The sequence below is a fragment of the Pleurodeles waltl genome, chromosome 9, assembly GCF_031143425.1.
Source record: "Pleurodeles waltl isolate 20211129_DDA chromosome 9, aPleWal1.hap1.20221129, whole genome shotgun sequence".
NCBI classification, from domain to species: Eukaryota; Metazoa; Chordata; class Amphibia; order Caudata; family Salamandridae; genus Pleurodeles; species Pleurodeles waltl.
In genome coordinates this window covers 175674072-175744867 of record NC_090448.1, presented here as the reverse complement: position 1 = coordinate 175744867, position 70796 = coordinate 175674072, and positions in this window count along the sequence as shown.

Below are 70796 nucleotides of genomic sequence, written 5' to 3'. Positions count from 1 at the left end.
CAAAGGATTCAGGGTAACAGAACCTGGTCCGAGCCACACAAGTCACCCCATCTTGGATTCCCCTAGGTCTCTAGTTTTCAGAAATGCACAGGTTTGGTAGGTTTCCCTAGGTGCCGGCTGAGCTAGAGGCCAAAATCTACAGGTAGGCACTTTGCAAAAAATACCTCTGTTTTCTTTCAAAAATTTGGATGTGTCCACGTTGCGCTTTGGGGCGTTTCCTGTCGCGGGCGCTAGGCCTACCCACACAAGTGAGGTATCATTTTTATCGGGAGACTTGGGGGAACGCTGGGTGGAAGGAAATTTGTGGCTCCTCTCAGATTCCAGAACTTTCTGCCACAGAAATGTGAGGAACATGTGTTTTTTTAGCCAAATTTTGAGGTTTGCAAAGGAGTCAGAGTAACAGAACTTGGTCCGAGCCACACAAGTCACCTCATCTTGGATTCCCCTAGGTCTCTAGTTTTCAGAAATGCACAGGTTTGGTAGGTTCCCTAGGTGCCGGCTGAGCTAGAGGCCAAAATCTACAGGTAAGCACTTTGCAAAAAACACCTCTGTTTTCTTAAAAAAAATTGGATGTGTCCACGTTGCGCTTTGGGGACATTTCCTGTCGCGGGCGCTAGGCCTACCCACACAAGTGAGTAATCATTTTTATCGGGAGACTTGGGGGAACGCTGGGTGGAAGGAAATTTGTGGCTCCTCTCAGATTCCAGAACTTTCTGCCAGAGAAATGTGAGGAACATGTGTTTTTTTAGCAAAATTTTGAGGTTTGCAAAGGAGTCAGGGTAACAGAACTTGGTCCGAGCCACACAAGTCACCTCATCTTGGATTCCCCTAGGACTCTAGTTTTCAGAAATGCACAGGTTTGGTAGGTTTCCCTAGGTGCCGGCTGAGCTAGAGGCCAAAATCTACAGGTAGGCACTTTGCAAAAAACACCTCTGTTTTCTTTCAAAAATTTGTATGTGTCCACGTTGCGCTTTGGGGCGTTTCCTGTTGCGGGCGCTAGGCCTACCAACACAAGTGAGGTATGATTTTTATCGGGAGACTTGGGGGAACGCTGGGTGGAAGGAAATTTGTGGCTCCTCTCAGATTCCAGAACTTTCTGCAACAGAAATGTGAGGAACATGTGTTTTTTTGCCAAATTTTGAGGTTTGCAAAGGAGTCAGAGTAACAGAACTTGGTCCGAGACACACAAGTCACCTCATCTTGGATTCCCCTAGGTCTCTAGTTTTCAGAAATGCACAGGTTTGGTAGGTTTCCCTAGGTGCCGGCTGAGCTAGAGGTCAAAATATACAGGTAGGCACTTTGCAAAAAACACCTGTTTTCTTTCAAAAATTTGGATGTGTCCACGTTGCGCTTTGGGGCGTTTCCTGTTGCGGGCGCTAGGCCTACCCACACAAGTGAGGTATCATTTTTATCGGGAGACTTGGGGGAACGCTGGGTGGAAGGAAATTTGTGGCTCCTCTTAGATTCCAGAACTTTCTGCCACAGAAATTTGATGAACATGTGTTTTTTTAGCCAAATTTTGAGGTTTGTAAAGGATTCAGGGTAACAGAACCTGGTCCGAGCCACACAAGTCACCTCATCTTGGATTCCCCTAGGTCTCTAGTTTTCAGAAATGCACAGGTTTGGTAGGTTTCCCTAGGTGCTGGCTGAGCTAGAGGCCAAAATCTACAGGTAGGCACTTTGCAAAAAACACCTCTGTTTTCTTTCAAAAATTTGGATGAGTACACGATGCTCTTTGGGGCGTTTCCTGTCGCGGGTGCTAGGCCTACCCACACAAGTGAGGTATCATTTTTATCGGGAGACTTGGGGGAACGCTGGGTGGAAGGAAATTCGTGGCTCCTCTCAGATTCCAGAACTTTCTGCCACAGAAATGTGAGGAACATGTGTTTTTTTAGCCAAATTTTGAGGTTTGCAAAGGATTCAGGGTAACAGAACCTGGTCCGAGCCACACAAGTCACCCCATCTTGGATTCCCCTAGGTCTCTAGTTTTCAGAAATGCACAGGTTTGGCAGGTTTCCCTAGGTGCCGGCTGAGCTAGAGGCCAAAATCTACAGGTAGGCACTTTGCAAAAAACACCTCTGTTTTCTTTCAAAAATTTGGATGTGTCCACGTTGCGCTTTGGGGTGTTTCCTGTCGCGGGCGCTAGGCCTACCCACACAAGTGAAGGATCATTTTTATCGGGAGACTTGGGGGAACGCTGGGTGGAAGGAAATTTGTGGCTCCTCTCAGATTCCAGAACTTTCTGCCACAGAAATGTGAGGAACATGTGTTTTTTTAGCCAAATTTTGAGGTTTGCAAAGGAGTCAGAGTAACAGAACTTGGTCCGAGCCACACAAGTCACCTCATCTTGGATTCCCCTGGGTCTCTAGTTTTCAGAAATGCACAGGTTTGGTAGGTTTCCCTAGGTGCCGGCTGAGCTAGAGGCCAAAATCTACAGGTAGGCACTTTGCAAAAAACACCTCTGTTTTCTTTCAAAAATTTGGATGTGTCCACGTTGCGCTTTGGGGCGTTTCCTGTTGCGGGCTCTAGGCCTACCCACACAAGTGAGGTATCATTTTTATCGGGAGACTTGGGGGAACGCTGGGTGGAAGGAAATTTGTGGCTCCTCTCAGATTCCAGAACTTTCTGCCACAGAAATGTGAGGAACATGTGTTTTTTTAGCCAAATTTTGAGGTTTGCAAAGGATTCAGGGTAACAGAACCTGGTCCGAGCCACACAAGTCACCTCATCTTCGATTTCCCTAGGTCTCTAGTTTTCAGAAATGCACAGGTTTGGTAGGTTTCCCTAGGTGCCGGCTGAGCTAGAGGCCAAAATCTACAGGTAGGCACTTTGCAAAAAACACCTCTTTTTTCTTTCAAAAATTTGGATGTGTCCACGATGCGCTTTGGGGCGTTTCCTGTCGCGGGCGCTAGGCCTACCCACACAAGTGAGGTATCATTTTTATCGGGAGACTTGGGGGAACGCTGGGTGGAAGGAAATTTGTGGCTCCTCTCAGATTCCAGAACTTTCTGCCACAGAAATGTGAGGAACATGTGTTTTTTTAGCCAAATTTTGAGGTTTGCAAAGGAGTCAGGGTAACAGAACTTGGTGCGAGCCACACAAGTCACCTCATCTTGGATTCCCCTAGGTCTCTAGTTTTCAGAAATGCACAGGTTTGGTAGGTTTCCCTAGGTGCCGGCTGAGCTAGAGGCCAAAATCTACAGGTAGGCACTTTGCAAAAAACACCTCTGTTTTCTTTCAAAAATTTGGATGTGTCCACGTTGCGCTTTGGGGCGTTTCCTGTCGCGGGCGCTAGGCCTACCCACACAAGTGAGGTATCATTTTTATCGGGAGACTTGGGGGAAAGCTGGGTGGAAGGAAATTTGTGGCTCCTCTCAGATTCCAGAACTTTCTGCCACAGAAATGTGAGGAACATGTGTTTTTTTAGCCAAATTTTGAGGTTTGCAAAGGATTCAGGGTAACAGAACCTGGTCCGAGCCACAGAAGTCACCTCATCTTGGATTCCCCTAGGTCTCTAGTTTTCAGAAATGCACAGATTTGGTAGGTTTCCCTAGGTGCCGGCTGAGCTAGAGGCCAAAATCTACAGGTAGGCACTTTGCAAAAAACACCTCTGTTTTCTTTCAAAAATTTGGATGTTTCCACGTTGCGCTTTGGGGCGTTTCCTGTCGCGGGCGCTAGGCCTACCCACACAAGTGAGGTATCATTTTTATCGGGAGACTTGGGGGAACGCTGGGTGGAAGGAAATTTGTGGCTCCTCTCAGATTCCAGAACTTTCTGCCACAGAAATGTGAGGAACATGTGTTTTTTTAGCCAAATATTGAGGTTTGCAAAGGAGTCAGAGTAACAGAACTTGGTCCGAGCCACACAAGTCACCTCATCTTGGATTCCCCTAGGTCTCTAGTTTTCAGAAATGCACAGGTTTGGTAGGTTTCCCTAGGTGCCGGCTGAGCTAGAGGTCAAAATCTACAGGTAGGCACTTTGCAAAAAACACCTCTGTTTTCTTTCAAAAATTTGGATGTGTCCACGTTGCGCTTTGGGGCGTTTCCTGCTGCGGGCGCTAGGCCTACCCACACAAGTGAGGTATCATTTTTATCGGGAGACTTGGGGGAACGCTGGGTGGAAGGAAATTTGTGGCTCCTCTCAGATTCCAGAACTTTCTGCCACAGAAATGTGAGGAACATGTGTTTTTTTAGCCAAATTTTGAGGTTTGCAAAGGATTCAGGGTTACAGAACCTGGTCCGAGCCACACAAGTCACCTCATCTTGGATTCCCCTAGGTCTCTAGTTTTCAGAAATGCACAGGTTTGGTAGGTTTCCCTAGGTGCCGGCTGAGCTAGAGGCCAAAATCTACAGGTAGGCACTTTGCAAAAAACACCTCTGTTTTCTTTCAAAAATTTGGATGTTTCCACGTTGCGCTTTGGGGCGTTTCCTGTCGCGGGCGCTAGGCCTACCCACACAAGTGAGGTATCATTTTTATCGGGAGACTTGGGGGAACGCTGGGTGGAAGGAAATTTGTGGCTCCTCTCAGATTCCAGAACTTTCTGCCACAGAAATGTGAGGAACATGTGTTTTTTTAGCCAAATATTGAGGTTTGCAAAGGAGTCAGAGTAACAGAACTTGGTCCGAGCCACACAAGTCACCTCATCTTGGATTCCCCTAGGTCTCTAGTTTTCAGAAATGCACAGGTTTGGTAGGTTTCCCTAGGTGCCGGCTGAGCTAGAGGTCAAAATCTACAGGTAGGCACTTTGCAAAAAACACCTCTGTTTTCTTTCAAAAATTTGGATGTGTCCACGTTGCGCTTTGGGGCGTTTCCTGTTGCGGGCGCTAGGCCTACCCACACAAGTGAGGTATCATTTTTATCGGGAGACTTGGGGGAACGCTGGGTGGAAGGAAATTTGTGGCTCCTCTCAGATTCCAGAACTTTCTGCCACAGAAATGTGAGGAACATGTGTTTTTTTAGCCAAATTTTGAGGTTTGCAAAGGATTCAGGGTTACAGAACCTGGTCCGAGCCACACAAGTCACCTCATCTTGGATTCCCCTAGGTCTCTAGTTTTCAGAAATGCACAGGTTTGGTAGGTTTCCCTAGGTGCCGGCTGAGCTAGAGGCCAAAATCTACAAGTAGGCACTTTTCCAAAAATACGTCTGTTTTCTTTAAAAAATTTGGATGTGTCCACGTTGCGCTTTGAGGCATTTCCTGTCGCGGGCGCTAGGCCTACCCACACAAGTGAGGTATCATTTTTATCGGCAGACTTGGGGGAACGCTGGGTGGAAGGAAATTTGTGACTCCTCTCAGATTCCAGAACTTTCTGCCACAGAAATGTGAGGAACATGTGTTTTTTTAGCCAAATTTTGAGGTTTGCAAAGGATTCTGGGTTACAGAACCTGGTCCGAGCCACAAAAGTCACCCCATCTTGGATTCCCCTAGGTCTCTAGTTTTCAGAAATGCACAGGTTTGGTAGGTTTCCCTAGGTCCCGGCTGAGCTAGAGGCCAAAATTTACAGGTAGGCACTTTGCAAAAAACACCTCTGTTTTCTTTCAAAAATTTGGATGTGTCCACGTTGCGCATTGGGGCGTTTCCTGTCGTGGGCGCTAGGCCTAACCACACAAGTGAGGTATCATTTTTATCGGGAGACTTGGGGGAACGCTGGGTGAAAGGAAATTTGTGTCTCCTCTCAGATTCCAGACCTTTCTGCCACAGAAATGTGAGGAACATGTTTTTTTTTATCCAAATTTTGAGGTTTGCAAAGGATTCTGGGTAACAGAACCTGGTCCGAGCCTCACAAGTCACCCCATCTTGGATTCCCCTAGGTCTCTAGTTTTCAGAAATGCACAGGTTTGGTAGGTTTCCCTAGGTGCCGGCTGAGCTAGAGGCCAAAATCTACAGGTAGGCACTTTGCAAAAAACACCTCTGTTTTCTTTCAAAAATTTGGATGTGTCCACGTTGCGCTTTGGGGCGTTTCCTGTCTTGGGCGCTAGGCCTACCCACACAAGTGAGGTATCATTTTTATCGGGAGACTTGGGGGAAAGCTGGGTGGAAGGAAATTTGTGGCTCCTCTCAGATTCCAGAACTTTCTGCCACAGAAATGTGAGGAACATGTGTTTTTTTAGCCAAATTTTGAGGTTTGCAAAGGATTCAGGGTAACAGAACCTGGTCCGAGCCACACAAGTCACCCCATCTTGGATTCCCCTAGGTCTCTAGTTTTCAGAAATGCACAGGTTTGGTAGGTTTCCCTAGGTGCCGGCTGAGCTAGAGGCCAAAATCTACAGGTAGGCACTTTGCAAAAAACACCTCTGTTTTCTTTCAAAAATTAGGATGTGTCCACGTTGCGCTTTGGGGCGTTTCCTGTCGCGGGCGCTACGCCTACCCACACAAGTGAGGTATCATTTTTATCGGGAGACTTGGGGGAACGCTGGGTGGAAGGAAATTTGTGGCTCCTCTCAGATTCCAGAACTTTCTGCCACAGAAATGTGAGGAACATGTGTTTTTTTAGCCAAATTTTGAGGTTTGCAAAGGAGTCAGAGTAACAGAACTTGGTCCGAGCCACACAAGTCACCTCATCTTGGATTCCCCTAGGTCTCTAGTTTTCAGAAATGCACAGGTTTGGTAGGTTTCCCTAGGTGCCGGCTGAGCTAGAGGTCAAAATATACAGGTAGGCACTTTGCAAAAAACACCTCTGTTTTCTTTCAAAAATTTGGATGTGTCCACGTTGCACTTTGGGGCGTTTCCTGTTGCGGGCGCTAGGCCTACCCACACAAGTGAGGTATCATTTTTATCGGGAGACTTGGGGGAACGCTGGGTGGAAGGAAATTTGTGGCTCCTCTCAGATTCCAGAACTTTCTGCCACAGAAATGTGATGAACATGTGTTTTTTTAGCCAAATTTTGAGGTTTGCAAAGGATTCAGGGTAACAGAACCTGGTCCGAGCCACACAAGTCACCTCATCTTGGATTCCCCTAGGTCTCTAGTTTTCAGAAATGCACAGGTTTGGTAGGTTTCCCTAGGTGCCGGCTGAGCTAGAGGCCAAAATCTACAGGTAGGCACTTTGCAAAAAACACCTCTGTTTTCTTTCAAAAATTTGGATGAGTCCACGATGCTCTTTGGGGCGTTTCCTGTCGCGGGCGCTAGGCCTACCCACACAAGTGAGGTATCATTTTTATCGGGAGACTTGGGGGAACGCTGGGTGGAAGGAAATTTGTGGCTCCTCTCAGATTCCAGAACTTTCTGCCACAGAAATGTGAGGAACATGTGTTTTTTTAGCCAAATTTTGAGGTTTGCAAAGGATTCAGGGTAACAGAACCTGGTCCGAGTCACACAAGTCACCCCATCTTGGATTCCCCTAGGTCTCTAGTTTTCAGAAATGCACAGGTTTGGTAGGTTTCCCTAGGTGCCGGCTGAGCTAGAGGCCAAAATCTACAGGTAGGCACTTTGCAAAAAATACCTCTGTTTTCTTTCAAAAATTTGGATGTGTCCACGTTGCGCTTTGGGGCGTTTCCTGTCGCGGGCGCTAGGCCTACCCACACAAGTGAGGTATCATTTTTATCGGGAGACTTGGGGGAACGCTGGGTGGAAGGAAATTTGTGGCTCCTCTCAGATTCCAGAACTTTCTGCCACAGAAATGTGAGGAACATGTATTTTTTTAGCAAAATGTTGAGGTTTGCAAAGGAGTCAGGGTAACAGAACTTGGTCCGAGCCACACAAGTCACCTCATCTTGGATTCCCCTAGGTCTCTAGTTTTCAGAAATGCACAGGTTTGGTAGGTTTCCCTAGGTGCCGGCTGAGCTAGAGGCCAAAATCTACAGGTAGGCACTTTGCAAAAAACACCTCTGTTTTCTTTCAAAAATTTGTATGTGTCCACGTTGCGCTTTGGGGCGTTTCCTGTTGCGGGCGCTAGGCCTACCAACACAAGTGAGGTATCATTTTTATCGGGAGACTTGGGGGAACGCTGGGTGGAAGGAAATTTGTGGCTCCTCTCAGATTCCAGAACTTTCTGCCACAGAAATGTGAGGAACATGTGTTTTTTTGCCAAATTTTGAGGTTTGCAAAGGAGTCAGAGTAACAGAACTTGGTCCGAGACACACAAGTCACCTCATCTTGGATTCCCCTGGGTCTCTAGTTTTCAGAAATGCACAGGTTTGGTAGGTTTCCCTAGCTGCCGGCTGAGCTAGAGGTCAAAATATACAGGTAGGCACTTTGCAAAAAACAACTGTTTTCTTTCAAAAATTTGGATGTGTCCACGTTGCGCTTTGGGGCGTTTCCTGTTGCGGGCGCTAGGCCTACCCACACAAGTGAGGTATCATTTTTATCGGGAGACTTGGGGGAACGCTGGGTGGAAGGAAATTTGTGGCTCCTCTTAGATTCCAGAACTTTCTGCCACAGAAATTTGATGAACATGTGTTTTTTTAGCCAAATTTTGAGGTTTGCAAAGGATTCAGGGTAACAGAACCTGGTCCGAGCCACACAAGTCACCTCATCTTGGATTCCCCTAGGTCTCTAGTTTTCAGAAATGCACAGGTTTGGTAGGTTTCCCTAGGTGCCGGCTGAGCTAGAGGCCAAAATCTACAGGTAGGCACTTTGCAAAAAACACCTCTGTTTTCTTTCAAAAATTTGGATGAGTACACGATGCTCTTTGGGGCGTTTCCTGTCGCGGGCGCTAGGCCTACCCACACAAGTGAGGTATCATTTTTATCGGGAGACTTGGGGGAACGCTGGGTGGAAGGAAATTCGTGGCTCCTCTCAGATTCCAGAACTTTCTGCCACAGAAATGTGAGGAACATGTGTTTTTTTAGCCAAATTTTGAGGTTTGCAAAGGATTCAGGGTAACAGAACCTGGTCCGAGCCACACAAGTCACCTCATCTTGGATTCCCCTAGGTCTCTAGTTTTCAGAAATGCACAGGTTTGGTAGGTTTCCCTAGGTGCCGGCTGAGCTAGAGGTCAAAATCTACAGGTAGGCACTTTGCAAAAAACACCTCTGTTTTCTTTCAAAAATTTGGATGTGTCCACGTTGCGCTTTGGGGCGTTTCCTGTTGCGGGCGCTAGGCCTACCCACACAAGTGAGGTATCATTTTTATCGGGAGACTTGGGGGAACGCTGGGTGGAAGGAAATTTGTGGCTCCTCTCAGATTCCAGAACTTTCTGCCACAGAAATGTGAGGAACATGTGTTTTTTTAGCCAAATTTTGAGGTTTGCAAAGGATTCAGGGTTACAGAACCTGGTCCGAGCCACACAAGTCACCTCATCTTGGATTCCCCTAGGTCTCTAGTTTTCAGAAATGCACAGGTTTGGTAGGTTTCCCTAGGTGCCGGCTGAGCTAGAGGCCAAAATCTACAAGTAGGCACTTTTCAAAAAATACGTCTGTTTTCTTTAAAAAATTTGGATGTGTCCACGTTGCGCTTTGAGGCATTTCCTGTCGCGGGCGCTAGGCCTACCCACACAAGTGAGGTATCATTTTTATCGGCAGACTTGGGGGAACGCTGGGTGGAAGGAAATTTGTGACTCCTCTCAGATTCCAGAACTTTCTGCCACAGAAATGTGAGGAACATGTGTTTTTTTAGCCAAATTTTGAGGTTTGCAAAGGATTCTGGGTTACAGAACCTGGTCCGAGCCACAAAAGTCACCCCATCTTGGATTCCCCTAGGTCTCTAGTTTTCAGAAATGCACAGGTTTGGTAGGTTTCCCTAGGTCCCGGCTGAGCTAGAGGCCAAAATTTACAGGTAGGCACTTTGCAAAAAACACCTCTGTTTTCTTTCAAAAATTTGGATGTGTCCACGTTGCGCATTGGGGCGTTTCCTGTCGTGGGCGCTAGGCCTAACCACACAAGTGAGGTATCATTTTTATCGGGAGACTTGGGGGAACGCTGGGTGAAAGGAAATTTGTGTCTCCTCTCAGATTCCAGACCTTTCTGCCACAGAAATGTGAGGAACATGTGTTTTTTTAGCCAAATTTTGAGGTTTGCAAAGGAGTCAGGGTAACAGAACTTGGTGCGAGCCACACAAGTCACCTCATCTTGGATTCCCCTAGGTCTCTAGTTTTCAGAAATGCACAGGTTTGGTAGGTTTCCCTAGGTGCCGGCTGAGCTAGAGGCCAAAATCTACAGGTAGGCACTTTGCAAAAAACACCTCTGTTTTCTTTCAAAAGTTTGGATGTGTCCAAGTTGCGCTTTGGGGCGTTTCCTGTCTTGGGCGCTAGGCCTACCCACACAAGTGAGGTATCATTTTTATCGGGAGACTTGGGGGAAAGCTGGGTGGAAGGAAATTTGTGGCTCCTCTCAGATTCCAGAACTTTCTGCCACAGAAATGTGAGGAACATGTGTTTTTTTAGCCAAATTTTGAGGTTTGCAAAGGATTCAGGGTAACAGAACCTGGTCCGAGCCACACAAGTCACCCCATCTTGGATTCCCCTAGGTCTCTAGTTTTCAGAAACGCACAGGTTTGGTAGGTTTCCCTAGGTGCCGGCTGAGCTAGAGGCCAAAATCTACAGGTAGGCACTTTGCAAAAAACACCTCTGTTTTCTTTCAAAAATTAGGATGTGTCCACGTTGCGCTTTGGGGCGTTTCCTGTCGCGGGCGCTACGCCTACCCACACAAGTGAGGTATCATTTTTATCGGGAGACTTGGGGGAAAGCTGGGTGGAAGGAAATTTGTGGCTCCTCTCAGATTCCAGAACTTTCTGCCACAGAAATGTGAGGAACATGTGTTTTTTTAGCCAAATTTTGAGGTTTGCAAAGGATTCAGGGTAACAGAACTTGGTCCGAGCCACACAAGTCACCTCATCTTGGATTCCCCTAGGTCTCTAGTTTTCAGAAATGCACAGGTTTGGTAGGTTTCCCTAGGTGCCGGCTGAGCTAGAGGTCAAAATCTACAGGTAGGCACTTTGCAAAAAACACCTCTGTTTTCTTTCAAAAATTTGGATGTGTCCACGTTGCGCTTTGGGGCGTTTCCTGTTGCGGGCGCTAGGCCTACCCACACAAGTGAGGTTTCATTTTTATCGGGAGACTTGGGGGAACGCTGGGTGGAAGGAAATTTGTGGCTCCTCTCAGATTCCAGAACTTTCTGCCACAGAAATGTGAGGAACATGTGTTTTTTTAGCCAAATTTTGAGGTTTGCAAAGGATTCAGGGTTACAGAACCTGGTCCGAGCCACACAAGTCACCTCATCTTGGATTCCCCTAGGTCTCTAGTTTTCAGAAATGCACAGGTTTGGTAGGTTTCCCTAGGTGCCGGCTGAGCTAGAGGCCAAAATCTACAGGTAGGCACTTTGCAAAAAACACCTCTGTTTTCTTTCAAAAATTTGGATGTTTCCACGTTGCGCTTTGGGGCGTTTCCTGTCGCGGGCGCTAGGCCTACCCACACAAGTGAGGTATCATTTTTATCGGGAGACTTGGGGGAACGCTGGGTGGAAGGAAATTTGTGGCTCCTCTCAGATTCCAGAACTTTCTGCCACAGAAATGTGAGGAACATGTGTTTTTTTAGCCAAATATTGAGGTTTGCAAAGGAGTCAGAGTAACAGAACTTGGTCCGAGCCACACAAGTCACCTCATCTTGGATTCCCCTAGGTCTCTAGTTTTCAGAAATGCACAGGTTTGGTAGGTTTCCCTAGGTGCCGGCTGAGCTAGAGGTCAAAATCTACAGGTAGGCACTTTGCAAAAAACACCTCTGTTTTCTTTCAAAAATTTGGATGTGTCCACGTTGCGCTTTGGGGCGTTTCCTGTTGCGGGCGCTAGGCCTACCCACACAAGTGAGGTATCATTTTTATCGGGAGACTTGGGGGAACGCTGGGTGGAAGGAAATTTGTGGCTCCTCTCAGATTCCAGAACTTTCTGCCACAGAAATGTGAGGAACATGTGTTTTTTTAGCCAAATTTTGAGGTTTGCAAAGGATTCAGGGTTACAGAACCTGGTCCGAGCCACACAAGTCACCTCATCTTGGATTCCCCTAGGTCTCTAGTTTTCAGAAATGCACAGGTTTGGTAGGTTTCCCTAGGTGCCGGCTGAGCTAGAGGCCAAAATCTACAAGTAGGCACTTTTCAAAAAATACGTCTGTTTTCTTTAAAAAATTTGGATGTGTCCACGTTGCGCTTTGAGGCATTTCCTGTCGCGGGCGCTAGGCCTACCCACACAAGTGAGGTATCATTTTTATCGGGAGACTTGGGGGAACGCTGGGTGGAAGGAAATTTGTGACTCCTCTCAGATTCCAGAACTTTCTGCCACAGAAATGTGAGGAACATGTGTTTTTTTAGCCAAATTTTGAGGTTTGCAAAGGATTCTGGGTTACAGAACCTGGTCCGAGCCACAAAAGTCACCCCATCTTGGATTCCCCTAGGTCTCTAGTTTTCAGAAATGCACAGGTTTGGTAGGTTTCCCTAGGTCCCGGCTGAGCTAGAGGCCAAAATTTACAGGTAGGCACTTTGCAAAAAACACCTCTGTTTTCTTTCAAAAATTTGGATGTGTCCACGTTGCGCATTGGGGCGTTTCCTGTCGTGGGCGCTAGGCCTAACCACACAAGTGAGGTATCATTTTTATCGGGAGACTTGGGGGAACGCTGGGTGAAAGGAAATTTGTGTCTCCTCTCAGATTCCAGACCTTTCTGCCACAGAAATGTGAGGAACATGTTTTTTTTTATCCAAATTTTGAGGTTTGCAAAGGATTCTGGGAAACAGAACCTGGTCCGAGCCTCACAAGTCACCCCATCTTGGATTCCCCTAGGTCTCTAGTTTTCAGAAATGCACAGGTTTGGTAGGTTTCCCTAGGTGCCGGCTGAGCTAGAGGCCAAAATCTACAGGTAGGCACTTTGCAAAAAACACCTCTGTTTTCTTTCAAAAATTTGGATGTGTCCACGTTGCGCTTTGGGGCGTTTCCTGTCTTGGGCGCTAGGCCTACCCACACAAGTGAGGTATCATTTTTATCGGGAGACTTGGGGGAAAGCTGGGTGGAAGGAAATTTGTGGCTCCTCTCAGATTCCAGAACTTTCTGCCACAGAAATGTGAGGAACATGTGTTTTTTTAGCCAAATTTTGAGGTTTGCAAAGGATTCAGGGTAACAGAACCTGGTCCGAGCCACACAAGTCACCCCATCTTGGATTCCCCTAGGTCTCTAGTTTTCAGAAATGCACAGGTTTGGTAGGTTTCCCTAGGTGCCGGCTGAGCTAGAGGCCAAAATCTACAGGTAGGCACTTTGCAAAAAACACCTCTGTTTTCTTTCAAAAATTAGGATGTGTCCACGTTGCGCTTTGGGGCGTTTCCTGTCGCGGGCGCTAGGCCTACCCACACAAGTGAGGTATCATTTTTATCGGGAGACTTGGGGGAACGCTGGGTGGAAGGAAATTTGTGGCTCCTCTCAGATTCCAGAACTTTCTGCCACAGAAATGTGAGGAACATGTGTTTTTTTAGCCAAATTTTGAGGTTTGCAAAGGAGTCAGAGTAACAGAACTTGGTCCGAGCCACACAAGTCACCTCATCTTGGATTCCCCTAGGTCTCTAGTTTTCAGAAATGCACAGGTTTGGTAGGTTTCCCTAGGTGCCGGCTGAGCTAGAGGTCAAAATATACAGGTAGGCACTTTGCAAAAAACACCTCTGTTTTCTTTCAAAAATTTGGATGTGTCCACGTTGCACTTTGGGGCGTTTCCTGTTGCGGGCGCTAGGCCTACCCACACAAGTGAGGTATCATTTTTATCGGGAGACTTGGGGGAACGCTGGGTGGAAGGAAATTTGTGGCTCCTCTCAGATTCCAGAACTTTCTGCCACAGAAATGTGATGAACATGTGTTTTTTTAGCCAAATTTTGAGGTTTGCAAAGGATTCAGGGTAACAGAACCTGGTCCGAGCCACACAAGTCACCTCATCTTGGATTCCCCTAGGTCTCTAGTTTTCAGAAATGCACAGGTTTGGTAGGTTTCCCTAGGTGCCGGCTGAGCTAGAGGCCAAAATCTACAGGTAGGCACTTTGCAAAAAACACCTCCGTTTTCTTTCAAAAATTTGGATGAGTCCACGATGCTCTTTGGGGCGTTTCCTGTCGCGGGCGCTAGGCCTACCCACACAAGTGAGGTATCATTTTTATCGGGAGACTTGGGGGAACGCTGGGTGGAAGGAAATTTGTGGCTCCTCTCAGATTCCAGAACTTTCTGCCACAGAAATGTGAGGAACATGTGTTTTTTTAGCCAAATTTTGAGGTTTGCAAAGGATTCAGGGTAACAGAACCTGGTCCGAGCCACACAAGTCACCCCATCTTGGATTCCCCTAGGTCTCTAGTTTTCAGAAATGCACAGGTTTGGTAGGTTTCCCTAGGTGCCGGCTGAGCTAGAGGCCAAAATCTACAGGTAGGCACTTTGCAAAAAATACCTCTGTTTTCTTTCAAAAATTTGGATGTGTCCACGTTGCGCTTTGGGGCGTTTCCTGTCGCGGGCGCTAGGCCTACCCACACAAGTGAGGTATCATTTTTATCGGGAGACTTGGGGGAACGCTGGGTGGAAGGAAATTTGTGGCTCCTCTCAGATTCCAGAACTTTCTGCCACAGAAATGTGAGGAACATGTGTTTTTTTAGCCAAATTTTGAGGTTTGCAAAGGAGTCAGAGTAACAGAACTTGATCCGAGCCACACAAGTCACCTCATCTTGGATTCCCCTAGGTCTCTAGTTTTCAGAAATGCACAGGTTTGGTAGGTTTCCCTAGGTGCCGGCTGAGCTAGAGGCCAAAATCTACAGGTAAGCACTTTGCAAAAAACACCTCTGTTTTCTTAAAAAAATTTGGATGTGTCCACGTTGCGCTTTGAGGACGTTTCCTGTCGCGGGCGCTAGGCCTACCCACACAAGTGAGTAATCATTTTTATCGGGATACTTGGGGGAACGCTGGGTGGAAGGAAATTTGTGGCTCCTCTCAGATTCCAGAACTTTCTGCCAGAGAAATGTGAGGAACATGTGTTTTTTTAGCAAAATGTTGAGGTTTGCAAAGGAGTCAGGGTAACAGAACTTGGTCCGAGCCACACAAGTCACCTCATCTTGGATTCCCCTAGGTCTCTAGTTTTCAGAAATGCACAGGTTTGGTAGGTTTCCCTAGGTGCCGGCTGAGCTAGAGGCCAAAATCTACAGGTAGGCACTTTGCAAAAAACACCTCTGTTTTCTTTCAAAAATTTGTATGTGTCCACGTTGCGCTTTGGGGCGTTTCCTGTTGCGGGCGCTAGGCCTACCAACACAAGTGAGGTATCATTTTTATCGGGAGACTTGGGGGAACGCTGGGTGGAAGGAAATTTGTGGCTCCTCTCAGATTCCAGAACTTTCTGCCACAGAAATGTGAGGAACATGTGTTTTTTTGCCAAATTTTGAGGTTTGCAAAGGAGTCAGAGTAACAGAACTTGGTCCGAGACACACAAGTCACCTCATCTTGGATTCCCCTAGGTCTCTAGTTTTCAGAAATGCACAGGTTTGGTAGGTTTCCCTAGCTGCCGGCTGAGCTAGAGGTCAAAATATACAGGTAGGCACTTTGCAAAAAACAACTGTTTTCTTTCAAAAATTTGGATGTGTCCACGTTGCGCTTTGGGGCGTTTCCTGTTGCGGGCGCTAGGCCTACCCACACAAGTGAGGTATCATTTTTATCGGGAGACTTGGGGGAACGCTGGGTGGAAGGAAATTTGTGGCTCCTCTTAGATTCCAGAACTTTCTGCCACAGAAGTTTGATGAACATGTGTTTTTTTAGCCAAATTTTGAGGTTTGCAAAGGATTCAGGGTAACAGAACCTGGTCCGAGCCACACAAGTCACCTCATCTTGGATTCCCCTAGGTCTCTAGTTTTCAGAAATGCACAGGTTTGGTAGGTTTCCCTAGGTGCCGGCTGAGCTAGAGGCCAAAATCTACAGGTAGGCACTTTGCAAAAAACACCTCTGTTTTCTTTCAAAAATTTGGATGAGTACACGATGCTCTTTGGGGCGTTTCCTGTCGCGGGCGCTAGGCCTACCCACACAAGTGAGGTATCATTTTTATCGGGAGACTTGGGGGAACGCTGGGTGGAAGGAAATTCGTGGCTCCTCTCAGATTCCAGAACTTTCTGCCACAGAAATGTGAGGAACATGTGTTTTTTTAGCCAAATTTTGAGGTTTGCAAAGGATTCAGGGTAACAGAACCTGGTCCGAGCCACACAAGTCACCCCATCTTGGATTCCCCTAGGTCTCTAGTTTTCAGAAATGAACAGGTTTGGCAGGTTTCCCTAGGTGCCGGCTGAGCTAGAGGCCAAAATCTACAGGTAGGCACTTTGCAAAAAACACCTCTGTTTTCTTTCAAAAATTTGGATGTGTCCACGTTGCGCTTTGGGGTGTTTCCTGTCGCGGGCGCTAGGCCTACCCACACAAGTGAAGGATCATTTTTATCGGGAGACTTGGGGGAACGCTGGGTGGAAGGAAATTTGTGGCTCCTCTCAGATTCCAGAACTTTCTGCCACAGAAATGTGAGGAACATGTGTTTTTTTAGCCAAATTTTGAGGTTTGCAAAGGATTCAGGGTAACAGAACCTGGTCCGAGCCACACAAGTCACCTCATCTTCGATTTCCCTAGGTCTCTAGTTTTCAGAAATGCACAGGTTTGGTAGGTTTCCCTAGGTGCCGGCTGAGCTAGAGGCCAAAATCTACAGGTAGGCACTTTGCAAAAAACACCTCTTTTTTCTTTCAAAAATTTGGATGTGTCCACGATGCGCTTTGGGGCGTTTCCTGTCGCGGGCGCTAGGCCTACCCACACAAGTGAGGTATCATTTTTATCGGGAGACTTGGGGGAACGCTGGGTGGAAGGAAATTTGTGGCTCCTCTCAGATTCCAGAACTTTCTGCCACAGAAATGTGAGGAACATGTGTTTTTTTAGCCAAATTTTGAGGTTTGCAAAGGAGTCAGGGTAACAGAACTTGGTGCGAGCCACACAAGTCACCTCATCTTGGATTCCCCTAGGTCTCTAGTTTTCAGAAATGCACAGGTTTGGTAGGTTTCCCTAGGTGCTGGCTGAGCTAGAGGCCAAAATCTACAGGTAGGCACTTTGCAAAAAACACCTCTGTTTTCTTTCAAAAGTTTGGATGTGTCCAAGTTGCGCTTTGGGCGTTTCCTGTCGCCGGCGCTAGGCCTACCCACACAAGTGAGGTATCATTTTTATCGGTAGACTTGGGGGAACGCTGGGTGGAAGGAAATTTGTGGCTCCTCTCAGATTCCAGAACTTTCTGCCACAGAAATGTGAGGAACATGTGTTTTTTTAGCCAAATTTTGAGGTTTGCAAAGGATTCTGGGTAACAGAAATTGGTCCGAGCCACACAAGTCACCCCATCTTGGATTCCCCTAGGTCTCTAGTTTTCAGAAACGCACAGGTTTGGTAGGTTTCCCTAGGTGCCGGCTGAGCTAGATGCCAAAATCTACAGGTAGGCACTTTGCAAAAAACACCTCTGTTTTCTTTAAAAAATGTGGATGTGTCCACGTTGCACTTTGGGGCGTTTCCTGTCGCGGGCGCTAGGCCTACCCACACAAGTGAGGTATCATTTTTATCGGGAGACTTGGGGGAAAGCTGGGTGGAAGGAAATTTGTGGCTCCTCTCAGATTCCAGAACTTTCTGCCACAGAAATGTGAGGAACATGTGTTTTTTTTAGCAAAATTTTGAGGTTTGCAAAGGATTCAGGGTAACAGAACCTGGTCCGAGCCACACAAGTCACCCCATCTTGGATTCCCATAGGTCTCTAGTTTTCAGAAATGCACAGGTTTGGTAGGTTTCCCTAGGTGCCGGCTGAGCTAGAGGCCAAAATCTACAGGTAGGCACTTTGCAAAAAACACCTCTGTTTTCTTTAAAAAATTAGGATGTGTCCACGTTGCGCTTTGGGGCGTTTCCTGTCGCGGGCGCTAGGCCTACCCACACAAGTGAGGTATCATTTTTATCGGGAGACTTGGGGGAACGCTGGGTGGAAGGAAATTTGTGGCTCCTCTCAGATTCCAGAACTTTCTGCCACAGAAATGTGAGGAACATGTGTTTTTTTAGTCAAATTTTGAGGTTTGCAAAGGAGTCAGGGTAACAGAACTTGGTCCGAGCCACACAAGTCACCTCATCTTGGATTCCCCTAGGTCTCTAATTTTCAGAAATGCACAGGTTTGGTAGGTTTCCCTAGGTGCCGGCTGAGCTAGAGGCCAAAATCTTCAGGTAGGCACTTTGCAAAAAACACCTCTGTTTTCTTTCAAAAATTTGGATGTGTCCACGTTGCGCTTTGGGGCGTTTCCTGTTGCGGGCGCTAGGCCTACCCACACAAGTGAGGTATCATTTTTATCGGGAGACTTGGGGGAACGCTGGGTGGAAGGAAATTTGTGGCTCCTCTCAGATTCCAGAACTTTCTGCCACAGAAATGTGAGGAACATGTGTTTTTTTATCCAAATTTTGAGGTTTGCAAAGGATTCAGGGTAACAGAACCTGGTCCGAGCCACACAAGTCACCTCATCTTGGATTCCCCTAGGTCTCTAGTTTTCAGAAATGCACAGGTTTGGTAGGTTTCCCTAGGTGCCGGCTGAGCTAGAGGCCAAAATCTACAGGTAGGCACTTTGCAAAAAACACCTCTGTTTTCTTTCAAAAATTTGGATGTGTCCACGATGCGCTTTGGGGCGTTTCCTGTTGCGGGCGCTAGGCCTACCCACACAAGTGAGGTATCATTTTTATCGGGAGACTTGGGGGAACGCTGAGTGGAAGGAAATTTGTGGCTCCTCTCAGATTCCAGAACTTTCTGCCACAGAAATGTGTGGAACATGTGTTTTTTTAGCCAAATTTTGAGGTTTGCAAAGGATTCAGGGTAACAGAACCTGGTCCGAGCCACACAAGTCACCTCATCTTGGATTCCCCTAGGTGTCTAGTTTTCAGAAATGCACAGGTTTGGTAGGTTTCCCTAGGTGCCGGCTGAGCTAGAGGCCAAAATCTACAGGTAGGCACTTTGCAAAAAACACCTCTGTTTTCTTTCAAAAATTTGGATGTGTCCACGTTGCGCTTTGGGGCGTTTCCTGTCGTGGGCGCTAGGCCTAACCACACAAGTGAGGTATCATTTTTATCGGGAGACTTGGGGGAACGCTGGGTGAAAGGAAATGTGTGGCTCCTCTCAGATTCCAGACCTTTCTGCCACAGAAATGTGAGGAACATGTGTTTTTTTAGCCAAATTTTGAGGTTTGCAAAGGATTCTGGGTAACAGAACCTGGTCCGAGCCACACAAGTCACCCCATCTTGGATTCCCCTAGGTCTCTAGTTTTCAGAAATGCACAGGTTTGGTAGGTTTCCCTAGGTGCCGGCTGAGCTAGAGGCCAAAATCTACAGGTAGGCACTTTGCAAAAAACACCTCTGTTTTCTTTCAAAAATTTGGATGTGTCCACGTTGCGCTTTGGGGCGTTTCCTGTCGCGGGCGCTAGGCCTACCCACACAAGTGTGTTATCATTTTTATCGGGAGACTTGGGGGAAAGCTGGGTGGAAGGAAATTTGTGGCTCCTCTCAGATTCCAGAACTTTCTGCCACAGAAATGTGAGGAACATGTGTTTTTTTAGCCAAATTTTGAGGTTTGCAAAGGATTCAGGGTAACAGAACCTGGTCCGAGCCACACAAGTCACCCCATCTTGGATTCCCCTAGGTCTCTAGTTTTCAGAAATGCACAGGTTTGGTAGGTTTCCCTAGGTGCCGGCTGAGCTAGAGGCCAAAATCTACAGGTAGGCACTTTGCAAAAAACACCTCTGTTTTCTTTAAAAAATTTGGATGTGTCCACGTTGCGCTTTGGGGCGTTTCCTGTCGCGGGCGCTAGGCCTACCCACACAAGTGAGGTATCATTTTTATCGGGAGACTTGGGGGAAAGCTGGGTGGAAGGAAATTTGTGGCTCATCTCAGATTCCAGAACTTTCTGCCACAGAAATGTGAGGAACATGTGTTTTTTTAGCCAAATTTTGAGGTTTGCAAAGGATTCAGGGTAACAGAACCTGGTCCGAGCCACACAAGTCACCTCATCTTGGATTCCCCTAGGTCTCTAGTTTTCAGAAATGCACAGATTTGGTAGGTTTCCCTAGGTGCCGGCTGAGCTAGAGGCCAAAATCTACAGGTAGGCACTTTGCAAAAAACACCTCTGTTTTCTTTCAAAAATTTGGATGTGTCCACGTTGCGCTTTGGGGCGTTTCCTGTCGCGGGCGCTAGGCTTACCCACACAAGTGAGGTATCATTTTTATCGGGAGACTTGGGGGAACGCTGGGTGGAAGGAAATTTGTGGCTCCTCTCAGATTCCAGAACTTTCTGCCACAGAAATGTGAGGAACATGTGTTTTTTTAGCCAAATATTGAGGTTTGCAAAGGAGTCAGAGTAACAGAACTTGGTCCGAGCCACACAAGTCACCCCATCTTGGATTCCCCTAGGTCTCTAGTTTTCAGAAATGCACAGGTTTGGTAGGTTTCCCTAGGTGCCGGCTGAGCTAGAGGTCAAAATCTACAGGTAGGCACTTTGCAAAAAACACCTCTGTTTTCTTTCAAAAATTTGGATGTGTCCACGTTGCGCTTTGGGGCGTTTCCTGTTGCGGGCGCTAGGCCTACCCACACAAGTGAGGTATCATTTTTATCGGGAGACTTGGGGGAACGCTGGGTGGAAGGAAATTTGTGACTCCTCTCAGATTCCAGAACTTTCTGCCACAGAAATGTGAGGAACATGTGTTTTTTTAGCCAAATTTTGAGGTTTGCAAAGGATTCTGGGTTACAGAACCTAGTCCGAGCCACAAAAGTCACCCCATCTTGGATTCCCCTAGGTCTCTAGTTTTCAGAAATGCACAGGTTTGGTAGGTTTCCCTAGGTCCCGGCTGAGCTAGAGGCCAAAATTTACAGGTAGGCACTTTGCAAAAAACACCTCTGTTTTCTTTCAAAAATTTGGATGTGTCCACGTTGCGCTTTGGGGCGTTTCCTGTCGTGGGCGCTAGGCCTAACCACACAAGTGAGGTATCATTTTTATCGGGAGACTTGGGGGAACGCTGGGTGAAAGGAAATTTGTGGCTCCTCTCAGATTCCAGACCTTTCTGCCACAGAAATGTGAGGAACATGTGTTTTTTTAGCCAAATTTTGAGGTTTGCAAAGGATTCTGGGTAACAGAACCTGGTCCGAGCCACACAAGTCACCCCATCATGGATTCCCCTAGGTCTCTAGTTTTCAGAAATGCACAGGTTTGGTAGGTTTCCCTAGGTGCCGGCTGAGCTAGAGGCCAAAATCTACAGGTAGGCACTTTGCAAAAAACACCTCTGTTTTCTTTCAAAAATTTGGATGTGTCCACGTTGCGCTTTGGGGCGTTTCCTGTCGCGGGCGCTAGGCCTACCCACACAAGTGAGGTATCATTTTTATCGGGAGACTTGGGGGAAAGCTGGGTGGAAGGAAATTTGTGGCTCCTCTCAGATTCCAGAACTTTCTGCCACAGAAATGTGAGGAACATGTGTTTTTTTAGCCAAATTTTGAGGTTTGCAAAGGATTCAGGGTAACAGAACCTGGTCCGAGCCACACAAGTCACCCCATCTTGGATTCCCCTAGGTCTCTAGTTTTCAGAAATGCACAGGTTTGGTAGGTTTCCCTAGGTGCCGGCTGAGCTAGAGGCCAAAATCTACAGGTAGGCACTTTGCAAAAAACACCTCTGTTTTCTTTCAAAAATTATGATGTGTCCACTTTGCGCTTTGGGGCGTTTCCTGTCACGGGCGCTAGGCCTACCCACACAAGTGAGGTATCATTTTTATCGGGAGACTTGGGGGAACGCTGGGTGGAAGGAAATTTGTGGCTCCTCTCAGATTCCAGAACTTTCTGCCACAGAAATGTGAGGAACATGTGTTTTTTTAGCCAAATTTTGAGGTTTGCAAAGGAGTCAGAGTAACAGAACTTGGTCCGAGCCACACAAGTCACCTCATCTTGGATTCCCCTAGGTCTCTAGTTTTCAGAAATGCACAGGTTTGGTAGGTTTCCCTAGGTGCCGGCTGAGCTAGAGGTCAAAATATACAGGTAGGCACTTTGCAAAAAACACCTCTGTTTTCTTTCAAAAATTTGGATGTGTCCACGTTGCACTTTGGGGCGTTTCCTGTTGCGGGCGCTAGGCCTACCCACACAAGTGAGGTATCATTTTTATCGGGAGACTTGGGGGAACGCTGGGTGGAAGGAAATTTGTGGCTCCTCTCAGATTCCAGAACTTTCTGCCACAGAAATGTGATGAACATGTGTTTTTTTAGCCAAATTTTGAGGTTTGCAAAGGATTCAGGGTAACAGAACCTGGTCCGAGCCACACAAGTCACCTCATCTTGGATTCCCCTAGGTCTCTAGTTTTCAGAAATGCACAGTTTTGGTAGGTTTCCCTAGGTGCCGGCTGAGCTAGAGGCCAAAATCTACAGGTAGGCACTTTGCAAAAAACACCTCTGTTTTCTTTCAAAAATTTGGATGAGTCCACGATGCTCTTTGGGGCGTTTCCTGTCGCGGGCGCTAGGCCTACCCACACAAGTGAGGTATCATTTTTATCGGGAGACTTGGGGGAACGCTGGGTGGAAGGAAATTTGTGGCTCCTCTCAGATTCCAGAACTTTCTGCCACAGAAATGTGAGGAACATGTGTTTTTTTAGCCAAATTTTGAGGTTTGCAAAGGAGTCAGAGTAACAGAACTTGGTCCGAGCCACACAAGTCACCTCATCTTGGATTCCCCTAGGTCTCTAGTTTTCAGAAATGCACAGGTTTGGTAGGTTTCCCTAGGTGCCGGCTGAGCTAGAGGCCAAAATCTACAGGTAAGCACTTTGCAAAAAACACCTCTGTTTTCTTTAAAAAATTTGGATGTGTCCACGTTGCGCTTTGGGGCGTTTCCTGTCGCGGGCGCTAGGCCTACCCACACAAGTGAGTTATCATTTTTATCGGGAGACTTGGGGGAACGCTGGGTGGAAGGAAATTGGTGGCTCCTCTCAGATTCCAGAACTTTCTGCCAGAGAAATGTGAGGAACATGTGTTTTTTTAGCAAAATTTTGAGGTTTGCAAAGGAGTCAGGGTAACAGAACTTGGTCCGAGCCACACAAGTCACCTCATCTTGGATTCCCCTAGGTCTCTAGTTTTCAGAAATGCACAGGTTTGGTAGGTTTCCCTAGGTGCCGGCTGAGCTAGAGGCCAAAATCTACAGGTAGGCACTTTGCAAAAAACACCTCTGTTTTCTTTCAAAAATTTGTATGTGTCCACGTTGCGCTTTGGGGCGTTTCCTGTTGCGGGCGCTAGGCCTACCAACACAAGTGAGGTATCATTATTATCGGGAGACTTGGGGGAACGCTGGGTGGAAGGAAATTTGTGGCTCCTCTCAGATTCCAGAACTTTCTGCCACAGAAATGTGAGGAACATGTGTTTTTTTGCCACATTTTGAGGTTTGCAAAGGAGTCAGAGTAACAGAACTTGGTCCGAGACACACAAGTCACCTCATCTTGGATTCCCCTAGGTCTCTAGTTTTCAGAAATGCACAGGTTTGGTAGGTTTCCCTAGGTGCCGGCTGAGCTAGAGGTCAAAATATACAGGTAGGCACTTTGCAAAAAACACCTGTTTTCTTTCAAAAATTTGGATGTGTCCACGTTGCGCTTTGGGGCGTTTCCTGTTGCGGGCGCTAGGCCTACCCACACAAGTGAGGTATCATTTTTATCGGGAGACTTGGGGGAACGCTGGGTGGAAGGAAATTGGTGGCTCCTCTCAGATTCCAGAACTTTCTGCCAGAGAAATGTGAGGAACATGTGTTTTTTTAGCAAAATTTTGAGGTTTGCAAAGGAGTCAGGGTAACAGAACCTGGTCCGAGCCACACAAGTCACCCCATCTTGGATTCCCCTAGGTCTCTAGTTTTCAGAAATGCACAGGTTTGGTAGGTTTCCCTAGGTGCCGGCTGAGCTAGAGGCCAAAATCTACAGGTAGGCACTTTGCAAAAAACACCTCTGTTTTCTTTCAAAAATTATGATGTGTCCACTTTGCGCTTTGGGGCGTTTCCTGTCGCGGGCGCTAGGCCTACCCACACAAGTGAGGTATCATTTTTATCGGGAGACTTGGGGGAACGCTGGGTGGAAGGAAATTTGTGGCTCCTCTCAGATTCCAGAACTTTCTGCCACAGAAATGTGAGGAACATGTGTTTTTTTAGCCAAATTTTGAGGTTTGCAAAGGAGTCAGAGTAACAGAACTTGGTCCGAGCCACACAAGTCACCTCATCTTGGATTCCCCTAGGTCTCTAGTTTTCAGAAATGCACAGGTTTGGTAGGTTTCCCTAGGTGCCGGCTGAGCTAGAGGTCAAAATATACAGGTAGGCACTTTGCAAAAAACACCTCTGTTTTCTTTCAAAAATTTGGATGTGTCCACGTTGCACTTTGGGGCGTTTCCTGTTGCGGGCGCTAGGCCTACCCACACAAGTGAGGTATCATTTTTATCGGGAGACTTGGGGGAACGCTGGGTGGAAGGAAATTTGTGGCTCCTCTCAGATTCCAGAACTTTCTGCCACAGAAATGTGATGAACATGTGTTTTTTTAGCCAAATTTTGAGGTTTGCAAAGGATTCAGGGTAACAGAACCTGGTCCGAGCCACACAAGTCACCCCATCTTGGATTCCCCTAGGTCTCTAGTTTTCAGAAATGAACAGGTTTGGCAGGTTTCCCTAGGTGCCGGCTGAGCTAGAGGCCAAAATCTACAGGTAGGCACTTTGCAAAAAACACCTCTGTTTTCTTTCAAAAATTTGGATGTGTCCACGTTGCGCTTTGGGGTGTTTCCTGTCGCGGGCGCTAGGCCTACCCACACAAGTGAAGGATCATTTTTATCGGGAGACTTGGGGGAACGCTGGGTGGAAGGAAATTTGTGGCTCCTCTCAGATTCCAGAACTTTCTGCCACAGAAATGTGAGGAACATGTGTTTTTTTAGCCAAATTTTGAGGTTTGCAAAGGATTCAGGGTAACAGAACCTGGTCCGAGCCACACAAGTCACCTCATCTTCGATTTCCCTAGGTCTCTAGTTTTCAGAAATGCACAGGTTTGGTAGGTTTCCCTAGGTGCCGGCTGAGCTAGAGGCCAAAATCTACAGGTAGGCACTTTGCAAAAAACACCTCTTTTTTCTTTCAAAAATTTGGATGTGTCCACGATGCGCTTTGGGGCGTTTCCTGTCGCGGGCGCTAGGCCTACCCACACAAGTGAGGTATCATTTTTATCGGGAGACTTGGGGGAACGCTGGGTGGAAGGAAATTTGTGGCTCCTCTCAGATTCCAGAACTTTCTGCCACAGAAATGTGAGGAACATGTGTTTTTTTAGCCAAATTTTGAGGTTTGCAAAGGAGTCAGGGTAACAGAACTTGGTGCGAGCCACACAAGTCACCTCATCTTGGATTCCCCTAGGTCTCTAGTTTTCAGAAATGCACAGGTTTGGTAGGTTTCCCTAGGTGCTGGCTGAGCTAGAGGCCAAAATCTACAGGTAGGCACTTTGCAAAAAACACCTCTGTTTTCTTTCAAAAGTTTGGATGTGTCCAAGTTGCGCTTTGGGCGTTTCCTGTCGCCGGCGCTAGGCCTACCCACACAAGTGAGGTATCATTTTTATCGGTAGACTTGGGGGAACGCTGGGTGGAAGGAAATTTGTGGCTCCTCTCAGATTCCAGAACTTTCTGCCACAGAAATGTGAGGAACATGTGTTTTTTTAGCCAAATTTTGAGGTTTGCAAAGGATTCTGGGTAACAGAAATTGGTCCGAGCCACACAAGTCACCCCATCTTGGATTCCCCTAGGTCTCTAGTTTTCAGAAACGCACAGGTTTGGTAGGTTTCCCTAGGTGCCGGCTGAGCTAGATGCCAAAATCTACAGGTAGGCACTTTGCAAAAAACACCTCTGTTTTCTTTAAAAAATGTGGATGTGTCCACGTTGCACTTTGGGGCGTTTCCTGTCGCGGGCGCTAGGCCTACCCACACAAGTGAGGTATCATTTTTATCGGGAGACTTGGGGGAAAGCTGGGTGGAAGGAAATTTGTGGCTCCTCTCAGATTCCAGAACTTTCTGCCACAGAAATGTGAGGAACATGTGTTTTTTTTAGCAAAATTTTGAGGTTTGCAAAGGATTCAGGGTAACAGAACCTGGTCCGAGCCACACAAGTCACCCCATCTTGGATTCCCATAGGTCTCTAGTTTTCAGAAATGCACAGGTTTGGTAGGTTTCCCTAGGTGCCGGCTGAGCTAGAGGCCAAAATCTACAGGTAGGCACTTTGCAAAAAACACCTCTGTTTTCTTTAAAAAATTAGGATGTGTCCACGTTGCGCTTTGGGGCGTTTCCTGTCGCGGGCGCTAGGCCTACCCACACAAGTGAGGTATCATTTTTATCGGGAGACTTGGGGGAACGCTGGGTGGAAGGAAATTTGTGGCTCCTCTCAGATTCCAGAACTTTCTGCCACAGAAATGTGAGGAACATGTGTTTTTTTAGTCAAATTTTGAGGTTTGCAAAGGAGTCAGGGTAACAGAACTTGGTCCGAGCCACACAAGTCACCTCATCTTGGATTCCCCTAGGTCTCTAATTTTCAGAAATGCACAGGTTTGGTAGGTTTCCCTAGGTGCCGGCTGAGCTAGAGGCCAAAATCTTCAGGTAGGCACTTTGCAAAAAACACCTCTGTTTTCTTTCAAAAATTTGGATGTGTCCACGTTGCGCTTTGGGGCGTTTCCTGTTGCGGGCGCTAGGCCTACCCACACAAGTGAGGTATCATTTTTATCGGGAGACTTGGGGGAACGCTGGGTGGAAGGAAATTTGTGGCTCCTCTCAGATTCCAGAACTTTCTGCCACAGAAATGTGAGGAACATGTGTTTTTTTATCCAAATTTTGAGGTTTGCAAAGGATTCAGGGTAACAGAACCTGGTCCGAGCCACACAAGTCACCTCATCTTGGATTCCCCTAGGTCTCTAGTTTTCAGAAATGCACAGGTTTGGTAGGTTTCCCTAGGTGCCGGCTGAGCTAGAGGCCAAAATCTACAGGTAGGCACTTTGCAAAAAACACCTCTGTTTTCTTTCAAAAATTTGGATGTGTCCACGATGCGCTTTGGGGCGTTTCCTGTTGCGGGCGCTAGGCCTACCCACACAAGTGAGGTATCATTTTTATCGGGAGACTTGGGGGAACGCTGAGTGGAAGGAAATTTGTGGCTCCTCTCAGATTCCAGAACTTTCTGCCACAGAAATGTGAGGAACATGTGTTTTTTTAGCCAAATTTTGAGGTTTGCAAAGGATTCAGGGTAACAGAACCTGGTCCGAGCCACACAAGTCACCTCATCTTGGATTCCCCTAGGTGTCTAGTTTTCAGAAATGCACAGGTTTGGTAGGTTTCCCTAGGTGCCGGCTGAGCTAGAGGCCAAAATCTACAGGTAGGCACTTTGCAAAAAACACCTCTGTTTTCTTTCAAAAATTTGGATGTGTCCACGTTGCGCTTTGGGGCGTTTCCTGTCGTGGGCGCTAGGCCTAACCACACAAGTGAGGTATCATTTTTATCGGGAGACTTGGGGGAACGCTGGGTGAAAGGAAATGTGTGGCTCCTCTCAGATTCCAGACCTTTCTGCCACAGAAATGTGAGGAACATGTGTTTTTTTAGCCAAATTTTGAGGTTTGCAAAGGATTCTGGGTAACAGAACCTGGTCCGAGCCACACAAGTCACCCCATCTTGGATTCCCCTAGGTCTCTAGTTTTCAGAAATGCACAGGTTTGGTAGGTTTCCCTAGGTGCCGGCTGAGCTAGAGGCCAAAATCTACAGGTAGGCACTTTGCAAAAAACACCTCTGTTTTCTTTCAAAAATTTGGATGTGTCCACGTTGCGCTTTGGGGCGTTTCCTGTCGCGGGCGCTAGGCCTACCCACACAAGTGTGTTATCATTTTTATCGGGAGACTTGGGGGAAAGCTGGGTGGAAGGAAATTTGTGGCTCCTCTCAGATTCCAGAACTTTCTGCCACAGAAATGTGAGGAACATGTGTTTTTTTAGCCAAATTTTGAGGTTTGCAAAGGATTCAGGGTAACAGAACCTGGTCCGAGCCACACAAGTCACCCCATCTTGGATTCCCCTAGGTCTCTAGTTTTCAGAAATGCACAGGTTTGGTAGGTTTCCCTAGGTGCCGGCTGAGCTAGAGGCCAAAATCTACAGGTAGGCACTTTGCAAAAAACACCTCTGTTTTCTTTAAAAAATTTGGATGTGTCCACGTTGCGCTTTGGGGCGTTTCCTGTCGCGGGCGCTAGGCCTACCCACACAAGTGAGGTATCATTTTTATCGGGAGACTTGGGGGAAAGCTGGGTGGAAGGAAATTTGTGGCTCATCTCAGATTCCAGAACTTTCTGCCACAGAAATGTGAGGAACATGTGTTTTTTTAGCCAAATTTTGAGGTTTGCAAAGGATTCAGGGTAACAGAACCTGGTCCGAGCCACACAAGTCACCTCATCTTGGATTCCCCTAGGTCTCTAGTTTTCAGAAATGCACAGATTTGGTAGGTTTCCCTAGGTGCCGGCTGAGCTAGAGGCCAAAATCTACAGGTAGGCACTTTGCAAAAAACACCTCTGTTTTCTTTCAAAAATTTGGATGTGTCCACGTTGCGCTTTGGGGCGTTTCCTGTCGCGGGCGCTAGGCTTACCCACACAAGTGAGGTATCATTTTTATCGGGAGACTTGGGGGAACGCTGGGTGGAAGGAAATTTGTGGCTCCTCTCAGATTCCAGAACTTTCTGCCACAGAAATGTGAGGAACATGTGTTTTTTTAGCCAAATATTGAGGTTTGCAAAGGAGTCAGAGTAACAGAACTTGGTCCGAGCCACACAAGTCACCCCATCTTGGATTCCCCTAGGTCTCTAGTTTTCAGAAATGCACAGGTTTGGTAGGTTTCCCTAGGTGCCGGCTGAGCTAGAGGTCAAAATCTACAGGTAGGCACTTTGCAAAAAACACCTCTGTTTTCTTTCAAAAATTTGGATGTGTCCACGTTGCGCTTTGGGGCGTTTCCTGTTGCGGGCGCTAGGCCTACCCACACAAGTGAGGTATCATTTTTATCGGGAGACTTGGGGGAACGCTGGGTGGAAGGAAATTTGTGACTCCTCTCAGATTCCAGAACTTTCTGCCACAGAAATGTGAGGAACATGTGTTTTTTTAGCCAAATTTTGAGGTTTGCAAAGGATTCTGGGTTACAGAACCTAGTCCGAGCCACAAAAGTCACCCCATCTTGGATTCCCCTAGGTCTCTAGTTTTCAGAAATGCACAGGTTTGGTAGGTTTCCCTAGGTCCCGGCTGAGCTAGAGGCCAAAATTTACAGGTAGGCACTTTGCAAAAAACACCTCTGTTTTCTTTCAAAAATTTGGATGTGTCCACGTTGCGCTTTGGGGCGTTTCCTGTCGTGGGCGCTAGGCCTAACCACACAAGTGAGGTATCATTTTTATCGGGAGACTTGGGGGAACGCTGGGTGAAAGGAAATTTGTGGCTCCTCTCAGATTCCAGACCTTTCTGCCACAGAAATGTGAGGAACATGTGTTTTTTTAGCCAAATTTTGAGGTTTGCAAAGGATTCTGGGTAACAGAACCTGGTCCGAGCCACACAAGTCACCCCATCATGGATTCCCCTAGGTCTCTAGTTTTCAGAAATGCACAGGTTTGGTAGGTTTCCCTAGGTGCCGGCTGAGCTAGAGGCCAAAATCTACAGGTAGGCACTTTGCAAAAAACACCTCTGTTTTCTTTCAAAAATTTGGATGTGTCCACGTTGCGCTTTGGGGCGTTTCCTGTCGCGGGCGCTAGGCCTACCCACACAAGTGAGGTATCATTTTTATCGGGAGACTTGGGGGAAAGCTGGGTGGAAGGAAATTTGTGGCTCCTCTCAGATTCCAGAACTTTCTGCCACAGAAATGTGAGGAACATGTGTTTTTTTAGCCAAATTTTGAGGTTTGCAAAGGATTCAGGGTAACAGAACCTGGTCCGAGCCACACAAGTCACCCCATCTTGGATTCCCCTAGGTCTCTAGTTTTCAGAAATGCACAGGTTTGGTAGGTTTCCCTAGGTGCCGGCTGAGCTAGAGGCCAAAATCTACAGGTAGGCACTTTGCAAAAAACACCTCTGTTTTCTTTCAAAAATTATGATGTGTCCACTTTGCGCTTTGGGGCGTTTCCTGTCGCGGGCGCTAGGCCTACCCACACAAGTGAGGTATCATTTTTATCGGGAGACTTGGGGGAACGCTGGGTGGAAGGAAATTTGTGGCTCCTCTCAGATTCCAGAACTTTCTGCCACAGAAATGTGAGGAACATGTGTTTTTTTAGCCAAATTTTGAGGTTTGCAAAGGAGTCAGAGTAACAGAACTTGGTCCGAGCCACACAAGTCACCTCATCTTGGATTCCCCTAGGTCTCTAGTTTTCAGAAATGCACAGGTTTGGTAGGTTTCCCTAGGTGCCGGCTGAGCTAGAGGTCAAAATATACAGGTAGGCACTTTGCAAAAAACACCTCTGTTTTCTTTCAAAAATTTGGATGTGTCCACGTTGCACTTTGGGGCGTTTCCTGTTGCGGGCGCTAGGCCTACCCACACAAGTGAGGTATCATTTTTATCGGGAGACTTGGGGGAACGCTGGGTGGAAGGAAATTTGTGGCTCCTCTCAGATTCCAGAACTTTCTGCCACAGAAATGTGATGAACATGTGTTTTTTTAGCCAAATTTTGAGGTTTGCAAAGGATTCAGGGTAACAGAACCTGGTCCGAGCCACACAAGTCACCTCATCTTGGATTCCCCTAGGTCTCTAGTTTTCAGAAATGCACAGTTTTGGTAGGTTTCCCTAGGTGCCGGCTGAGCTAGAGGCCAAAATCTACAGGTAGGCACTTTGCAAAAAACACCTCTGTTTTCTTTCAAAAATTTGGATGAGTCCACGATGCTCTTTGGGGCGTTTCCTGTCGCGGGCGCTAGGCCTACCCACACAAGTGAGGTATCATTTTTATCGGGAGACTTGGGGGAACGCTGGGTGGAAGGAAATTTGTGGCTCCTCTCAGATTCCAGAACTTTCTGCCACAGAAATGTGAGGAACATGTGTTTTTTTAGCCAAATTTTGAGGTTTGCAAAGGAGTCAGAGTAACAGAACTTGGTCCGAGCCACACAAGTCACCTCATCTTGGATTCCCCTAGGTCTCTAGTTTTCAGAAATGCACAGGTTTGGTAGGTTTCCCTAGGTGCCGGCTGAGCTAGAGGCCAAAATCTACAGGTAAGCACTTTGCAAAAAACACCTCTGTTTTCTTTAAAAAATTTGGATGTGTCCACGTTGCGCTTTGGGGCGTTTCCTGTCGCGGGCGCTAGGCCTACCCACACAAGTGAGTTATCATTTTTATCGGGAGACTTGGGGGAACGCTGGGTGGAAGGAAATTGGTGGCTCCTCTCAGATTCCAGAACTTTCTGCCAGAGAAATGTGAGGAACATGTGTTTTTTTAGCAAAATTTTGAGGTTTGCAAAGGAGTCAGGGTAACAGAACTTGGTCCGAGCCACACAAGTCACCTCATCTTGGATTCCCCTAGGTCTCTAGTTTTCAGAAATGCACAGGTTTGGTAGGTTTCCCTAGGTGCCGGCTGAGCTAGAGGCCAAAATCTACAGGTAGGCACTTTGCAAAAAACACCTCTGTTTTCTTTCAAAAATTTGTATGTGTCCACGTTGCGCTTTGGGGCGTTTCCTGTTGCGGGCGCTAGGCCTACCAACACAAGTGAGGTATCATTATTATCGGGAGACTTGGGGGAACGCTGGGTGGAAGGAAATTTGTGGCTCCTCTCAGATTCCAGAACTTTCTGCCACAGAAATGTGAGGAACATGTGTTTTTTTGCCACATTTTGAGGTTTGCAAAGGAGTCAGAGTAACAGAACTTGGTCCGAGACACACAAGTCACCTCATCTTGGATTCCCCTAGGTCTCTAGTTTTCAGAAATGCACAGGTTTGGTAGGTTTCCCTAGGTGCCGGCTGAGCTAGAGGTCAAAATATACAGGTAGGCACTTTGCAAAAAACACCTGTTTTCTTTCAAAAATTTGGATGTGTCCACGTTGCGCTTTGGGGCGTTTCCTGTTGCGGGCGCTAGGCCTACCCACACAAGTGAGGTATCATTTTTATCGGGAGACTTGGGGGAACGCTGGGTGGAAGGAAATTGGTGGCTCCTCTCAGATTCCAGAACTTTCTGCCAGAGAAATGTGAGGAACATGTGTTTTTTTAGCAAAATTTTGAGGTTTGCAAAGGAGTCAGGGTAACAGAACCTGGTCCGAGCCACACAAGTCACCCCATCTTGGATTCCCCTAGGTCTCTAGTTTTCAGAAATGCACAGGTTTGGTAGGTTTCCCTAGGTGCCGGCTGAGCTAGAGGCCAAAATCTACAGGTAGGCACTTTGCAAAAAACACCTCTGTTTTCTTTCAAAAATTATGATGTGTCCACTTTGCGCTTTGGGGCGTTTCCTGTCGCGGGCGCTAGGCCTACCCACACAAGTGAGGTATCATTTTTATCGGGAGACTTGGGGGAACGCTGGGTGGAAGGAAATTTGTGGCTCCTCTCAGATTCCAGAACTTTCTGCCACAGAAATGTGAGGAACATGTGTTTTTTTAGCCAAATTTTGAGGTTTGCAAAGGAGTCAGAGTAACAGAACTTGGTCCGAGCCACACAAGTCACCTCATCTTGGATTCCCCTAGGTCTCTAGTTTTCAGAAATGCACAGGTTTGGTAGGTTTCCCTAGGTGCCGGCTGAGCTAGAGGTCAAAATATACAGGTAGGCACTTTGCAAAAAACACCTCTGTTTTCTTTCAAAAATTTGGATGTGTCCACGTTGCACTTTGGGGCGTTTCCTGTTGCGGGCGCTAGGCCTACCCACACAAGTGAGGTATCATTTTTATCGGGAGACTTGGGGGAACGCTGGGTGGAAGGAAATTTGTGGCTCCTCTCAGATTCCAGAACTTTCTGCCACAGAAATGTGATGAACATGTGTTTTTTTAGCCAAATTTTGAGGTTTGCAAAGGATTCAGGGTAACAGAACCTGGTCCGAGCCACACAAGTCACCTCATCTTGGATTCCCCTAGGTCTCTAGTTTTCAGAAATGCACAGGTTTGGTAGGTTTCCCTAGGTGCCGGCTGAGCTAGAGGCCAAAATCTACAGGTAGGCACTTTGCAAAAAACACCTCTGTTTTCTTTCAAAAATTTGGATGAGTCCACGATGCTCTTTGGGGCGTTTCCTGTCGCGGGCGCTAGGCCTACCCACACAAGTGAGGTATCATTTTTATCGGGAGACTTGGGGGAACGCTGGGTGGAAGGAAATTTGTGGCTCCTCTCAGATTCCAGAACTTTCTGCCACAGAAATGTGAGGAACATGTGTTTTTTTAGCCAAATTTTGAGGTTTGCAAAGGATTCAGGGTAACAGAACCTGGTCCGAGCCACACAAGTCACCCCATCTTGGATTCCCCTAGGTCTCTAGTTTTCAGAAATGCACAGGTTTGGTAGGTTTCCCTAGGTGCCGGCTGAGCTAGAGGCCAAAATCTACAGGTAGGCACTTTGCAAAAAACACCTCTGTTTTCTTTCAAAAATTTGGATGTGTCCACGTTGCGCTTTGGGGCGTTTCCTGTCGCGGGCGCTAGGCCTACCCACACAAGTGAGGTATCATTTTTATCGGGAGACTTGGGGGAACGCTGGGTGGAAGGAAATTTGTGGCTCCTCTCAGATTCCAGAACTTTCTGCCACAGAAATGTGAGGAACATGTGTTTTTTTAGCCAAATTTTGAGGTTTGCAAAGGAGTCAGAGTAACAGAACTTGGTCCGAGCCACACAAGTCACATCATCTTGGATTCCCCTAGGTCTCTAGTTTTCAGAAATGCACAGGTTTGGTAGGTTTCCCTAGGTGCCGGCTGAGCTAGAGGCCAAAATCTACAGGTAAGCACTTTGCAAAAAACACCTCTGTTTTCTTTAAAAAATTTGGATGTGTCCACGTTGCGCTTTGGGGCGTTTCCTGTCGCGGGCGCTAGGCCTACCCACACAAGTGAGTTATCATTTTTATCGGGAGACTTGGGGGAACGCTGGGTGGAAGGAAATTGGTGGCTCCTCTCAGATTCCAGAACTTTCTGCCAGAGAAATGTGAGGAACATGTGTTTTTTTAGCAAAATTTTGAGGTTTGCAAAGGAGTCAGGGTAACAGAACTTGGTCCGAGCCACACAAGTCACCTCATCTTGGATTCCCCTAGGTCTCTAGTTTTCAGAAATGCACAGGTTTGGTAGGTTTCCCTAGGTGCCGGCTGAGCTAGAGGCCAAAATCTACAGGTAGGCACTTTGCAAAAAACACCTCTGTTTTCTTTCAAAAATTTGTATGTGTCCACGTTGCGCTTTGGGGCGTTTCCTGTTGCGGGCGCTAGGCCTACCAACACAAGTGAGGTATCATTATTATCGGGAGACTTGGGGGAACGCTGGGTGGAAGGAAATTTGTGGCTCCTCTCAGATTCCAGAACTTTCTGCCACAGAAATGTGAGGAACATGTGTTTTTTTGCCAAATTTTGAGGTTTGCAAAGGAGTCAGAGTAACAGAACTTGGTCCGAGACACACAAGTCACCTCATCTTGGATTCCCCTAGGTCTCTAGTTTTCAGAAATGCACAGGTTTGGTAGGTTTCCCTAGGTGCCGGCTGAGCTAGAGGTCAAAATATACAGGTAGGCACTTTGCAAAAAACACCTGTTTTCTTTCAAAAATTTGGATGTGTCCACGTTGCGCTTTGGGGCATTTCCTGTTGCGGGCGCTAGGCCTACCCACACAAGTGAGGTATCATTTTTATCGGGAGACTTGGGGGAACGCTGGGTGGAAGGAAATTTGTGGCTCCTCTTAGATTCCAGAACTTTCTGCCACAGAAATGTGATGAACATGTGTTTTTTTAGCCAAATTTTGAGGTTTGCAAAGGATTCAGGGTAACAGAACCTGGTCCGAGCCACACAAGTCACCTCATCTTCGATTCCCCTAGGTCTCTAGTTTTCAGAAATGCACAGGTTTGGTAGGTTTCCCTAGGTGCCGGCTGAGCTAGAGGCCAAAATCTACAGGTAGGCACTTTGCAAAAAACACCTCTGTTTTCTTTCAAAAATTTGGATGAGTACACGATGCACTTTGGGGCGTTTCCTGTCGCGGGCGCTAGGCCTACCCACACAAGTGAGGTATCATTTTTATCGGGAGACTTGGGGGAACGCTGGGTGGAAGGAAATTCGTGGCTCCTCTCAGATTCCAGAACTTTCTGCCACAGAAATGTGAGGAACATGTGTTTTTTTAGCCAAATTTTGAGGTTTGCAAAGGATTCAGGGTAACAGAACCTGGTCCGAGCCACACAAGTCACCCCATCTTGGATTCCCCTAGGTCTCTAGTTTTCAGAAATGCACAGGTTTGGCAGGTTTCCCTAGGTGCCGGCTGAGCTAGAGGCCAAAATCTACAGGTAGGCACTTTGCAAAAAACACCTCTGTTTTCTTTCAAAAATTTGGATGTGTCCACGTTGCGCTTTGGGGTGTTTCCTGTCGCGGGCGCTAGGCCTACCCACACAAGTGAAGGATCATTTTTATCGGGAGACTTGGGGGAACGCTGGGTGGAAGGAAATTTGTGGCTCCTCTCAGATTCCAGAACTTTCTGCCACAGAAATGTGAGGAACATGTGTTTTTTTAGCCAAATTTTGAGGTTTGCAAAGGAGTCAGAGTAACAGAACTTGGTCCGAGCCACACAAGTCACCTCATCTTGGATTCCCCTAGGTCTCTAGTTTTCAGAAATGCACAGGTTTGGTAGGTTTCCCTAGGTGCCGGCTGAGCTAGAGGCCAAAATCTACAGGTAGGCACTTTGCAAAAAACACCTCTGTTTTCTTTCAAAAATTTGTATGTGTCCACGTTGCGCTTTGGGGCGTTTCCTGTTGCGGGCGCTAGGCCTACCCACACAAGTGAGGTATCATTTTTATCGGGAGACTTGGGGGAACGCTGGGTGGAAGGAAATTTGTGGCTCCTCTCAGATTCCAGAACTTTCTGCCACAGAAATGTGAGGAACATGTGTTTTTTTAGCCAAATTTTGAGGTTTGCAAAGGATTCAGGGTAACAGAACCTGGTCCGAGCCACACAAGTCACCTCATCTTCGATATCCCTAGGTCTCTAGTTTTCAGAAATGCACAGGTTTGGTAGGTTTCCCTAGGTGCCGGCTGAGCTAGAGGCCAAAATCTACAGGTAGGCACTTTGCAAAAAACACCTCTTTTTTCTTTCAAAAATTTGGATGTGTCCACGATGCGCTTTGGGGCGTTTCCTGTCGCGGGCGCTAGGCCTACCCACACAAGTGAGGTATCATTTTTATCGGGAGACTTGGGGGAACGCTGGGTGGAAGGAAATTTGTGGCTCCTCTCAGATTCCAGAACTTTCTGCCACAGAAATGTGAGGAACATGTGTTTTTTTAGCCAAATTTTGAGGTTTGCAAAGGAGTCAGGGTAACAGAACTTGGTGCGAGCCACACAAGTCACCTCATCTTGGATTCCCCTAGGTCTCTAGTTTTCAGAAATGCACAGGTTTGGTAGGTTTCCCTAGGTGCCGGCTGAGCTAGAGGCCAAAATCTACAGGTAGGCACTTTGCAAAAAACACCTCTGTTTTCTTTCAAAAGTTTGGATGTGTCCAAGTTGCGCTTTGGGCGTTTCCTGTCGCCGGCGCTAGGCCTACCCACACAAGTGAGGTATCATTTTTATCGGTAGACTTGGGGGAACGCTGGGTGGAAGGAAATTTGTGGCTCCTCTCAGATTCCAGAGCTTTCTGCCACAGAAATGTGAGGAACATGTGTTTTTTTAGCCAAATTTTGAGGTTTGCAAAGGATTCTGGGTAACAGAAATTGGTCCGAGCCACACAAGTCACCCCATCTTGGATTCCCCTAGGTCTCTAGTTTTCAGAAACGCACAGGTTTGGTAGGTTTCCCTAGGTGCCGGCTGAGCTAGATGCCAAAATCTACAGGTAGGCACTTTGCAAAAAACACCTCTGTTTTCTTTAAAAAATTTGGATTTGTCCACGTTGCACTTTGGGGCGTTTCCTGTCGCGGGCGCTAGGCCTACCCACACAAGTGAGGTATCATTTTTATCGGGAGACTTGGGGGAAAGCTGGGTGGAAGGAAATTTGTGGCTCCTCTCAGATTCCAGAACTTTCTGCCACAGAAATGTGAGGAACATGTGTTTTTTTAGCAAAATGTTGAGGTTTGCAAAGGATTCAGGGTAACAGAACCTGGTCCGAGCCACACAAGTCACCCCATCTTGGATTCCCCTAGGTCTCTAGTTTTCAGAAATGCACAGGTTTGGTAGGTTTCCCTAGGTGCCGGCTGAGCTAGAGGCCAAAATCTACAGGTAGGCACTTTGCAAAAAACACCTCTGTTTTCTTTCAAAAATTTGGATGTGTCCATGTTGCGCTTTGGGGCGTTTCCTGTCGCGGGCGCTAGGCCTACCCACACAAGTGAGGTATAATTTTTACCGGGAGACTTGGGGGAACGCTGGGTGGAAGGAAATTTGTGGCTCCTCTCAGATTCCAGAACTTTCTGCCACAGAAATGTGAGGAACATGTGTTTTTTTAGCCAAATTTTGAGGTTTGCAAAGGAGTCAGAGTAACAGAACTTGGTCCGATCCACACAAGTCACCTCATCTTGGAATCCCCTAGGTCTCTAGTTTTCAGAAATGCACAGGTTTGGTAGGTTTCCCTAGGTGCCGGCTGAGCTAGAGGTCAAAATCTACAGGTAGGCACTTTGCAAAACACACCTCTGTTTTCTTTCAAAAATGTGGATGTGTCCACGTTGCGCTTTGGGGCGTTTCCTGTTGCGGGCGCTAGGCCTACCCACACAAGTGAGGTATCATTTTTATCGGGAGACTTGGGGGAACGCTGGGTGGAAGGAAATTTGTGGCTCCTCTCAGATTCCAGAACTTTCTGCCACAGAAATGTGAGGAACATGTGTTTTTTTAGCCAAATTTTGAGGTTTGCAAAGGATTCAGGGTAACAGAACCTGGTCCGAGCCACACAAGTCACCCCATCTTGGATTCCCCTAGGTCTTTAGTTTTCAGAAATGCACATGTTTGGTAGGTTTCCCTAGGTGCCGGCTGAGCTAGAGGCCAAAATTTACAGGTAGGCACTTTGCAAAAAACACCTCTGTTTTCTTTCAAAAATTTGGATGTGTCCACGTTGCGCTTTGGGGCGTTTCCTGTCGTGGGCGCTAGGCCTAACCACACAAGTGAGGTATCATTTTTATCGGGAGACTTGGGGGAACGCTGGGTGAAAGGAAATGTGTGGCTCCTCTCAGATTCCAGACCTTTCTGCCACAGAAATGTGAGGAACATGTGTTTTTTTAGCCAAATTTTGAGGTTTGCAAAGGATTCTGGGTAACAGAACCTGGTCCGAGCCACACAAGTCACCCCATCTTGGATTCCCCTAGGTCTCTAGTTTTCAGAAATGCACAGGTTTGGTAGGTTTCCCTAGGTGCCGGCTGAGCTAGAGGCCAAAATCTACAGGTAGGCACTTTGCAAAAAACACCTCTGTTTTCTTTCAAAAATTTGGATGTGTCCACGTTGCGCTTTGGGGCGTTTCCTGTCGCGGGCGCTAGGCCTACCCACACAAGTGAGGTATCATTTTTATCGGGAGACTTGGGGGAAAGCTGGGTGGAAGGAAATTTGTGGCTCCTCTCAGATTCCAGAACTTTCTGCCACAGAAATGTGAGGAACATGTGTTTTTTTAGCCAAATTTTGAGGTTTGCAAAGGATTCAGGGTAACAGAACCTGGTCCGAGCCACACAAGTCACCCCATCTTGGATTCCCCTAGGTCTCTAGTTTTCAGAAATGCACAGGTTTGGTAGGTTTCCCTAGGTGCCGGCTGAGCTAGAGGCCAAAATCTACAGGTAGGCACTTTGCAAAAAACACCTCTGTTTTCTTTCAAAAATTATGATGTGTCCACGTTGCGCTTTGGGGCGTTTCCTGTCGCGGGCACTAGGCCTACCCACACAAGTGAGGTATCATTTTTATCGGGAGACTTGGGGGAACGCTGGGTGGAAGGAAATTTGTGGCTCCTCTCAGATTCCAGAACTTTCTGCCACAGAAATGTGAGGAACATGTGTTTTTTTAGCCAAATTTTGAGGTTTGCAAAGGAGTCAGAGTAACAGAACTTGGTCCGAGCCACACAAGTCACCTCATCTTGGATTCCCCTAGGTCTCTAGTTTTCAGAAATGCACAGGTTTGGTAGGTTTCCCTAGGTGCCGGCTGAGCTAGAGGTCAAAATATACAGGTAGGCACTTTGCAAAAAACACCTCTGTTTTCTTTCAAAAATTTGGATGTGTCCACGTTGCACTTTGGGGCGTTTCCTGTTGCGGGCGCTAGGCCTACCCACACAAGTGAGGTATCATTTTTATCGGGAGACTTGGGGGAACGCTGGGTGGAAGGAAATTTGTGGCTCCTCTCAGATTCCAGAACTTTCTGCCACAGAAATGTGATGAACATGTGTTTTTTTAGCCAAATTTTGAGGTTTACAAAGGATTCAGGGTAACAGAACCTGGTCCGAGCCACACAAGTCACCTCATCTTGGATTCCCCTAGGTCTCTAGTTTTCAGAAATGCACAGGTTTGGTAGGTTTCCCTAGGTGCCGGCTGAGCTAGAGGCCAAAATCTACAGGTAGGCACTTTGCAAAAAACACCTCTGTTTTCTTTCAAAAATTTGGATGAGTCCACGATGCTCTTTGGGGCGTTTCCTGTCGCGGGCGCTAGGCCTACCCACACAAGTGAGGTATCATTTTTATCGGGAGACTTGGGGGAACGCTGGGTGGAAGGAAATTTGTGGCTCCTCTCAGATTCCAGAACTTTCTGCCACAGAAATGTGAGGAACATGTGTTTTTTTAGCCAAATTTTGAGGTTTGCAAAGGATTCAGGGTAACAGAACCTGGTCCGAGCCACACAAGTCACCCCATCTTGGATTCCCCTAGGTCTCTAGTTTTCAGAAATGCACAGGTTTGGTAGGTTTCCCTAGGTGCCGGCTGAGCTAGAGGCCAAAATCTACAGGTAGGCACTTTGCAAAAAACACCTCTGTTTTCTTTCAAAAATTTGGATGTGTCCACGTTGCGCTTTGGGGCGTTTCCTGTCGCGGGCGCTAGGCCTACCCACACAAGTGAGGTATCATTTTTATCGGGAGACTTGGGGGAACGCTGGGTGGAAGGAAATTTGTGGCTCCTCTCAGATTCCAGAACTTTCTGCCACAGAAATGTGAGGAACATGTGTTTTTTTAGCCAAATTTTGAGGTTTGCAAAGGAGTCAGAGTAACAGAACTTGGTCCGAGCCACACAAGTCACCTCATCTTGGATTCCCCTAGGTCTCTAGTTTTCAGAAATGCACAGGTTTGGTAGGTTTCCCTAGGTGCCGGCTGAGCTAGAGGCCAAAATCTACAGGTAAGCACTTTGCAAAAAACACCTCTGTTTTCTTTAAAAAATTTGGATGTGTCCACGTTGCGCTTTGGGGCGTTTCCTGTCGCGGGCGCTAGGCCTACCCACACAAGTGAGTTATCATTTTTATCAGGAGACTTGGGGGAACGCTGGGTGGAAGGAAATTGGTGGCTCCTCTCAGATTCCAGAACTTTCTGCCAGAGAAATGTGAGGAACATGTGTATTTTTAGCAAAATTTTGAGGTTTGCAAAGGAGTCAGGGTAACAGAACTTGGTCCGAGACACACAAGTCACCTCATCTTGGATTCCCCTAGGTCTCTAGTTTTCAGAAATGCACAGGTTTGGTAGGTTTCCCTAGGTGCCGGCTGAGCTAGAGGCCAAAATCTACAGGTAGGCACTTTGCAAAAAACACCTCTGTTTTCTTTCAAAAATTTGTATGTGTCCACGTTGCGCTTTGGGGCGTTTCCTGTTGCGGGCGCTAGGCCTACCAACACAAGTGAGGTATCATTATTATCGGGAGACTTGGGGGAACGCTGGGTGGAAGGAAATTTGTGGCTCCTCTCAGATTCCAGAACTTTCTGCCACAGAAATGTGAGGAACATGTGTTTTTTTGCCAAATTTTGAGGTTTGCAAAGGAGTCAGAGTAACAGAACTTGGTCCGAGACACACAAGTCACCTCATCTTGGATTCCCCTAGGTCTCTAGTTTTCAGAAATGCACAGGTTTGGTAGGTTTCCCTAGGTGCCGGCTGAGCTAGAGGTCAAAATATACAGGTAGGCACTTTGCAAAAAACACCTGTTTTCTTTCAAAAATTTGGATGTGTCCACATTGCGCTTTGGGGCGTTTCCTGTTGCGGGCGCTAGGCCTACCCACACAAGTGAGGTATCATTTTTATCGGGAGACTTGGGGGAACGCTGGGTGGAAGGAAATTTGTGGCTCCTCTTAGATTCCAGAACTTTCTGCCACAGAAATGTGATGAACATGTGTTTTTTTAGCCAAATTTTGAGGTTTGCAAAGGATTCAGGGTAACAGAACCTGGTCCGAGCCACACAAGTCACCTCATCTTGGATTCCCCTAGGTCTCTAGTTTTCAGAAATGCACAGGTTTGGTAGGTTTCCCTAGGTGCCGGCTGAGCTAGAGGCCAAAATCTACAGGTAGGCACTTTGCAAAAAACACCTCTGTTTTCTTTCAAAAATTTGGATGAGTACACGATGCTCTTTGGGGCGTTTCCTGTCGCGGGCGCTAGGCCTACCAACACAAGTGAGGTATCATTTTTATCGGGAGACTTGGGGGAACGCTGGGTGGAAGGAAATTCGTGGCTCCTCTCAGATTCCAGAACTTTCTGCCACAGAAATGTGAGGAACATGTGTTTTTTTAGCCAAATTTTGAGGTTTGCAAAGGATTCAGGGTAACAGAACCTGGTCCGAGCCACACAAGTCACCCCATCTTGGATTCCCCTAGGTCTCTAGTTTTCAGAAATGCACAGGTTTGGCAGGTTTCCCTAGGTGCCGGCTGAGCTAGAGGCCAAAATCTACAGGTAGGCACTTTGCAAAAAACACCTCTGTTTTCTTTCAAAAATTTGGATGTGTCCACGTTGCGCTTTGGGGTGTTTCCTGTCGCGGGCGCTAGGCCTACCCACACAAGTGAAGGATCATTTTTATCCGGAGACTTGGGGGAACGCTGGGTGGAAGGAAATTTGTGGCTCCTCTCAGATTCCAGAACTTTCTGCCACAGAAATGTGAGGAACATGTGTTTTTTTAGCCAAATTTTGAGGTTTGCAAAGGAGTCAGAGTAACAGAACTTGGTCCGAGCCACACAAGTCACCTCATCTTGGATTCCCCTAGGTCTCTAGTTTTCAGAAATGCACAGGTTTGGTAGGTTTCCCTAGGTGCCGGCTGAGCTAGAGGCCAAAATCTACAGGTAGGCACTTTGCAAAAAACACCTCTGTTTTCTTTCAAAAATTTGTATGTGTCCACGTTGCGCTTTGGGGCGTTTCCTGTTGCGGGCGCTAGGCCTACCCACACAAGTGAGGTATCATTTTTATCGGGAGACTTGGGGGAACGCTGGGTGGAAGGAAATTTGTGGCTCCTCTCAGATTCCAGAACTTTCTGCCACAGAAATGTGAGGAACATGTGTTTTTTTAGCCAAATTTTGAGGTTTGCAAAGGATTCAGGGTAACAGAACCTGGTCCGAGCCACACAAGTCACCTCATCTTCGATTTCCCTAGGTCTCTAGTTTTCAGAAATGCACAGGTTTGGTAGGTTTCCCTAGGTGCCGGCTGAGCTAGAGGCCAAAATCTACAGGTAGGCACTTTGCAAAAAACACCTCTTTTTTCTTTCAAAAATTTGGATGTGTCCACGATGCGCTTTGGGGCGTTTCCTGTCGCGGGCGCTAGGCCTACCCACACAAGTGAGGTATCATTTTTATCGGGAGACTTGGGGGAACGCTGGGTGGAAGGAAATTTGTGGCTCCTCTCAGATTCCAGAACTTTCTGCCACAGAAATGTGAGGAACATGTGTTTTTTTAGCCAAATTTTGAGGTTTGCAAAGGAGTCAGGGTAACAGAACTTGGTGCGAGCCACACAAGTCACCTCATCTTGGATTCCCCTAGGTCTCTAGTTTTCAGAAATGCACAGGTTTGGTAGGTTTCCCTAGGTGCCGGCTGAGCTAGAGGCCAAAATCTACAGGTAGGCACTTTGCAAAAAACACCTCTGTTTTCTTTCAAAAGTTTGGATGTGTCCAAGTTGCGCTTTGGGCGTTTCCTGTCGCCGGCGCTAGGCCTACCCACACAAGTGAGGTATCATTTTTATCGGTAGACTTGGGGGAACGCTGGGTGGAAGGAAATTTGTGGCTCCTCTCAGATTCCAGAACTTTCTGCCACAGAAATGTGAGGAACATGTGTTTTTTTAGCCAAATTTTGAGGTTTGCAAAGGATTCTGGGTAACAGAAATTGGTCCGAGCCACACAAGTCACCCCATCTTGGATTCCCCTAGGTCTCTAGTTTTCAGAAACGCACAGGTTTGGTAGGTTTCCCTAGGTGCCGGCTGAGCTAGATGCCAAAATCTACAGGTAGGCACTTTGCATAAAACACCTCTGTTTTCTTTAAAAAATTTGGATTTGTCCACGTTGCACTTTGGGGCGTTTCCTGTCGCGGGCGCTAGGCCTACCCACACAAGTGAGGTATCATTTTTATCGGGAGACTTGGGGGAAAGCTGGGTGGAAGGAAATTTGTGGCTCCTCTCAGATTCCAGAACTTTCTGCCACAGAAATGTGAGGAACATGTGTTTTTTTAGCAAAATTTTGAGGTTTGCAAAGGATTCAGGGTAACAGAACCTGGTCCGAGCCACACAAGTCACCCCATCTTGGATTCCCCTAGGTCTCTAGTTTTCAGAAATGCACAGGTTTGGTAGGTTTCCCTAGGTGCCGGCTGAGCTAGAGGCCAAAATCTACAGGTAGGCACTTTGCAAAAAACACCTCTGTTTTCTTTCAAAAATTTGGATGTGTCCATGTTGCGCTTTGGGGCGTTTCCTGTCGCGGGCGCTAGGCCTACCCACACAAGTGAGGTATAATTTTTACCGGGAGACTTGGGGGAACGCTGGGTGGAAGGAAATTTGTGGCTCCTCTCAGATTCCAGAACTTTCTGCCACAGAAATGTGAGGAACATGTGTTTTTTTAGCCAAATTTTGAGGTTTGCAAAGGAGTCAGAGTAACAGAACTTGGTCCGATCCACACAAGTCACCTCATCTTGGAATCCCCTAGGTCTCTAGTTTTCAGAAATGCACAGGTTTGGTAGGTTTCCCTAGGTGCCGGCTGAGCTAGAGGTCAAAATCTACAGGTAGGCACTTTGCAAAACACACCTCTGTTTTCTTTAAAAAATGTGGATGTGTCCACGTTGCGCTTTGGGGCGTTTCCTGTTGCGGGCGCTAGGCCTACCCACACAAGTGAGGTATCATTTTTATCGGGAGACTTGGGGGAACGCTGGGTGGAAGGAAATTTGTGACTCCTCTCAGATTCCAGAACTTTCTGCCACAGAAATGTGAGGAACATGTGTTTTTTTAGCCAAATTTTGAGGTTTGCAAAGGATTCTGGGTAACAGAACCTGGTCCGAGCCACAAAAGTCACCCCATCTTGGATTCCCCTAGGTCTTTAGTTTTCAGAAATGCACAGGTTTGGTAGGTTTCCCTAGGTGCCGGCTGAGCTAGAGGCCAAAATTTACAGGTAGGCACTTTGCAAAAAACACCTCTGTTTTCTTTCAAAAATTTGGATGTGTCCACGTTGCGCTTTGGGGCGTTTCCTGTCGTGGGCGCTAGGCCTAACCACACAAGTGAGGTATCATTTTTATCGGGAGACTTGGGGGAACGCTGGGTGAAAGGAAATGTGTGGCTCCTCTCAGATTCCAGACCTTTCTGCCACAGAAATGTGAGGAACATGTGTTTTTTTAGCCAAATTTTGAGGTTTGCAAAGGATTCTGGGTAACAGAACCTGGTCCGAGCCACACAAGTCACCCCATCTTGGATTCCCCTAGGTCTCTAGTTTTCAGAAATGCACAGGTTTGGTAGGTTTCCCTAGGTGCCGGCTGAGCTAGAGGCCAAAATCTACAGGTAGGCACTTTGCAAAAAACACCTCTGTTTTCTTTCAAAAATTTGGATGTGTCCACGTTGCGCTTTGGGGCGTTTCCTGTCGCGGGCGCTAGGCCTACCCACACAAGTGAGGTATCATTTTTATCGGGAGACTTGGGGGAAAGCTGGGTGGAAGGAAATTTGTGGCTCCTCTCAGATTCCAGAACTTTCTGCCACAGAAATGTGAGGAACATGTGTTTTTTTAGCCAAATTTTGAGGTTTGCAAAGGATTCAGGGTAACAGAACCTGGTCCGAGCCACACAAGTCACCCCATCTTGGATTCCCCTAGGTCTCTAGTTTTCAGAAATGCACAGGTTTGGTAGGTTTCCCTAGGTGCCGGCTGAGCTAGAGGCCAAAATCTACAGGTAGGCACTTTGCAAAAAACACCTCTGTTTTCTTAAAAAAATTTGGATGTGTCCACGTTGCGCTTTGGGGCGTTTCCTGTCGCGGACGCTAGGCCTACCCACACAAGTGAGGTATCATTTTTATCGGGAGACTTGGGGGAAAGCTGGGTGGAAGGAAATTTGTGGCTCCTCTCAGATTCCAGAACTTTCTGCCACAGAAATGTGAGGAACATGTGTTTTTTTAGCAAAATTTTGAGGTTTGCAAAGGAGTCAGGGTAACAGAACTTGGTCCGAGCCACACAAGTCACCTCATCTTGGATTCCCCTAGGTCTCTAGTTTTCAGAAATGCACAGGTTTGGTAGGTTTCCCTAGGTGCCGGCTGAGCTAGAGGCCAAAATCTACAGGTAGGCACTTTGCAAAAAACACCTCTGTTTTCTTTAAAAAATTTGTATGTGTCCACGTTGCGCTTTGGGGCGTTTCCTGTTGCGGGCGCTAGGCCTACCAACACAAGTGAGGTATCATTATTATCGGGAGACTTGGGGGAACGCTGGGTGGAAGGAAATTTGTGGCTCCTCTCAGATTCCAGAACTTTCTGCCACAGAAATGTGAGGAACATGTGTTTTTTTGCCAAATTTTGAGGTTTGCAAAGGAGTCAGAGTAACAGAACTTGGTCCGAGACACACAAGTCACCTCATCTTGGATTCCCCTAGGTCTCTAGTTTTCAGAAATGCACAGGTTTGGTAGGTTTCCCTAGGTGCCGGCTGAGCTAGAGGTCAAAATATACAGGTAGGCACTTTGCAAAAAACACCTGTTTTCTTTCAAAAATTTGGATGTGTCCACGTTGCGCTTTGGGGCGTTTCCTGTTGCGGGCGCTAGGCCTACCCACACAAGTGAGGTATCATTTTTATCGGGAGACTTGGGGGAACGCTGGGTGGAAGGAAATTTGTGGCTCCTCTTAGATTCCAGAACTTTCTGCCACAGAAATGTGATGAACATGTGTTTTTTTAGCCAAATTTTGAGGTTTGCAAAGGATTCAGGGTAACAGAACCTGGTCCGAGCCACACAAGTCACCTCATCTTGGATTCCCCTAGGTCTCTAGTTTTCAGAAATGCACAGGTTTGGTAGGTTTCCCTAGGTGCCGGCTGAGCTAGAGGCCAAAATCTACAGGTAGGCACTTTGCAAAAAACACCTCTGTTTTCTTTCAAAAATTTGGATGAGTACACGATGCTCTTTGGGGCGTTTCCTGTCGCGGGCGCTAGGCCTACCCACACAAGTGAGGTATCATTTTTATCGGGAGACTTGGGGGAACACTGGGTGGAAGGAAATTCGTGGCTCCTCTCAGATTCCAGAACTTTCTGCCACAGAAATGTGAGGAACATGTGTTTTTTTAGCCAAATTTTGAGGTTTGCAAAGGATTCAGGGTAACAGAACCTGGTCCGAGCCACACAAGTCACCCCATCTTGGATTCCCCTAGGTCTCTAGTTTTCAGAAATGCACAGGTTTGGCAGGTTTCCCTAGGTGCCGGCTGAGCTAGAGGCCAAAATCTACAGGTAGGCACTTTGCAAAAAACACCTCTGTTTTCTTTCAAAAATTTGGATGTGTCCACGTTGCGCTTTGGGGTGTTTCCTGTCGCGGGCGCTAGGCCTACCCACACAAGTGAAGGATCATTTTTATCGGGAGACTTGGGGGAACGCTGGGTGGAAGGAAATTTGTGGCTCCTCTCAGATTCCAGAACTTTCTGCCACAGAAATGTGAGGAACATGTGTTTTTTTAGCCAAATTTTGAGGTTTGCAAAGGAGTCAGAGTAACAGAACTTGGTCCGAGCCACACAAGTCACCTCATCTTGGATTCCCCTAGGTCTCTAGTTTTCAGAAATGCACAGGTTTGGTAGGTTTCCCTAGGTGCCGGCTGAGCTAGAGGCCAAAATCTACAGGTAGGCACTTTGCAAAAAACACCTCTGTTTTCTTTCAAAAATTTGTATGTGTCCACGTTGCGCTTTGGGGCGTTTCCTGTTGCGGGCGCTACGCCTACCCACACAAGTGAGGTATCATTTTTATCGGGAGACTTGGGGGAACGCTGGGTGGAAGGAAATTTGTGGCTCCTCTCAGATTCCAGAACTTTCTGCCACAGAAATGTGAGGAACATGTGTTTTTTTAGCCAAATTTTGAGGTTTGCAAAGGATTCAGGGTAACAGAACCTGGTCCGAGCCACACAAGTCACCTCATCTTCGATTTCCCTAGGTCTCTAGTTTTCAGAAATGCACAGGTTTGGTAGGTTTCCCTAGGTGCCGGCTGAGCTAGAGGCCAAAATCTACAGGTAGGCACTTTGCAAAAAACACCTCTTTTTTCTTTCAAAAATTTGGATGTGTCCACGATGCGCTTTGGGGCGTTTCCTGTCGCGGGCGCTAGGCCTACCCACACAAGTGAGGTATCATTTTTATCGGGAGACTTGGGGGAACGCTGGGTGGAAGGAAATTTGTGGCTCCTCTCAGATTCCAGAACTTTCTGCCACAGAAATGTGAGGAACATGTGTTTTTTTAGCCAAATTTTGAGGTTTGCAAAGGAGTCAGGGTAACAGAACTTGGTGCGAGCCACACAAGTCACCTCATCTTGGATTCCCCTAGGTCTCTAGTTTTCAGAAATGCACAGGTTTGGTAGGTTTCCCTAGGTGCCGGCTGAGCTAGAGGCCAAAATCTACAGGTAGGCACTTTGCAAAAAACACCTCTGTTTTCTTTCAAAAGTTTGGATGTGTCCAAGTTGCGCTTTGGGCGTTTCCTGTCGCCGGCGCTAGGCCTACCCACACAAGTGAGGTATCATTTTTATCGGTAGACTTGGGGGAACGCTGGGTGGAAGGAAATTTGTGGCTCCTCTCAGATTCCAGAACTTTCTGCCACAGAAATGTGAGGAACATGTGTTTTTTTAGCCAAATTTTGAGGTTTGCAAAGGATTCTGGGTAACAGAAATTGGTCCGAGCCACACAAGTCACCCCATCTTGGATTCCCCTAGGTCTCTAGTTTTCAGAAACGCACAGGTTTGGTAGGTTTCCCTAGGTGCCGGCTGAGCTAGATGCCAAAATCTACAGGTAGGCACTTTGCATAAAACACCTCTGTTTTCTTTAAAAAATTTGGATTTGTCCACGTTGCACTTTGGGGCGTTTCCTGTCGCGGGCGCTAGGCCTACCCACACAAGTGAGGTATCATTTTTATCGGGAGACTTGGGGGAAAGCTGGGTGGAAGGAAATTTGTGGCTCCTCTCAGATTCCAGAACTTTCTGCCACAGAAATGTGAGGAACATGTGTTTTTTTAGCAAAATTTTGAGGTTTGCAAAGGATTCAGGGTAACAGAACCTGGTCCGAGCCACACAAGTCACCCCATCTTGGATTCCCCTAGGTCTCTAGTTTTCAGAAATGCACAGGTTTGGTAGGTTTCCCTAGGTGCCGGCTGAGCTAGAGGCCAAAATCTACAGGTAGGCACTTTGCAAAAAACACCTCTGTTTTCTTTCAAAAATTTGGATGTGTCCATGTTGCGCTTTGGGGCGTTTCCTGTCGCGGGCGCTAGGCCTACCCACACAAGTGAGGTATAATTTTTACCGGGAGACTTGGGGGAACGCTGGGTGGAAGGAAATTTGTGGCTCCTCTCAGATTCCAGAACTTTCTGCCACAGAAATGTGAGGAACATGTGTTTTTTTAGCCAAATTTTGAGGTTTGCAAAGGAGTCAGAGTAACAGAACTTGGTCCGATCCACACAAGTCACCTCATCTTGGAATCCCCTAGGTCTCTAGTTTTCAGAAATGCACAGGTTTGGTAGGTTTCCCTAGGTGCCGGATAAGCTAGAGGTCAAAATCTACAGGTAGGCACTTTGCAAAACACACCTCTGTTTTCTTTCAAAAATGTGGATGTGTCCACGTTGCGCTTTGGGGCGTTTCCTGTTGCGGGCGCTAGGCCTACCCACACAAGTGAGTTATCATTTTTATCGGGAGACTTGGGGGAACGCTGGGTGGAAGGAAATTTGTGGCTCCTCTCAGATTCCAGAACTTTCTGCCACAGAAATGTGCGGAATATGTGTTTTTTTAGCCAAATTTTGAGGTTTGCAAAGGATTCAGGGTAACAGAACCTGGTCCGAGCCACACAAGTCACCTCATCTTGGATTCCCCTAGGTCTCTAGTTTTTCAGAAATGCACAGGTTTGGTAGGTTTCCCTAGGTGCCGGCTGAGCTAGAGGCCAAAATCTACAGGTAGGCACTTTGCAAAAAACACCTCTGTTTTCTTTCAAAAATTTGGATGTGTCCACGATGGGCTTTGGGGCGTTTCCTGTCGCGGGCGCTAGGCCTACCCACACAAGTGAGGTATCATTTTTATCGGGAGACTTGGGGGAACGCTGGGTGGAAGGAAATTTGTGACTCCTCTCAGATTCCAGAACTTTCTGCCACAGAAATGTGAGGAACATGTGTTTTTTTAGCCAAATTTTGAGGTTTGCAAAGGATTCTGGGTAACAGAACCTGGTCCGAGCCACACAAGTCACCCCATCTTGGATTCCCCTAGGTCTTTAGTTTTCAGAAATGCACAGGTTTGGTAGGTTTCCCTAGGTGCCGGCTGAGCTAGAGGCCAAAATTTACAGGTAGGCACTTTGCAAAAAACACCTCTGTTTTCTTTCAAAAATTTGGATGTGTCCACGTTGCGCTTTGGGGCGTTTCCTGTCGTGGGCGCTAGGCCTAACCACACAAGTGAGGTATCATTTTTATCGGGAGACTTGGGGGAACGCTGGGTGAAAGGAAATGTGTGGCTCCTCTCAGATTCCAGACCTTTCTGCCACAGAAATGTGAGGAACATGTGTTTTTTTAGCCAAATTTTGAGGTTTGCAAAGGATTCTGGGTAACAGAACCTGGTCCGAGCCACACAAGTCACCCCATCTTGGATTCCCCTAGGTCTCTAGTTTTCAGAAATGCACAGGTTTGGTAGGTTTCCCTAGGTGCCGGCTGAGCTAGAGGCCAAAATCTACAGGTAGGCACTTTGCAAAAAACACCTCTGTTTTCTTTCAAAAATTTGGATGTGTCCACGTTGCGCTTTGGGGCGTTTCCTGTCGCGGGCGCTAGGCCTACCCACACAAGTGAGGTATCATTTTTATCGGGAGACTTGGGGGAAAGCTGGGTGGAAGGAAATTTGTGGCTCCTCTCAGATTCCAGAACTTTCTGCCACAGAAATGTGAGGAACATGTGTTTTTTTAGCCAAATTTTGAGGTTTGCAAAGGATTCAGGGTAACAGAACCTGGTCCGAGCCACACAAGTCACCCCATCTTGGATTCCCCTAGGTCTCTAGTTTTCAGAAATGCACAGGTTTGGTAGGTTTCCCTAGGTGCCGGCTGAGCTAGAGGCCAAAATCTACAGGTAGGCACTTTGCAAAAAACACCTCTGTTTTCTTAAAAAAATTTGGATGTGTCCACGTTGCGCTTTGGGGCGTTTCCTGTCGCGGGCGCTAGGCCTACCCACACAAGTGAGGTATCATTTTTATCGGGAGACTTGGGGGAAAGCTGGGTGGAAGGAAATTTGTGGCTCCTCTCAGATTCCAGAACTTTCTGCCACAGAAATGTGAGGAACATGTGTTTTTTTAGCCAAATTTTGAGGTTTGCAAAGGATTCAGGGTAACAGAACCTGGTCCGAGCCACACAAGTCACCTCATCTTGGATTCCCCTAGGTCTCTAGTTTTCAGAAATGCACAGATTTGGTAGGTTTCCCTAGGTGCCGGCTGAGCTAGAGGCCAAAATCTACAGGTAGGCACTTTGCAAAAAAAACCTCTGTTTTCTTTCAAAAATTTGGATGTGTCCACGTTGCGCTTTGGGGCGTTTCCTGTCGCGGGTGCTAGGCCTACCCACACAAGTGAGGTATCATTTTTATCGGGAGACTTGGGGGAACGCTGGGTGGAAGGAAATTTGTGGCTCCTCTCAGATTCCAGAACTTTCTGCCACAGAAATGTGAGGAACATGTGTTTTTTTAGCCAAATATTGAGGTTTGCAAAGGAGTCAGAGTAACAGAACTTGGTCCGAGCCACACAAGTCACCTCATCTTGGATTCCCCTAGGTCTCTAGTTTTCAGAAATGCACAGGTTTGGTAGGTTTCCCTAGGTGCCGGCTGAGCTAGAGGTCAAAATCTACAGGTAGGCACTTTGCAAAAAACACCTCTGTTTTCTTTCAAAAATTTGGATGTGTCCACGTTGCGCTTTGGGGCGTTTCCTGTTGCGGGCGCTAGGCCTACCCACACAAGTGAGGTATCATTTTTATCGGGAGACTTGGGGGAACGCTGGGTGGAAGGAAATGTGTGGCTCCTCTCAGATTCCAGACCTTTCTGCCACAGAAATGTGAGGAACATGTGTTTTTTTAGCCAAATTTTGAGGTTTGCAAAGGATTCTGGGTAACAGAACCTGGTCCGAGCCACACAAGTCACCCCATCTTGGATTCCCCTAGGTCTCTAGTTTTCAGAAATGCACAGGTTTGGTAGGTTTCCCTAGGTGCCGGCTGAGCTAGAGGCCAAAATCTACAGGTAGGCACTTTGCAAAAAACACCTCTGTTTTCTTTCAAAAATTTGGATGTGTCCACGTTGCGCTTTGGGGCGTTTCCTGTCGCGGGCGCTAGGCCTACCCACACAAGTGAGGTATCATTTTTATCGGGAGACTTGGGGGAAAGCTGGGTGGAAGGAAATTTGTGGCTCCTCTCAGATTCCAGAACTTTCTGCCACAGAAATGTGAGGAACATGTGTTTTTTTAGCCAAATTTTGAGGTTTGCAAAGGATTCAGGGTAACAGAACCTGGTCCGAGCCACACAAGTCACCCCATCTTGGATTCCCCTAGGTCTCTAGTTTTCAGAAATGCACAGGTTTGGTAGGTTTCCCTAGGTGCCGGCTGAGCTAGAGGCCAAAATCTACAGGTAGGCACTTTGCAAAAAACACCTCTGTTTTCTTTCAAAAATTATGATGTGTCCACGTTGCGCTTTGGGGCGTTTCCTGTCGCGGGCGCTAGGCCTACCCACACAAGTGAGGTATCATTTTTATCGGGAGACTTGGGGGAACGCTGGGTGGAAGGAAATTTGTGGCTCCTCTCAGATTCCAGAACTTTCTGCCACAGAAATGTGAGGAACATGTGTTTTTTTAGCCAAATTTTGAGGTTTGCAAAGGAGTCAGAGTAACAGAACTTGGTCCGAGACACACAAGTCACCTCATCTTGGATTCCCCTAGGTCTCTAGTTTTCAGAAATGCACAGGTTTGGTAGGTTTCCCTAGGTGCCGGCTGAGCTAGAGGTCAAAATATACAGGTAGGCACTTTGCAAAAAACACCTCTGTTTTCTTTCAAAAATTTGGATGTGTCCACGTTGCACTTTGGGGCGTTTCCTGTTGCGGGCGCTAGGCCTACCCACACAAGTGAGGTATCATTTTTATCGGGAGACTTGGGGGAACGCTGGGTGGAAGGAAATTTGTGGCTCCTCTCAGATTCCAGAACTTTCTGCCACAGAAATGTGATGAACATGTGTTTTTTTAGCCAAATTTTGAGGTTTGCAAAGGATTCAGGGTAACAGAACCTGGTCCGAGCCACACAAGTCACCTCATCTTGGATTCCCCTAGGTCTCTAGTTTTCAGAAATGCACAGGTTTGGTAGGTTTCCCTAGGTGCCGGCTGAGCTAGAGGCCAAAATCTACAGGTAGGCACTTTGCAAAAAACACCTCTGTTTTCTTTCAAAAATTTGGATGAGTCCACGATGCTCTTTGGGGCGTTTCCTGTCGCGGGCGCTAGGCCTACCCACACAAGTGAGGTATCATTTTTATCGGGAGACTTGGGGGAACGCTGGGTGGAAGGAAATTTGTGGCTCCTCTCAGATTCCAGAACTTTCTGCCACAGAAATGTGAGGAACATGTGTTTTTTTAGCCAAATTTTGAGGTTTGCAAAGGATTCAGGGTAACAGAACCTGGTCCGAGCCACACAAGTCACCCCATCTTGGATTCCCCTAGGTCTCTAGTTTTCAGAAATGCACAGGTTTGGTAGGTTTCCCTAGGTGCCGGCTGAGCTAGAGGCCAAAATCTACAGGTAGGCACTTTGCAAAAAATACCTCTGTTTTCTTTCAAAAATTTGGATGTGTCCACGTTGCGCTTTGGGGCGTTTCCTGTCGCGGGCGCTAGGCCTACCCACACAAGTGAGGTATCATTTTTATCGGGAGACTTGGGGGAACGCTGGGTGGAAGGAAATTTGTGGCTCCTCTCAGATTCCAGAACTTTCTGCCACAGAAATGTGAGGAACATGTGTTTTTTTAGCCAAATTTTGAGGTTTGCAAAGGTGTCAGAGTAACAGAACTTGGTTTGAGCCACACAAGTCACCTCATCTTGGATTCCCCTAGGTCTCTAGTTTTCAGAAATGCACAGGTTTGGTAGGTTTCCCTAGGTGCCGGCTGAGCTAGAGGCCAAAATCTACAGGTAAGCACTTTGCAAAAAAACCCTCTGTTTTCTTTAAAAAATTTGGATGTGTCCACGTTGCGCTTTGGGGCGTTTCCTGTCGCGGGCGCTAGGCCTACCCACACAAGTGAGTTATCATTTTTATCGGGAGACTTGGGGGAACGCTGGGTGGAAGGAAATTGGTGGCTCCTCTCAGATTCCAGAACTTTCTGCCAGAGAAATGTGAGGAACATGTGTTTTTTTAGCAAAATTTTGAGGTTTGCAAAGGAGTCAGGGTAACAGAACTTGGTCCGAGCCACACAAGTCACCTCATCTTGGATTCCCCTAGGTCTCTAGTTTTCAGAAATGCACAGGTTTGGTAGGTTTCCCTAGGTGCCGGCTGAGCTAGAGGCCAAAATCTACAGGTAGGCACTTTGCAAAAAACACCTCTGTTTTCTTTCAAAAATTTGTATGTGTCCACGTTGCGCTTTGGGGCGTTTCCTGTTGCGGGCGCTAGGCCTACCAACACAAGTGAGGTATCATTTTTATCGGGAGACTTAGGGGAACGCTGGGTGGAAGGAAATTTGTGGCTCCTCTCAGATTCCAGAACTTTCTGCCACAGAAATGTGAGGAACATGTGTTTTTTTGCCAAATTTTGAGGTTTGCAAAGGAGTCAGAGTAACAGAACTTGGTCCGAGACACACAAGTCACCTCATTTTGGATTCCCCTAGGTCTCTAGTTTTCAGAAATGCACAGGTTTGGTAGGTTTCCCTAGGTGCCGGCTGAGCTAGAGGTCAAAATATACAGGTAGGCACTTTGCAAAAAACACCTGTTTTCTTTCAAAAATTTGGATGTGTCCACGTTGCGCTTTGGGGCGTTTCCTGTTGCGGGCGCTAGGCCTACCCACACAAGTGAGGTATCATTTTTATCGGGAGACTTGGGGGAACGCTGGTTGGAAGGAAATTTGTGGCTCCTCTTAGATTCCAGAACTTTCTGCCACAGAAATGTGATGAACATGTGTTTTTTTAGCCAAATTTTGAGGTTTGCAAAGGATTCAGGGTAACAGAACCTGGTCCGAGCCACACAAGTCACCTCATCTTGGATTCCCCTAGGTCTCTAGTTTTCAGAAATGCACAGGTTTGGTAGGTTTCCCTAGGTGCCGGCTGAGCTAGAGGCCAAAATCTACAGGTAGGCACTTTGCAAAAAACACCTCTGTTTTCTTTCAAAAATTTGGATGAGTACACGATGTCCTTTGGGGCGTTTCCTGTCGCGGGCGCTAGTCCTACCCACACAAGTGAGGTATCATTTTTATCGGGAGACTTGGGGGAACGCTGGGTGGAAGGAAATTCGTGGCTCCTCTCAGATTCCAGAACTTTCTGCCACAGAAATGTGATGAACATGTGTTTTTTTAGCCAAATTTTGAGGTTTGCAAAGGATTCAGGGTAACAGAACCTGGTCCGAGCCACACAAGTCACCCCATCTTGGATTCCCCTAGGTCTCTAGTTTTCAGAAATGCACAGGTTTGGCAGGTTTCCCTAGGTGCCGGCTGAGCTAGAGGCCAAAATCTACAGGTAGGCACTTTGCAAAAAACACCTCTGTTTTCTTTCAAAAATTTGGATGTGTCCACGTTGCGCTTTGGGGTGTTTTCTGTCGCGGGCGCTAGGCCTACCCACACAAGTGAAGGATCATTTTTATCGGGAGACTTGGGGGAACGCTGGGTGGAAGGAAATTTGTGGCTCCTCTCAGATTCCAGAACTTTCTGCCACAGAAATGTGAGGAACATGTGTTTTTTTAGCCAAATTTTGAGGTTTGCAAATGAGTCAGAGTAACAGAACTTGGTCCGAGCCACACAAGTCACCTCATCTTGGATTCCCCTAGGTCTCTAGTTTTCAGAAATGCACAGGTTTGGTAGGTTTCCCTAGGTGCCGGCTGAGCTAGAGGCCAAAATCTACAGGTAGGCACTTTGCAAAAAACACCTCTGTTTTCTTTCAAAAATTTGTATGTGTCCACGTTGCGCTTTGGGGCGTTTCCTGTTGCGGGCGCTAGGCCTACCCACACAAGTGAGGTATCATTTTTATCGGGAGACTTGGGGGAACGCTGGGTGGAAGGAAATTTGTGGCTCCTCTCAGATTCCAGAACTTTCTGCCACAGAAATGTGAGGAACATGTGTTTTTTAGCCAAATTTTGAGGTTTGCAAAGGATTCAGGGTAACAGAACCTGGTCCGAGCCACACAAGTCACCTCATCTTCGATTTCCCTAGGTCTCTAGTTTTCAGAAATGCACAGGTTTGGTAGGTTTCCCTAGGTGCCGGCTGAGCTAGAGGCCAAAATCTACAGGTAGGCACTTTGCAAAAAACACCTCTTTTTTCTTTCAAAAATTTGGATGTGTCCACGATGCGCTTTGGGGCGTTTCCTGTCGCGGGCGCTAGGCCTACCCACACAAGTGAGGTATCATTTTTATCGGGAGACTTGGGGGAACGCTGGGTGGAAGGAAATTTGTGGCTCCTCTCAGATTCCAGAACTTTCTGCCACAGAAATGTGAGGAACATGTGTTTTTTTAGCCAAATTTTGAGGTTTGCAAAGGAGTCAGGGTAACAGAACTTGGTGCGAGCCACACAAGTCACCTCATCTTGGATTCCCCTAGGTCTCTAGTTTTCAGAAATGCACAGGTTTGGTAGGTTTCCCTAGGTGCCGGCTGAGCTAGAGGCCAAAATCTACAGGTAGGCACTTTGCAAAAAACACCTCTGTTTTCTTTCAAAAGTTTGGATGTGTCCAAGTTGCGCTTTGGGCGTTTCCTGTCGCCGGCGCTAGGCCTACCCACACAAGTGAGGTATCATTTTTATCGGTAGACTTGGGGGAACGCTGGGTGGAAGGAAATTTGTGGCTCCTCTCAGATTCCAGAACTTTCTGCCACAGAAATGTGAGGAACATGTGTTTTTTTAGCCAAATTTTGAGGTTTGCAAAGGATTCTGGGTAACAGAAATTGGTCCGAGCCACACAAGTCACCCCATCTTGGATTTCCCTAGGTCTCTAGTTTTCAGAAACGCACAGGTTTGGTAGGTTTCCCTAGGTGCCGGCTGAGCTAGATGCCAAAATCTACAGGTAGGCACTTTGCAAAAAACACCTCCGTTTTCTTTAAAAAATTTGGATTTGTCCACGTTGCACTTTGGGGCGTTTCCTGTCGCGGGCGCTAGGCCTACCCACACAAGTGAGGTATCATTTTTATCGGGAGACTTGGGGGAAAGCTGGGTGGAAGGAAATTTGTGGCTCCTCTCAGATTCCAGAACTTTCTGCCACAGAAATGTGAGGAACATGTGTTTTTTTAGCAAAATTTTGAGGTTTGCAAAGGATTCAGGGTAACAGAACCTGGTCTGAGCCACACAAGTCACCCCATCTTGGATTCCCCTAGGTCTCTAGTTTTCAGAAATGCACAGGTTTGGTAGGTTTCCCTAGGTGCCGGCTGAGCTAGAGGCCAAAATCTACAGGTAGGCACTTTGCAAAAAACACCTCTGTTTTCTTTCAAAAATTTGGATGTGTCCATGTTGCGCTTTGGGGCGTTTCCTGTCGCGGGCGCTAGGCCTACCCACACAAGTGAGGTATAATTTTTACCGGGAGACTTGGGGGAACGCTGGGTGGAAGGAAATTTGTGGCTCCTCTCCTCTCAGATTCCAGAACTTTCTGCCACAGAAATGTGAGGAACATGTGTTTTTTTAGCCAAATTTTGAGGTTTGCAAAGGAGTCAGAGTAACAGAACTTGGTCCGATCCACACAAGTCACCTCATCTTGGAATCCCCTAGGTCTCTAGTTTTCAGAAATGCACAGGTTTGGTAGGTTTCCCTAGGTGCCGGCTGAGCTAGAGGTCAAAATCTACAGGTAGGCACTTTGCAAAACACACCTCTGTTTTCTTTCAAAAATTTGGATGTGTCCACGTTGCGCTTTGGGGCGTTTCCTGTTGCGGGCGCTAGGCCTACCCACACAAGTGAGGTATCATTTTTATCGGGAGACTTGGGGGAACGCTGGGTGGAAGGAAATTTGTGGCTCCTCTCAGATTCCAGACCTTTCTGCCACAGAAATGTGAGGAACATGTGTTTTTTTAGCCAAATTTTGAGGTTTGCAAAGGATTCTGGGTAACAGAACCTGGTCCGAGCCACACAAGTCACCCCATCTTGGATTCCCCTAGGTCTCTAGTTTTCAGAAATGCACAGGTTTGGTAGGTTTCCCTAGGTGCCGGCTGAGCTAGAGGCCAAAATCTACAGGTAGGCACTTTGCAAAAAACACCTCTGTTTTCTTTCAAAAATTTGGATGTGTCCACGTTGCGCTTTGGGGCGTTTCCTGTTGCGGGCGCTAGGCCTACCCACACAAGTGAGGTATCATTTTTATCGGGAGACTTGGGGGAAAGCTGGGTGGAAGGAAATTTGTGGCTCCTCTCAGATTCCAGAACTTTCTGCCACAGAAATGTGAGGAACATGTGTTTTTTTAGCCAAATTTTAAGGTTTGCAAAGGATTCAGGATAACAGAACCTGGTCCGAGCCACACAAGTCACCCCATCTTGGATTCCCCTAGGTCTCTAGTTTTCAGAAATGCACAGGTTTGGTAGGTTTCCCTAGGTGCCGGCTGAGCTAGAGGCCAAAATCTACAGGTAGGCACTTTGCAAAAAACACCTCTGTTTTCTTTCAAAAATTATGATGTGTCTACGTTGCGCTTTGGGGCGTTTCCTGTCGCGGGCGCTAGGCCTACCCACACAAGTGAGGTATCATTTTTATCGGGAGACTTGGGGGAACGCTGGGTGGAAGGAAATTTGTGGCTCCTCTCAGATTCCAGAACTTTCTGCCACAGAAATGTGAGGAACATGTGTTTTTTTAGCCAAATTTTGAGGTTTGCAAAGGAGTCAGAGTAACAGAACTTGGTCCGAGACACACAAGTCACCTCATCTTGGATTCCCCTAGGTCTCTAGTTTTCAGAAATGCACAGGTTTGGTAGGTTTCCCTAGGTGCCGGCTGAGCTAGAGGTCAAAATATACAGGTAGGCACTTTGCAAAAAACACCTCTGTTTTCTTTCAAAAATTTGGATGTGTCCACGTTGCACTTTGGGGCGTTTCCTGTTGCGGGCGCTAGGCCTACCCACACAAGTGAGGTATCATTTTTATCGGGAGACTTGGGGGAACGCTGGGTGGAAGGAAATTTGTGGCTCCTCTCAGATTCCAGAACTTTCTGCCACAGAAATGTGATGAACATGTGTTTTTTTAGCCAAATTTTGAGGTTTGCAAAGGATTCAGAGTAACAGAACCTGGTCCGAGCCACACAAGTCACCTCATCTTGGATTCCCCTAGGTCTCTAGTTTTCAGAAATGCACAGGTTTGGTAGGTTTCCCTAGGTGCCGGCTGAGCTAGAGGCCAAAATCTACAGGTAGGCACTTTGCAAAAAACACCTCTGTTTTCTTTCAAAAATTTGGATGAGTCCACGATGCTCTTTGGGGCGTTTCCTGTCGCGGGCGCTAGGCCTACCCACACAAGTGAGGTATCATTTTTATCGGGAGACTTGGGGGAACGCTGGGTGGAAGGAAATTTGTGGCTCCTCTCAGATTCCAGAACTTTCTGCCACAGAAATGTGAGGAACATGTGTTTTTTTAGCCAAATTTTGAGGTTTGCAAAGGATTCAGGGTAACAGAACCTGGTCCGAGCCACACAAGTCACCCCATCTTGGATTCCCCTAGGTCTCTAGTTTTCAGAAATGCACAGGTTTGGTAGGTTTCCCTAGGTGCCGGCTGAGCTAGAGGCCAAAATCTACAGGTAGGCACTTTGCAAAAAATACCTCTGTTTTCTTTCAAAAATTTGGATGTGTCCACGTTGCGCTTTGGGGCGTTTCCTGTCGCGGGCGCTAGGCCTACCCACACAAGTGAGGTATCATTTTTATCGGGAGACTTGGGGGAACGCTGGGTGGAAGGAAATTTGTGGCTCCTCTCAGATTCCAGAACTTTCTGCCACAGAAATGTGAGGAACATGTGTTTTTTTAGCCAAATTTTGAGGTTTGCAAAGGTGTCAGAGTAACAGAACTTGGTCCGAGCCACACAAGTCACCTCATCTTGGATTCCCCTAGGTCTCTAGTTTTCAGAAATGCACAGGTTTGGTAGGTTTCCCTAGGTGCCGGCTGAGCTAGAGGCCAAAATCTACAGGTAAGCACTTTGCAAAAAACCCCTCTGTTTTCTTTAAAAAATTTGGATGTGTCCACGTTGCGCTTTGGGGCGTTTCCTGTCGCGGGCGCTAGGCCTACCCACACAAGTGAGTTATCATTTTTATCGGGAGACTTGGGGGAACGCTGGGTGGAAGGAAATTGGTGGCTCCTCTCAGATTCCAGAACTTTCTGCCAGAGAAATGTGAGGAACATGTGTTTTTTTAGCAAAATTTTGAGGTTTGCAAAGGAGTCAGGGTAACAGAACTTGGTCCGAGCCACACAAGTCACCTCATCTTGGATTCCCCTAGGTCTCTAGTTTTCAGAAATGCACAGGTTTGGTAGGTTTCCCTAGGTGCCGGCTGAGCTAGAGGCCAAAATCTACAGGTAGGCACTTTGCAAAAAACACCTCTGTTTTCTTTCAAAAATTTGTATGTGTCCACGTTGCGCTTTGGGGCGTTTCCTGTTGCGGGCGCTAGGCCTACCAACACAAGTGAGGTATCATTTTTATCGGGAGACTTGGGGGAACGCTGGGTGGAAGGAAATTTGTGGCTCCTCTCAGATTCCAGAACTTTCTGCCACAGAAATGTGAGGAACATGTGTTTTTTTGCCAAATTTTGAGGTTTGCAAAGGAGTCAGAGTAACAGAACTTGGTCCGAGACACACAAGTCACCTCATCTTGGATTCCCCTAGGTCTCTAGTTTTCAGAAATGCACAGGTTTGGTAGGTTTCCCTAGGTGCCGGCTGAGCTAGAGGTCAAAATATACAGGTAGGCACTTTGCAAAAAACACCTGTTTTCTTTCAAAAATTTGGATGTGTCCACGTTGCGCTTTGGGGCGTTTCCTGTTGCGGGCGCTAGGCCTACCCACACAAGTGAGGTATCATTTTTATCGGGAGACTTGGGGGAACGCTGGTTGGAAGGAAATTTGTGGCTCCTCTTAGATTCCGGAACTTTCTGCCACAGAAATGTGATGAACATGTGTTTTTTTAGCCAAATTTTGAGGTTTGCAAAGGATTCAGGGTAACAGAACCTGGTCCGAGCCACACAAGTCACCTCATCTTGGATTCCCCTAGGTCTCTAGTTTTCAGAAATGCACAGGTTTGGTAGGTTTCCCTAGGTGCCGGCTGAGCTAGAGGCCAAAATCTACAGGTAGGCACTTTGCAAAAAACACCTCTATTTTCTTTCAAAAATTTGGATGAGTACACGATGTCCTTTGGGGCGTTTCCTGTCGCGGGCGCTAGTCCTACCCACACAAGTGAGGTATCATTTTTATCGGGAGACTTGGGGGAACGCTGGGTGGAAGGAAATTCGTGGCTCCTCTCAGATTCCAGAACTTTCTGCCACAGAAATGTGATGAACATGTGTTTTTTTAGCCAAATTTTGAGGTTTGCAAAGGATTCAGGGTAACAGAACCTGGTCCGAGCCACACAAGTCACCCCATCTTGGATTCCCCTAGGTCTCTAGTTTTCAGAAATGCACAGGTTTGGCAGGTTTCCCTAGGTGCCGGCTGAGCTAGAGGCCAAAATCTACAGGTAGGCACTTTGCAAAAAACACCTCTGTTTTCTTTCAAAAATTTGGATGTGTCCACTTTGCGCTTTGGGGTGTTTTCTGTCGCGGGCGCTAGGCCTACCCACACAAGTGAAGGATCATTTTTATCGGGAGACTTGGGGGAACGCTGGGTGGAAGGAAATTTGTGGCTCCTCTCAGATTCCAGAACTTTCTGCCACAGAAATGTGAGGAACATGTGTTTTTTTAGCCAAATTTTGAGGTTTGCAAATGAGTCAGAGTAACAGAACTTGGTCCGAGCCACACAAGTCACCTCATCTTGGATTCCCCTAGGTCTCTAGTTTTCAGAAATGCACAGGTTTGGTAGGTTTCCCTAGGTGCCGGCTGAGCTAGAGGCCAAAATCTACAGGTAGGCACTTTGCAAAAAACACCTCTGTTTTCTTTCAAAAATTTGTATGTGTCCACGTTGCGCTTTGGGGCGTTTCCTGTTGCGGGCGCTAGGCCTACCCACACAAGTGAGGTATCATTTTTATCGGGAGACTTGGGGGAACGCTGGGTGGAAGGAAATTTGTGGCTCCTCTCAGATTCCAGAACTTTCTGCCACAGAAATGTGAGGAACATGTGTTTTTTTAGCCAAATTTTGAGGTTTGCAAAGGATTCAGGGTAACAGAACCTGGTCCGAGCCACACAAGTCACCTCATCTTCGATTTCCCTAGGTCTCTAGTTTTCAGAAATGCACAGGTTTGGTAGGTTTCCCTAGGTGCCGGCTGAGCTAGAGGCCAAAATCTACAGGTAGGCACTTTGCAAAAAACACCTCTTTTTTCTTTCAAAAATTTGGATGTGTCCACGATGCGCTTTGGGGCGTTTCCTGTCGCGGGCGCTAGGCCTACCCACACAAGTGAGGTATCATTTTTATCGGGAGACTTGGGGGAACGCTGGGTGGAAGGAAATTTGTGGCTCCTCTCAGATTCCAGAACTTTCTGCCACAGAAATGTGAGGAACATGTGTTTTTTTAGCCAAATTTTGAGGTTTGCAAAGGAGTCAGGGTAACAGAACTTGGTGCGAGCCACACAAGTCACCTCATCTTGGATTCCCCTAGGTCTCTAGTTTTCAGAAATGCACAGGTTTGGTAGGTTTCCCTAGGTGCCGGCTGAGCTAGAGGCCAAAATCTACAGGTAGGCACTTTGCAAAAAACACCTCTGTTTTCTTTCAAAAGTTTGGATGTGTCCAAGTTGCGCTTTGGGCGTTTCCTGTCGCCGGCGCTAGGCCTACCCACACAAGTGAGGTATCATTTTTATCGGTAGACTTGGGGGAACGCTGGGTGGAAGGAAATTTGTGGCTCCTCTCAGATTCCAGAACTTTCTGCCACAGAAATGTGAGGAACATGTGTTTTTTTAGCCAAATTTTGAGGTTTGCAAAGGATTCTGGGTAACAGAAATTGGTCCGAGCCACACAAGTCACCCCATCTTGGATTCCCCTAGGTCTCTAGTTTTCAGAAACGCACAGGTTTGGTAGGTTTCCCTAGGTGCCGGCTGAGCTAGATGCCAAAATCTACAGGTAGGCACTTTGCAAAAAACACCTCTGTTTTCTTTAAAAAATTTGGATTTGTCCACGTTGCACTTTGGGGCGTTTCCTGTCGCGGGCGCTAGGCCTACCCACACAAGTGAGGTATCATTTTTATCGGGAGACTTGGGGGAAAGCTGGGTGGAAGGAAATTTGTGGCTCCTCTCAGATTCCAGAACTTTCTGCCACAGAAATGTGAGGAACATGTGTTTTTTTAGCAAAATTTTGAGGTTTGCAAAGGATTCAGGGTAACAGAACCTGGTCTGAGCCACACAAGTCACCCCATCTTGGATTCCCCTAGGTCTCTAGTTTTCAGAAATGCACAGGTTTGGTAGGTTTCCCTAGGTGCCGGCTGAGCTAGAGGCCAAAATCTACAGGTAGGCACTTTGCAAAAAACACCTCTGTTTTCTTTCAAAAATTTGGATGTGTCCATGTTGCGCTTTGGGGCGTTTCCTGTCGCGGGCGCTAGGCCTACCCACACAAGTGAGGTATAATTTTTACCGGGAGACTTGGGGGAACGCTGGGTGGAAGGAAATTTGTGGCTCCTCTCAGATTCCAGAACTTTCTGCCACAGAAATGTGAGGAACATGTGTTTTTTTAGCCAAATTTTGAGGTTTGCAAAGGAGTCAGAGTAACAGAACTTGGTCCGATCCACACAAGTCACCTCATCTTGGAATCCCCTAGGTCTCTAGTTTTCAGAAATGCACAGGTTTGGTAGGTTTCCCTAGGTGCCGGCTGAGCTAGAGGTCAAAATCTACAGGTAGGCACTTTGCAAAACACACCTCTGTTTTCTTTCAAAAATTTGGATGTGTCCACGTTGCATTTTGGGGCGTTTCCTGTTGCGGGCGCTAGGCCTACCCACACAAGTGAGGTATCATTTTTATCGGGAGACTTGGGGGAACGCTGGGTGGAAGGAAATTTGTGGCTCCTCTCAGATTCCAGAACTTTCTGCCACAGAAATGTGAGGAACATGTGTTTTTTTAGCCAAATTTTGAGGTTTGCAAAGGATTCAGGGTAACAGAACCTGGTCCGAGCCACACAAGTCACCTCATCTTGGATTCCCATAGGTCTCTAGTTTTCAGAAATGCACAGGTTTGGTAGGTTTCCCTAGGTGCCGGCTGAGCTAGAGGCCAAAATCTACAGGTAGGCACTTTGCAAAAAACACCTCTGTTTTCTTTAAAAAATTAGGATGTGTCCACGTTGCGCTTTGGGGCGTTTCCTGTCGCGGGCGCTAGGCCTACCCACACAAGTGAGGTATCATTTTTATCGGGAGACTTGGGGGAACGCTGGGTGGAAGGAAATTTGTGGCTCCTCTCAGATTCCAGAACTTTCTGCCACAGAAATGTGAGGAACATGTGTTTTTTTAGCCAAATTTTGAGGTTTGCAAAGGAGTCAGGGTAACAGAACTTGGTCCGAGCCACACAAGTCACCTCATCTTGGATTCCCCTAGGTCTCTAGTTTTCAGAAATGCACAGGTTTGGTAGGTTTCCCTAGGTGCTGGCTGAGCTAGAGGCCAAAATCTACAGGTAGGCACTTTGCAAAAAACACCTCTGTTTTCTTTCAAAAATTTGGATGTGTCCACGTTGCGCTTTGGGGCGTTTCCTGTTGCGGGCGCTAGGCCTACCCACACAAGTGAGGTATCATTTTTATCGGGAGACTTGGGGGAACGCTGGGTGGAAGGAAATTTGTGGCTCCTCTCAGATTCCAGAACTTTCTGCCACAGAAATGTGAGGAACATGTGTTTTTTTAGCCAAATTTTGAGGTTTGCAAAGGATTCAGGGTAACAGAACCTGGTCCGAGCCACACAAGTCACCTCATCTTGGATTCCCCTAGGTCTCTAGTTTTCAGAAATGCACAGGTTTGGTAGGTTTCCCTAGGTGCCGGCTGAGCTAGAGGCCAAAATCTACAGGTAGGCACTTTGCAAAAAACACCTCTGTTTTCTTTCAAAAATGTGGATGTGTCCACGATGCGCTTTGGGGCGTTTCCTGTTGCGGGCGCTAGGCCTACCCACACAAGTGAGGTATCATTTTTATCGGGAGACTTGGGGGAACGCTGGGTGGAAGGAAATTTGTGGCTCCTCTCAGATTCCAGAACTTTCTGCCACAGAAATGTGAGGAACATGTGTTTTTTTAGCAAAATTTTGAGGTTTGCAAAGGATTAAGGGTAACAGAACCTGGTCCGAGCCACACAAGTCACCCCATCTTGGATTCCCCTAGGTCTCTAGTTTTCAGAAATGCACAGGTTTGGTAGGTTTCCCTAGGTGCCGGCTGAGCTAGAGGCCAAAATCTACAGGTAGGCACTTTGCAAAAAACACCTCTGTTTTCTTTCAAAAATTTGGATGTGTCCATGTTGCGCTTTGGGGCGTTTCCTGTCGCGGGCGCTAGGCCTACCCACACAAGTGAGGTATAATTTTTACCGGGAGACTTGGGGGAACGCTGGGTGGAAGGAAATTTGTGGCTCCTCTCAGATTCCAGAACTTTCTGCCACAGAAATGTGAGGAACATGTGTTTTTTTAGCCAAATTTTGAGGTTTGCAAAGGAGTCAGAGTAACAGAACTTGGTCCGATCCACACAAGTCACCTCATCTTGGAATCCCCTAGGTCTCTAGTTTTCAGAAATGCACAGGTTTGGTAGGTTTCCCTAGGTGCCGGCTGAGCTAGAGGTCAAAATCTACAGGTAGGCACTTTGCAAAACACACCTCTGTTTTCTTTCAAAAATGTGGATGTGTCCACGTTGCGCTTTGGGGCGTTTCCTGTTGCGGGCGCTAGGCCTACCCACACAAGTGAGGTATCATTTTTATCGGGAGACTTGGGGGAACGCTGGGTGGAAGGAAATTTGTGGCTCCTCTCAGATTCCAGAACTTTCTGCCACAGAAATGTGAGGAACATGTGTTTTTTTAGCCAAATTTTGAGGTTTGCAAAGGATTCAGGGTAACAGAACCTGGTCCGAGCCACACAAGTCACCTCATCTTGGATTCCCCTAGGTCTCTAGTTTTCAAAAATGCACAGGTTTGGTAGGTTTCCCTAGGTGCCGGCTGAGCTAGAGGCCAAAATCTACAGGTAGGCACTTTGCAAAAAACACCTCTGTTTTCTTTCAAAAATTTGGATGTGTCCACGATGGGCTTTGGGGCGTTTCCTGTCGCGGGCGCTAGGCCTACCCACACAAGTGAGGTATCATTTTTATCGGGAGACTTGGGGGAACGCTGGGTGGAAGGAAATTTGTGACTCCTCTCAGATTCCAGAACTTTCTGCCACAGAAATGTGAGGAACATGTGTTTTTTTAGCCAAATTTTGAGGTTTGCAAAGGATTCTGGGTAACAGAACCTGGTCCGAGCCACACAAGTCACCCCATCTTGGATTCCCCTAGGTCTTTAGTTTTCAGAAATGCACAGGTTTGGTAGGTTTCCCTAGGTGCCGGCTGAGCTAGAGGCCAAAATTTACAGGTAGGCACTTTGCAAAAAACACCTCTGTTTTCTTTCAAAAATTTGGATGTGTCCACGTTGCGCTTTGGGGCGTTTCCTGTCGTGGGCGCTAGGCCTAACCACACAAGTGAGGTATCATTTTTATCGGGAGACTTGGGGGAACGCTGGGTGAAAGGAAATGTGTGGCTCCTCTCAGATTCCAGACCTTTCTGCCACAGAAATGTGAGGAACATGTGTTTTTTTAGCCAAATTTTGAGGTTTGCAAAGGATTCTGGGTAACAGAACCTGGTCCGAGCCACACAAGTCACCCCATCTTGGATTCCCCTAGGTCTCTAGTTTTCAGAAATGCACAGGTTTGGTAGGTTTCCCTAGGTGCCGGCTGAGCTAGAGGCCAAAATCTACTGGTAGGCACTTTGCAAAAAACACCTCTGTTTTCTTTCAAAAATTTGGATGTGTCCACGTTGCGCTTTTGGGCGTCTCCTGTCGCGGGCGCTAGGCCTACCCACACAAGTGAGGTATCATTTTTATCGGGAGACTTGGGGGAAAGCTGGGTGGAAGGAAATTTGTGGCTCCTCTCAGATTCCAGAACATTCTGCCACAGAAATGTGAGGAACATGTGTTTTTTTAGCCAAATTTTGAGGTTTGCAAAGGATTCAGGGTAATAGAACCTGGTCCGAGCCACACAAGTCACCCCATCTTGGATTCCCCTAGGTCTCTAGTTTTCAGAAATGCACAGGTTTGGTAGGTTTCCCTAGGTGCCGGCTGAGCTAGAGGCCAAAATCTACAGGTAGGCACTTTGCAAAAAACACCTCTGTTTTCTTTAAAAAATTTGGATGTGTCCACGTTGCGCTTTGGGGCGTTTCCTGTCGCGGGCGCTAGGCCTAACCACACAAGTGAGGTATCATTTTTATCGGGAGACTTGGGGGAAAGCTGGGTGGAAGGAAATTTGTGGCTCCTCTCAGATTCCAGAACTTTCTGCCACAGAAATGTGTGGAACATGTGTTTTTTTAGCCAAATTTTGAGGTTTGCAAAGGATTCAGGGTAACAGAACCTGGTCCGAGTCACACAAGTCACCTCATCTTGGATTCCCCTAGGTCTCTAGTTTTCAGAAATGCACAGATTTGGTAGGTTTCCCTAGGTGCCGGCTGAGCTAGAGGCCAAAATCTACAGGTAGGCACTTTGCAAAAAAAACCTCTGTTTTCTTTCAAAAATTTGGATGTGTCCACGTTGCGCTTTGGGGCGTTTCCTGTCGCGGGCGCTAGGCCTACCCACACAAGTGAGGTATCATTTTTATCGGGAGACTTGGGGGAACGCTGGGTGGAAGGAAATTTGTGGCTCCTCTCAGATTCCAGAACTTTCTGCCACAGAAATGTGAGGAACATGTGTTTTTTTAGCCAAATATTGAGGTTTGCAAAGGAGTCAGAGTAACAGAACTTGGTCCGAGCACACAAGTCACCTCATCTTGGATTCCCCTAGGTCTCTAGTTTTCAGAAATGCACAGGTTTGGTAGGTTTCCCTAGGTGCCGGCTGAGCTAGAGGTCAAAATCTACAGGTAGGCACTTTGCAAAAAACACCTCTGTTTTCTTTCAAAAATTTGGATGTGTCCACGTTGCGCTTTGGGGCGTTTCCTGTTGCGGGCGCTAGGCCTACCCACACAAGTGAGGTATCATTTTTATCGGGAGACTTGGGGGAACGCTGGGTGGAAGGAAATTTGTGGCTCCTCTCAGATTCCAGAACTTTCTGCCACAGAAATGTGAGGAACATGTGTTTTTTTAGCCAAATTTTGAGGTTTGCAAAGGATTCAGGGTTACAGAACCTGGTCCGAGCCACACAAGTCACCTCATCTTGGATTCCCCTAGGTCTCTAGTTTTCAGAAATGCACAGGTTTGGTAGGTTTCCCTAGGTGCCGGCTGAGCTAGAGGCCAAAATCTACAGGTAGGCACTTTACAAAAAACACCTCTGTTTTCTTTAAAAAATTTGGATGTGTCCACGTTGCGCTTTGGGGCGTTTCCTGTCGCGGGCGCTAGGCCTACCCACACAAGTAAGGTATCATTTTTATCGGGAGACTTGGGGGAACGCTGGGTGGAAGGAAATTTGGGACTCCTCTCAGATTCCAGAACTTTCTGCCACAGAAATGTGAGGAACATGTGTTTTTTTAGCCAAATTTTGAGGTTTGCAAAGGATTCTGGGTTACAGAACCTAGTCCGAGCCACAAAAGTCACCCCATCTTGGATTAACCTAGGTCTCTAGTTTTCAGAAATGCACAGGTTTGGTAGGTTTCCCTAGGTCCCGGCTGAGCTAGAGGCCAAAATTTACAGGTAGGCACTTTGCAAAAAACACCTCTGTTTTCTTTCAAAAATTTGGATGTGTCCACGTTGCGCTTTGGGGCGTTTCCTGTCGTGGGCGCTAGGCCTAACCACACAAGTGAGGTATCATTTTTATCGGGAGACTTGGGGGAACGCTGGGTGAAAGGAAATTTGTGGCTCCTCTCAGATTCCAGACCTTTCTGCCACAGAAATGTGAGGAACATGTGTTTTTTTAGCCAAATTTTGAGGTTTGCAAAGGATTCTGGGTAACAGAACCTGGTCCGAGCCACACAAGTCACCCCATCTTGGATTCCCCTAGGTCTCTAGTTTTCAGAAATGCACAGGTTTGGTAGGTTTCCCTAGGTGCCGGCTGAGCTAGAGGCCAAAATCTACAGGTAGGCACTTTGCAAAAAACACCTCTGTTTTCTTTCAAAAATTTGGATGTGTCCACGTTGCGCTTTGGGGCGTTTCCTGTCGCGGGCGCTAGGCCTACACACACAAGTGAGGTATCATTTTTATCGGGAGACTTGGGGGAAAGCTGGGTGGAAGGAAATTTGTGGCTCCTCTCAGATTCCAGAACTTTCTGCCACAGAAATGTGAGGAACATGTGTTTTTTTAGCCAAATTTTGAGGTTTGCAAAGGATTCACGGTAACAGAACCTGGTCCGAGCCACACAAGTAACCCCATCTTGGATTCCCCTAGGTCTCTAGTTTTCACAAATGCACAGGTTTGGTAGGTTTCCCTAGGTGCCGGCTGAGCTAGAGGCCAAAATCTACAGGTAGGCACTTTGCAAAAAACACCTCTGTTTTCTTTCAAAAATTATGATGTGTCCACGTTGCGCTTTGGGGCGTTTCCTGTCGCGGGCGCTAGGCCTACCCACACAAGTGAGGTATCATTTTTATCGGGAGACTTGGGGGAACGCTGGGTGGAAGGAAATTTGTGGCTCCTCTCAGATTCCAGAACTTTCTGCCACAGAAATGTGAGGAACATGTGTTTTTTTAGCCAAATTTTGAGGTTTTCAAAGGAGTCAGAGTAACAGAACTTGGTCCGAGCCACACAAGTCACCTCATCTTGGATTCCCCTAGGTCTCTAGTTTTCAGAAATGCACAGGTTTGGTAGGTTTCCCTAGGTGCCGGCTGAGCTAGAGGTCAAAATATACAGGTAGGCACTTTGCAAAAAACACCTCTGTTTTCTTTCAAAAATTTGGATGTGTCCACGTTGCACTTTGGGGCGTTTCCTGTTGCGGGCGCTAGGCCTACCCACACAAGTGAGGTATCATTTTTATCGGGAGACTTGGGGGAACGCTGGGTGGAAGGAAATTTGTGGCTCCTCTCAGATTTCAGAACTTTCTGCCACAGAAATGTGATGAACATGTGTTTTTTTAGCCAAATTTTGAGGTTTGCAAAGGATTCAGGGTAACAGAACCTGGTCCGAGCCACACAAGTCACCTCATCTTGGATTCCCCTAGGTCTCTAGTTTTCAGAAATGCACAGGTTTGGTAGGTTTCCCTAGGTGCCGGCTGAGCTAGAGGCCAAAATCTACAGGTAGGCACTTTGCAAAAAACACCTCTGTTTTCTTTCAAAAATTTGGATGAGTCCACGATGCTCTTTGGGGCGTTTCCTGTCGCGGGCGCTAGGCCTACCCACACAAGTGAGGTATCATTTTTATCGGGAGACTTGGGGGAACGCTGGGTGGAAGGAAATTTGTGGCTCCTCTCAGATTCCAGAACTTTCTGCCACAGAAATGTGAGGAACATGTGTTTTTTAGCCAAATTTAGAGGTTTGCAAAGGATTCAGGGTAACAGAACCTGGTCCGAGCCACACAAGTCACCCCATCTTGGATTCCCCTAGGTCTCTAGTTTTCAGAAATGCACAGGTTTGGTAGGTTTCCCTAGGTGCCGGCTGAGCTAGAGGCCAAAATCTACAGGTAGGCACTTTGCAAAAAATACCTCTGTTTTCTTTCAAAAATTTGGATGTGTCCACGTTGCGCTTTGGGGCGTTTCCTGTCGCGGGCGCTAGGCCTACCCACACAAGTGAGGTATCATTTTTATCGGGAGACTTGGGGGAACGCTGGGTGGAAGGAAATTTGTGGCTCCTCTCAGATTCCAGAACTTTCTGCCACAGAAATGTGAGGAACATG